The sequence below is a fragment of the Glycine max genome, chromosome 6, assembly GCF_000004515.6.
Source record: "Glycine max cultivar Williams 82 chromosome 6, Glycine_max_v4.0, whole genome shotgun sequence".
Classification (NCBI taxonomy): domain Eukaryota; kingdom Viridiplantae; phylum Streptophyta; class Magnoliopsida; order Fabales; family Fabaceae; genus Glycine; species Glycine max.
Window position 1 is genome coordinate 46224896 of NC_038242.2, and position 72089 is coordinate 46296984.

Below are 72089 nucleotides of genomic sequence, written 5' to 3' on the forward strand. Positions count from 1 at the left end.
GCAAATCATGCACGCATGCAAGTACGTAGGGGCACAACACTAGCATAGTATCTTCTAGAAGAAGTTTAGAGGAATAAAGGAATATTATTGTTAGGATATTGTTGAATTTGTAGCTTTCTGTTAGACTGTTAGCTTTCTGTTATACCTATCGGAATAGCAACTATAAATGTAAAAAAAGCGCTTTATGAATGCATGAAGATCGAATTTCCGCAAATCTTATCCTCTTTTTCTCTTTTCCTGAGGAGGTTGCTTGGGCCTCAAAAGCCAAGCGCTAACAGACTTCCTAGTCAATCTTCACAAAGTTGTAGGTCTTTCACTATGCTATATACTAGTCCACAATGGCACAAATGTCATTATAATGTAATTACAATTTTTTATATCGTTAATATTTATAACATATATTTTTTTAAATCATAAGTATTTTTCATTTGGAACAATCTCATTTGAATTGAGTAAAATTAGTAAAAACTCTTCCTCCAATTATTTAATGTAGTTTCATAAATTCAAAATCTGAATCCATGACCATTGATTAAGCTAGAATAACCCATATCAATCGATTTATATGATTAACTATTAAATATAAGATAATGGTTAACTATAAATTAATAATGTGGTATTACCTGCGGACTAAAATATAAGGGGGCAAAATTATTTAATGAACTAAAATATAAATAACTTTTAATTAATTTTCTCTTATTTAATGATATTATTTTTAAAATATTTTTCATTTAATTAGGGACTGTTTTATTTTTTTTTCCTATGCAATTAAATGCAGAAGGTACTATAGGAAATAATTTTTTTTTTATTGAGACAGCCAATATTAAATGATGTTAATTATTTTTTTAATGAGAGTGAATTAGTTTTTTTATATTTCACTCGGAGACAGTAATTCTCAACATGGTTGGTATTTTTTTTTTGTACAAACATTGTTGGTAATTATTTAATTTTTAATATTTATTATCAATTTTGTGACCTTAAAATATGAAAAAATATTTTGCATAAAATTTAAATTGAAGCTGATAATAAATGTATTTAAAATATTGTTTTAATTTTTAAAATAATAATAAAAATAAGAAAATGCTCAAAATTAGTCGTTCATAGTATCGAAATTATAGAAAAGCTAAAATATCATTAGAAGACCTTTTCATAATCATTCACCATTATTAAAAATTTTATTTATTTTGAAAAGAATTAGCATTTAATATGTATTTATTTTTTAGAAAAAAGTATATAATTTAAAACAAAAAGTGTAAAGCAATTCGCAAGGGAATATAATTTACCCAAATATTTGTTGAAGCACAAGTAGCAAAACAAAGTTGGGTTTCGAAACATTTTTTTTCTTTACTTTAAATTCCAATAAAAGAAATACAGTATATTTTTTATTCGTAAAAATTAAAAATTATAATAATTCACACTCTGTCAACTGTGATAAGAGCTGCATCACTTAATACTTAACTTGAACTTTAAAAGTTTTCCTTTATCAGTAACCAATAACATTTAAACCAAGTTCAAATTAAGGACAAAGAGGGTAAAACCCACTTTGCCTCGTTCTCCTCACTCTCTTAGATTCATTCATCTTACATTCGTCCAGATTCTTTGGATGTCATTGGTTGTCACGCTGCCACGTCATCAACACCGCCTATGATATTCTGGGCCGAAATTTCTTCCTCCTTAAAAAATTGAATCTTACATTTTTCCACTCAAAATATCAACAATTTTATTTTATTTTATTTTTTATGTCATTTCATTTCTTATTCCAATTCAACTTTCACCTACACAAGTTTCTATTCAAAGGAAATTGGTCATTTGAATGGCTCAGTTGTTGTCTCCAGTGTACACTGAACCTCTCAAATCGAATTTAAGTTCCATAAGCTCATGGAGGATGCTACCAAAGACTGCAACTCCTTCGAATTTTGTAACACACAATGGCAAACGAAGAGGGTGTGGAAGGGTAAGAGTTGCTTCTGAGGAAAAATCTTTTTCAACGAGTGGCACTGCTGTTGTAGATGACTACTATGCAGTTTTGGGTCTGGTAATGTATCACACTCTGATTTATTTTTTCTCTGTTTACTTCCCTCTAAAAGTATTCATACATGGTAAAAAAAAAATCATAATAATAAGTTGAAGTCTTTTCTCATTTGAATAACTTTAGAGACAATAGGGAAATCCCAGATGATAAATTAAGTGAGATGTATAGCCATGATATTAATTCTGCATTGCAATGAAACTTAGGATATTGTGAAAACTACTCAAATTTTCCACTATTAGACACTTATGACTTTAATATAAAAAATGAAGAATTATATTTATTTATTTATCATTCATATGAATTGAAGAAAGTATCACAAGATTTACAATAACCCATCCAAGCTGCCCAATCAGTTAACCACAAATGAAGAATTTAATACAATACATGATACTGGCAAACTTTTTTTACTTACTCTAATTTTGTAACAACTAATTCGAAAGTTACATCTAGAGTAATTGTGGCTGTGAGAGTAATGCTATAATTTTTTTTTATTATTAATAAATGTTAATCGTTAATTTATTAGTTGGGATCGAACCGGTGAACTTTCCCTCCTTCCCTTCTTTTAGAGTAGTGTTATAATTGAGGGAAGAGAGAGAACATTATTATCAAGATATATATTAATATCATACTGTATAGTGTATGTTTAATGATTGGTTGATCCATTTCACCAGCTTCCAGATGCCACTCCAGGGCAGATCAAGAAAGCGTACTACAATTGCATGAAAGCTTGCCACCCGGATTTGAGTGACAATGATCCTGAGGCTACAAATTTCTGCACGTTTATCAATGAAGTATATGGGGTGGGTTCCATTCTGAATATCATAAATTTCAAAACTTTGAGAAAAGTTTCTTCAAGTTTTGTTGTGTTTTTTTTTTATATAGTAAATTGACTATTACAGTGCAGGTGCTCAGTGATCCCATCCAGCGTATGATTTATGATGAAATTCATGGGTATTCTTTGACTTCAATCAATCCTTTTCTAGATGATTCTAGTCCAAAGGATCATGTTTTTGTTGATGAATTCAGCTGCATAGGTACTTGTTGTCACTCTAATGAAAACTATAATGTTATCTTATAGTATGTTCTTGTCAAGCACTCTTATGTCTCCATCTTTCTCCTCTTTTGGAAAAAGAATGATGGTTCTATCTAATAACACTTCCTTTGTAGAAAAAGTGAAAAACAGTTATGAATCTACCAAGAGTTGGTTATGCCAAAGAGAACAACATTGACATCTAAAATTTGCACTCTAGATGTTGCTTAAATGTATTTATTAGATCCTCAACTAGAACAATTCCAAGGCATGTTATGTAATTGTACTTCAAATCCTTGAACAGGCTGCAAAAACTGTGCCAATGTAGCTTGTGATGTGTTTGGAATAGAGGAAGAGTTTGGAAGAGCCAGAGTGTACAGCCAATGCGGGAAGCCTGAATTGGTTCAACAGGCTATTGATAGTTGGTATATCTATAAGCATTACTCTAATCATTCATTTCTCTATCCATAGTTTCCATTGATATAATTAATTTTAAGCATATTAGAAGTTTAATGAAACCCGGTTTCACTCTTTAATGTCTGACCATGACCATGTTTTTTTTGTAAGTGTCAATAACACACTGATCTAATTTTTGTGATGATGGCATTGCCTCTAGTGTCACTGTTGTTTTATAAAAATCCTTTTTGTACATTTTCCATTTTACTATTTATGATTGGGATTAAATTGTTCTAAGGTCTTTGGCCCTGCATTTTACCAGAAAAAGAGAGGGTTTTGTTATGGGCTGCATCACATAAGTATATTGGTTATTGATTGTCTTTAAGAGTGTTACGGGCAATTATAATCGATTGAACTTTCATTAAATCATGATGGCTCGTATTTATGTTATTCATACACCCTTTGCCAACTGCATAAAAAATGTCTCAAATCAGTCAAGGGTTTAACTCAAATGATTTTAATTCCACGTTCAGAACCCTCCTGAATTAGCATGATTCCTCTGCTATTCTTTTTTGTGCCAGTGTTGACGGTTATGATCTACAACTTTTGAAGCCTTTGATTTCTAGCATGCTGAGAAATGTGTTGAAATGGGAGACAAATATCTAGAAACCAAAAAAGAAAAAAGAAGTTAAAAACACTTTGGGATATAATATAACAAGGGACTATTACACCTGCCCTAGCCCCTAGGCATGTTGGTTTATCATGTATGGATATAGGAATGAGCCTTCATTCTTCAATACAATTTATATTTTTAACTGGATCTGTATGACAAAGGCATTGTTTGTGAAGTAACTAGGATAGTGGAGATTTCAGAAATTAATTTGACAATAACTGTTGTGTTTTAGCCCTGTTGACTGCATTCATTGGACATCAGCTGCACAACTATCATTGCTTGAAGACGAAATGCGCCGCGTAGAAAGAGTCAATGTAAGGCCAAATTAAGTTGCAAAAATCTATTTCTTCTGGATCTTATTTTCCTTGTAATCTCTATTCCTAAGATTGTGTGGTCGCTTTTGTTTTTTTCCCTCTTTTAGATGGCTACTGATATATGAGAAACAGTTTTAACCAAGTAGCATATGGCTTTAAGTTTTCAAACTGTAATATTTCTTGATTGTTTCTGATCATATTTAGTATAGCCTCAATTTAACTACATATGATTTTTTTTTTTTAAAAAACATGAAGTTTGTCTCTCATAGTAATGATATTTTTCTTCTTTTAAAATGAAGTTTTAGTCTTTTAGATAACCAATGAGCTAAAGTAAGGTAGTTTTTCTTCTACAAATGGTATACATTATAATTCTGTCTAGTTAAGCATTTTGTATACCATTAATATGTATACTGAGCATCTTAAATGTGAGCAGGTTGCCCTAATGCTTTCAGGAATGGGATCAGCATCTGATGTTTTCAGAATGGTAAGAATAACTCATACACTACTGGGTTATTTAAATGTTCAGAGATTTTCTTCCAATTTTTTAACTACATTTGTGTATATTTTGGGGGGAGTTGATGAGCCTGCCTTGGTATAAAATATGGTTGATATCATCATATTCTGCATGTCCTACAACATAGCTCCAAGACCTTGAATTTGGAATTTTCTTCTTTCTGATTCTGGAAATAGTGGTTAAAAAGTCATGATAACATGGATTATGAAAGCACTTCTTCAAAATGTGTCATAGTAGCACTATCATTGTTCTATTCTAGTGTTCTTGTCACATAAGTTTCATGCTTATTTCAGAGAAAATCTTTTAATCAGCATGCCTAAAATTTTAATGTTTTTGCATTTATGTAGTATTTATGTTGTCTCCTCTAACATGATCCAACCAAACTAAAAATGACAGGCAAGTTCCCGATGGGAAAAGAGACAGGCAAAAGTCTTGGTAATAACTCTTACATTCTCATTCACCTTTTTTCTTTATGTGCTTTAGTTGGGGAATCACTTATTTACGTGCAGTTAATGGTATGGGAATTTTCATGAATTTTCCTACTAATCTGTGAAAAGTGTACAGGTTCTTAAGGTATTAAAATTAAGGTAAAATTGTAAAGTTGGTCTCCCTATTTGTCTCAAAATTTGATTTTGGTCTCCCTATAATTTAATTCACGCTTTCTCAATTTTTTGTAATCCCGAGATTGAACGTTGACTACTTGTCAACGTTGATCGCCACATATCGCGTATTTATTGGACGTTAATTTCGTGCACCTAATTAATAGTAACCTCCATTAAAATCGCAACACTTGGCGGTCAAGGTAAGCAATTGATAGTGAACGTCTAATTTCGAGGTTGAGGACTGAAACAATAGGATTGTAAAAAACTAGGGGAATAAATTCGTGAATTAAATTATAAGAGGACCAAAATCAAATTCTGAGACAAATAGGATCAAATTTGTAATTTTGCCTAAAATTAAAGAAAAGTACCATTTTGATCACCGAAAAATAGGGTTGACATTAGTTTGGTGGTCTCTTAAAAAAGTTTGACCGGCATTAATTTATTCCTTGAAAGATAGAAAGTGACATCATGTTTGCTTTTCTGTCATTGACACCAATGGCACCATGCCACTTCTCATCTTTCCAAGACTAAATTTATGTCCCCTGGTGTTGAGAAACCATACTGAACTCAACCCAATCTTTCTGACCAAAAGAGTAGTTCACTCTTGATATGAGCAAGTTTCTTTTCTTAAACACTTAAGATTTCTTATTTGTCCTTGATTTTGATTGGAGGATCTGCATGCAGTTTAAGATAATGAAATATTTACTGAATAATACGGAACCTTTTTGGAAAAAATTTAGTTCTTAGAGTTTAGAGTACTTAATTTTACATTAATGAGGGATGTCTCAAACTATTGTGAATCTTCATTTGACAAAAAATTTCACACCAGCTTCAATGTCTCTTTATTGGGTAGAAAATTGTGATTGTTTGTTAGTTTCACGGTATAAAACATGTTATGCATATGACTAAACATTGTTGAGTGTCGTGCAGGAACAAGCAAGATTGAGAATGATGAAGGAAAAAGGTTCTGATAAAACAGATATGTTCTGGAACAATCTATGGGGCAAACCAAAAGACTTAAGTTCAGGTATTGGATGTGAAAATACAAAAGGTTTCTGCTAAATGTTGGATATTATAGTTTTCATCTGCCAATGTTTTCCTTTTTTCAGTTGTTTTGCTTTAGAACTTTATTTCAGCCATTCCTTTTTTTAGAGGAATTAAATTTGCAATTTCTAGCCTCTAGTAGCTATCAACAAAATTTGACTCCACATCAAAAAGTATGTTTCAATAAGCCTGATTATTTGGTTATGCTAATTGTTAAAAGTTCAAAAAAAAAAATTGCACTCTCATTCAATTAGAAATTATACTAAATAAAACTTTTAAAGCAATTATTACAAAAGTTAATTATTTTTAATTATATGACCATCTATGATTAGATATCAATGTAAAAAAACATTTTCATTGTTTACAATCTTTCAAATGATAACCATTATGCAGAGGAGGAAATCAAAGAAAGAGCAAAAAGGGCTGCTGCTGCTGCTAGAAGATGGAGGGAATACTCAAGAAGAGGTGTTGATAAGCCTCCCACATTTAAACTTCCAGAGACAGCCTCCAGCAAGGACTAGTGACCACTATTTTCCCCACAGTCCTTCCTACACCTTCTATAACTATAGCACCCAATCCCATGTAATTAATTCATCCATAGCATCTTATTAATGAATCTCATAAGTTTATTTATCATTTAACAATCCATCATTGTATATGCTGCAACACTAATTACTGTAAAAATAATACAGATGATTTATAGTAAATACAGAGATATATAAAATAAAGCTAAGTTCAATGTGATGGAATTTCTATGTTTCAGCTATTTCCATTTGAATTGTTGGCTTCAGCATAAGTACTAATTCAAACTAACAAGCCGTGCAGGAAGATGTGTTGCTGAAATGACCAACAAAGGAACCTGCGGAGTAGACTCTTAGGAAAGCAGTAATTTCATTTTGTTAAGCCAATTTATCAAAGAAGAAAATAGAAGAGGAGAGTGATTAGGAGAAGAAAATAGGAAGAAAAAATAAAATAAGTTTTTCCATAAGTTAAAATTAATTTATGCATCAGTTAATTTATAAAAGTTCTCTTATATTAACTTCTCTTATAAGCTAATTTTATTTTATTTTTCTTTTATATTTTCTTCTCTACTAAGTGTTTATAAAAAAGTTTATCCAAACAAACCTTTACAAGTGCTTATAGAAAAATTTACCTAAACATACCCTTGAAATTCAGTATATTCATATTGTCAATGTTAACAAATATTGGCATATGAATTATGTCCATATGCAAAGTGAGAATAAGAACAAGTCAAAAATATTTTGAAAGATAGAGTGAAAATAAAAGGTTTAAATATCAAATTATTTTATGTAAGTTATCACTGTTTCATTTTTTATTCCTATAAGTTTATTTTTTCAATTTTAGTAATGTGAGTTGTCATTTTTTCAAGTTTAATTTAAATTTTAAATTATCAGTTATAAAAAATTATTAACCTCATCATTATCATGTCATGTTGACACCATTGTGTGGCACATAAACTAAAGATGATATCATGGTGACATCACCACATGTCATGTCAGCATAATATCACATCATCAATATCACATTAGCAAAAAAGAACACATCATCAATGTCACATCAGGGATATTAAAAAAAGAAAAGAAAATTATTGGTACTTAAAATGAAAAAAAAAAATTAGATGGACAAAAAAAGAATTTACAAAGGTTAAAAATGAAAATAATAGTTTGTATATGTAAATATGTTACTTAATGTTATGTGTATTCTCATTTTCAAATATTTATGTGTCGCAAAAAAATGACAATTGTCATATTAAAAATAACTTATGCAAAAACTAATAGCAACCAAATCTAGCAAATTAAATACTATGATTTTTTTTAGATGAAGTATGAATACAAAAAGCAAGAGACAAGGAAGCTTATAACACCATGAGAGAGTCTTTCATAATTTCTCTATGATGGTATCAAGAAGAGTCATATCTTTGTCCCAAAACACTTAAACACATACTGTAGCGAGTCAAAGTATGGCCACCAATCATGTGGCATACATGCATCGAATAAGCAAAATTCTATCATGGATAACCATGATTAAGGGATTAAGGTTGAGTTTCAAAAATTCTATTGTATTTCCACTTCCATGCCCACCAAGTCAAGGTTGAGAGGTTGGTAAGGGTCAGGTGAAGTGATAAGAGATATTAGTCACGAGGGACATTAAGGCCAAGAATGAAATCTTGGACTATGAAGAACAAGCACAACTTTAAGGATGTTCTATCATATGTAAATCTTTTTATTAATTCATTCATACTCATTTATTTTATATTAATCTTAAATTAAATTTATGCATGATGTTTAAGACTTAAATATTTGTTTGTCTATGTTACTTTTTTTCCTTTTAGACCATGTATTTTTTCCATCTTGTAAGTTTTTTTTTCATTTTTCGGGTTTGTTTTTCTTTTTTAGTTCTTATTAATTCCTTTTTTATTTTTAGTCCCTGTAAATTTTGTTTTTTCATTTTTAGTCTTTGTATATTTCATTTTTTTCAGTTTCAATCCCTCTAATGTCTTTGTTGTCAATGATTGGTCAATGTAGTAGCACCATGTTAACATTTGTTTGTCACGTCAACTACTAAGCAGACAATGTGGACCAACAAAATTGAAAAAACACCAACTTATAAAAACAAATCAAAAATAAAATAAATTTACAAAAACTAAAAAATGAAAGGAAAAAAAACGCAATCATACAAGGAACAATTTGATATTTATGTCATTATAATCATGGTTATGGAAATCTAGACCAGTCGATTCAACCGATTCAACTAGGAACCGGTTGTCTATCTAGTTTGGTTAACCTCCAAAACTGCTATGCAAGTGAACCGACCTTGAACGGAGGAAATCGTCAATTTGACTGGTTTGCACAATTCAATAGAAATCACTTCTTTTAAGAATAAAAATAAAATAAAATAAAACAGAAACAGTTTATTAGGTACACCCAACATTATTGCTGGTGCACCCAGCATTTGAAGTAAATGGACAAAAATGCCCTTCACTTAAAATATAAATTTCCTCCCTTCGCGTTATTGTTCATCGCATTCGTACTCCTCCTTGCACCGCTTCCTTTTCTTCTTTGCGCCTTCAACCTATTGGCTTCTTCTCTTCTTGAGCGTGAGCATTGGAGGACATCTCCGCTACTTGTTGGTTCATTTTTCGCGCATTGGCTGCTTCCGTTGAGACGTCTCCACCACTTCTACCATCGAGGTAAGCTTCTCCTCCTTCGTTAATGGCTGCTGCAGAGTGGAGCATCGTGGTTGGTCCATATAATGCATACGGACCACATGATCCGTATGAGTTATATGTATCATCTAATCCGTATAACTCATACGAATGACTTGATCCGTATGATATTTTTTAATTAATTAAAAAATTGAAAAATAGTTAGTTTATTTGTAATTTTAAATATAAAAATTTAACATAGTTTTAAAAATAGTTATTGTTTGAAAAAATATGTTTTCAGTTATGTTTTTAAATGGTTAGTTTATTAGTTAGTTTTGTTTTAAAAAAAGGTATTAATTTTAATTGTAAATATATTAATTTTTTATTTGTTTACAAATATTTTATTTGTATGAAATATAAATATTTTATTTTATTATTAAGTTTGTAAATAGTTATTGTTAGTTTATAAATGAAAAATATAATTATTGTTTGCATTTTGACCAAAATATGTAAGTATGTGGAAATGTTCAAATTATGGTTAGAACTAGAAGTTTAGGACGTGTCTTAGACAGAGTTATAGGTAGAGCCCTGGAGAGAGAGGATAATCGTCATTCAAATGATGTTCCTAACGGTGAAGGCCCACAGCATCTACACGTAGACCTTACGGATCACTTAATCTGTATGGTTTATACGAATCACATGATCCGCATAAACCTTACGGATTAAGTGATCCTATGTTCAAATTTATCTTACGGACTACATAATCCGTATAAAATATACGAAAAACTTACGGATCACTTAATCTGTATGGAATGAAAACCAAAACTACAATCGGCGTATCTTCGACGATGTCACAACTGAACCAACCACCGCAACAATCACCACCAATCCATAACACTTTCACCTCGACCGAAGCGACACCTCTCTCAACAAGAAAAACCAACACCAAAGGAGAAACCAAAAAAGAAAGCAAAGCACGGGAAATGTAAGTGGCACAAACAGTAAACGGAACTTAATAAATGAAGAAGAAGATGTAGGAATATTTTTGGAATTATAAAAAATTGTTGGATGCACAAACAATAATGCCGGTGCACCTAACAACACCCTTTAAATGACGTCCTTTTACTCTTTCTTTTTTTTTTTTTTCTTTTATGCTTTCCTTGGCACGTAAACAGTTAGCTTAGCCACAAACAGAATCCTAATCGCACACCACTACCGCAACGCTTCCCTTCTCGTTTCACTTGGTAACCTCAATGAATATTATAGTGATTAATTGATTACTAGTTATATGAATTATTTGCTTTTTCTAATTGTAGTTGCTAATGGATTTTATTTGGTATTGTTGAACTTAAATATTAATATCTTATATTAGATTTGGTTTCATGTGTTTTTTTTTTGTTATGTTATTACTTATGATAAGTATTTTAATTTTTAATATTATGAATTTATGATTATCATTTTTTTTTTGATATTAGTATATTACTTATTACATTATATTAAAAAAAATTAAAATATTATTTTATTAAAATCACTTCAACTTCTCGATTGAACTGTTGAACCATGAATTAGGATCTTCATCAGTTCAATGACTACTCCAATTTTAAAAACATTGATTATAATACACATCCGATTGTTTATAAATTTGAAGCCATACACCCAAATAAAAAATAAATAAATCGTGTCAAAAGGTAATCGTGGATAATTAAACAAAAGACCACAAATACGTGTAAATGATGCACATTGCATACAGCCCATGGACTATATTTTTTTTTTTAGCAAATCTTTTAGAAGGTTAAGGATTGTTTTTGAGTATTTTATATTTTGTTTTTTTATACATTGGATTGTTTCAGAGGTATCAAATCTTCCATGTTAAATAATCTTTTATAGGAGAATCTTGAAACATGATACTAGAATATTCTTGAATCCATCGATAAGTGTCACAACATACGCATTGTCTTCATCCAAATATCAACACACATGGTTTTTTATACTCGTTAAAATCCGTGAAATACAAGGAGCAGTGCAAGACTGCATGCAAGTTATATGCCAGCAACAAAAATATTGTGAGACCTTCACATTCTTTTTATTGCACGTGACTCAATCCTCCTATTATATATATATAAAAAATTATCTATTAACAATGATAATGATTCTTTATAATATTTGGGTCGGGCTATTATAGCAGACACAATAGTACTACTAGACACATCTAAGGCCCCACTATTCAAGCTATGCTAAAAAATAATATAATAAGTTATCAAAGCAATGATGTTCAATAATTTGGTAGATTTTTATGCTTGATACATTGTTTGAGAAGTGATCACTGAACAAATTGGCTACGTGTCCAATGTCAATTTAAGTTAACATGGACATGCAGATCATTGATCAAAGATTTGACCTTCGTACATGCTGTACAGCATATCCAAAAATTTGAAATTTCACCTTAGTTTCTTCCCTTTCATTTGTCCGATTGCCTGATCTGAGTTATGGAAAAATAGCGTTTATAAATTATGTTTGATCTCAACTTTTAAGTTATCCCAGATTTTTTAGGATTTTTTTCATTTTTAATTATAAAATTTAAGTTTAAAATAATATTTGTTTTTTTTTATAATATTCAATCTATGATGTTCATTGCATTAATTAGTTCTAGAGTAGAAACGCTTCTAATTAAAATAAGAAAGAAAATATATTAGTAAATAATTAAAAAAAACATTACTGATAATGATAATTTTTAAAAAGTTATAAAATTAAAATAAATTTATTATTATTAGTTAACTTAACCATATTTCAATTTTAATGAATTAAGTAATTGTCAATCGAATTAGGAAGGGATGAGTATATCAGAATACTTTTGTTGTGGACCAGTGGTAAAAATAATTAATTATTTGTGGGTTAGATTCTCTCTCTTCTTTGTGTCTCTTTCACTTGAACCCCACCATTCTTGTTATTCACTGAGCAACATTATTTAAGTCACTTGGGTTGGTTAACCCCCGTGTCAACTACACCAATAAAAGTCTAATGTTCAGACAATTGTATTGTATATTTGAATTGCTCAATTATTGAGAGCAGAGAAGACAAATTAATGAAAAGTGTATCTTTATGCAATTACAGCTTCTTAAAAGCACTTGGAATAAATTAACCAAGATTCTGAGAGGAAGAAACAAAATGTCCTATGTAGATGGAAAATTCAACCAATAACACAACACCCAGAACACAACCCAAGGCTTACGCTATTATCCATAACATAAGTATCTTTTTCATATAGGCACCCTTTCATAAATTACATTTTGCAGGGAGATTGACAAAGCTTAAGAGACAGAGAGAATTGAAAAATAATATTGGCTACAAGAAAAACTTGCAAAATATGTACATTTATTTTTATAGCTAGACTAGAAGTCTAGAACCTAATCTAATACTATCTACAATCACTGTTTTGCAGAAGACATGAAAACCTTTTTTGCTTTTCTTTCTATTGCTAATTGTTATTTGGACAATATGGACAAAAATTATATGTCATTTCACTAGCATTTTTTTCTAATTAAAATTGAAGTTTCATATCAGTAATCTAGATAACATAGGTTTACATTAAAGATCAACATAGATTATCCAAGTGAAACTCCAATTCTAATCAGAAAACAGTGTCAAAACTCAAAAAGTACTCAAGATTTGCATCTAAATTTTTTCCTACTTATCTTACAATGGATGCCACAGTGTGAGCCCAGAACCTAAGATTGTCTTTCATGTCAATTTCATTACCCCTAGCTGGTACCCTCCAATTCAACAAAGGATTTCCCATCTCCCTTTGGTCCAAAACATCCCAAGCCTCAGACAAATAAGGCTTATTATTATTATCAGAAACCACACTTTGATCATCACCCTGCCCTTCTTCATCTTCTTCTCTTCCCAGTCTCTGCAAGCCAGGTATCAAAGAGGCCAATTTTGAGTCCTTGTCCTCCTCAGAGAACACAAACCCCAAATCCATAAACCCTTTTAGCTCCTTAAACTCAAGCTCTGATAGGCTCCTGCTGGTTCTCACTTTCCTTGCCCTTCTTCCATGACCAAAGCTTTTTTGTTTTCTCTTAATGCTCATCCCTTCTTTTCCATGATTTCCACTAGAGAATTCTCTGATTTCCCTCTCAGAAGGGATTGTCCTAAGCCTTTGTGGGGTGAGCACAGAATTTGGTGATTGGGAATAATCACACAAAAGACATGTTGTGGAGTCCAAGTTTTGGTCACTATAGGACCTAACTTCAAGGGTAGGAGTTGGAACTAGTAGAAGCTTTGCATCATCAAGAGGAAGCACTTCCTCCACCACCTTATTGTGATCATGAGAGATTGAATTTGAAAGGGTTTTGTTAGAGAGAATTGAAGCCTCAAACCAGAAGGAATCTAGCAACCTCAGAACATGTTCTGCAGCCATTATTATTAACTGTGTCACAAAATGAATGAATGGCTTAAATTGAAATTAGATATCCTACAAAGATATGATGAGGATTGAGAAGGTTATAGAGATAAGATTAAAATGTGTGTCCTATGTGGCTATTTATATTAAGAGTGGCATTACTTAATTGCCGCTGGCTCTATATGCTTTTGTTTTATTCCCCCATTTTATTCGAATATGCAATTTGGGAAATTTCAGGAAGCTTTCTCCTTATGTTTGTCGGGTTCTGAGAAAATTATGAAATTAACATCTCAAGTGAATCAGATAAGGTTGAAAATTTTTAAATTGAGAATTAAATGTTGGAAGTTTCAAGTAGTAAAGGAAAAATCATTAAGAATTGGATTTGCGCTGTTTGAATAGTTTTACTGCCAATTAAGATTATGGTAAATATTTAATATAATAAATAAATAATCAAACAAATGGTGAAATTTTTTTCTGGATTTGTTAATTAAAGTGAGATGGTTGTTCTAAAATTTCTATTTAATTTTTTATATATGCTAAAAATTGCTTTAAATACATATAATGTTATTTCTATTATTTTATTTTTTTATTTGTGGAATGTATTAAAAAAATGAAGCAATTTCAATTGCTAGAGTTGTAATTTTGTTATACTAAAATTGAATTTTCAATTAGATACTAAATCAATAATAAATTTAGGTTTAAGTGATACTCGATTTAATCCCCTCAAATAAAATTTTTAAATTAAGTCTTATAAATAAAATAAATAAATATGATTAAAAGAAAAAATTCTACCAAAAATAATCAAGAAAATTCTCAAATAAAAAATAATCATCAATAAATTTGAATAGTACTTTATATTTATATCAATAACATGTTAATAAGCAAAGTTAAAACTAAACGAGTCAGTCCATAAATAATTCAATAGAATCCGCCTAGTGGTAGGAGCTGTAATATATTAACATGCATAAAATCCTAAATTTAAATCTTGTTATCGTTTTTATATACAATTATTTAATCTTTAAAAATAAACGCTATTTTTTAGAAAATTGATACCATGATACAGTTATTTAAGAAACTAGTATTTTAAATTATTAACTTTTAAAAAGAAACTCCCTTTTTTTCTTTTTAAGATATATAATTATTATTAATTTTGAAAACATGTATTTTAATTGAAAACTAATTTTTCTTTTGACTAAACATTAAAAAACTAGCCTTACAAAACTTACAATTGGTACTCAAACTATTCAAACAACACAGTTACACAAATCCAATTCTCAATTAATTTTCCTTTACTTTTTTTTTTTTACTTAAATTTTCCTTTACAAGAAACTACTTAAAATTAATTCTAAAATTTTCAACTTTATCAGATTCATCACCTTAATAGTGAAAGGATAAAAATTTAATACATACAAGTAACGTGCTTTATTCTCACTAATTAACTAAAAATTTTCACTAAAACTATTATCAAATTTTATAAATTTGAATCCACTAAAGTAAAAAAAATGAAAAAGAAATTGAATTATGGAGTGGTATAATATATTATAAAGTTATTTAAATTAATTTTTTTTACTTTTATCATTAATGGGAATTTTTAATATTTTAAGATGTAATCCTATTATTAAAAAAATAAGATAAATTTAAAAAAAAAACTGACAAACTAAGAGCACTAATTATTAAAGGAATAATTACTAGATGCGTATTACAAATTTGTCCCATCAATAAATATAACTCTTGGATATTATGAAAAAAAAACTCTTAATTATGTTTGACCAATCATTTCAGGTAGCTTATAAATAATAAATTATTTAATTAACTTATCAATTTAATTTAATGATTTTATTTCGCTAGTTTATAAATCTATTTTGAAATATTACTTTTCAAACTTATAATTTATACCTTTTTTCATGTTTGCAATAAATATTTTAATACAATTTTTCTTTTGCCCTTTTAAAATTTGAGAAAAACATTACCCTGGGAGGCATTTGGTTCACTTTCCCAAGAATCATAACTTTGGGAAACTTAATTTCCCACATTTCCCACATTTAGTATGCATTTTTAAGAAATATGTTTATGAAAAATTATGATTTCTGGAAATTATTTTTAATTCACATCCCCACAAAAATATTTTCGTGAAAATGATTGAGAATCTTACTTTTCCAATTTTTATTTTTATTTTATTATAATAAAAAATTATGTTAATTTTATTAAATTATTTAATGTGGTAAATAATTAAAATTACTAGTAAAACATATCATTAATTTTTTGATTCCTACAAAATTTATCTAAAAAATTTTAATGGTCAACTAAAACAATTTTTTTTCATTCTCAATAAACTCATGATTATGAGAATTCATGATTCATAGGAGTTATTATTTTCAGGCTTGAAAAAAATTTATTCCCTCCTAAAGTTCCCCTTGCCTTTATTTACAATAAACATTTTTTTTATCAAGCTAGCAGTACCTTTTATCTTTGTTCCTTACTCGTGCATCTTACATCGGCATAGGCCTACATTACCAATGGCAACACAACCACTGTCATAAAACAAAAATAGATTTGTTTAGAACTTATATATTATATTAGTTTAAAATTTAAAAAAAAAATCACAAAACATAAAATATTTATAGAAAAATATAAATGCATTTCTCACGTCATTTTCCATATTTTTATATGCAAGTCAACTTGAACCCATCATCGTATAACATGTGAATCCAATCCAAACATCCTGTTTTGGTCCATCCAACCCAAATATCCTTAAAAGTTAGAACTGCACGATTGGTTTGGCCCGTCAAAACTCTGTCATGATTTTATGGGGGCTATTGCTAGGTGCACCCACATTATTGTTGGTGTACCTAGCACTTAAGATGAAATGATGAAAATATTCTTGATCCGTAAAAGACTTACGGATCAACTTGAATCTATAAGCCTTTTACGGATCAACTTCATCCGTAGAAGCCTTACGAATCAACTTGATCTGTAAGCCTTTTACGGATTAAGTTGATCCATAAGACTTCTACGGATGAAGTTGATCCGTGTTGTTTCATAAAAGACTTACGGATCAAGCTAATTCGTATGCTTAATATAACATACGGATCAACTTAATCTATATCAACCTTATGGATCAACTTGATCCATATGATTTACGGACCACCTTCGCGCACACCTATCACAAATGCGAAAAAAATACAGAAATAATTTTGATGTTTTTTAAAAATACTGGGTGCACCAGCAATAATGCTAGGTGCACCTAACAACACCCTTCCAATAAGAGTGGCTACTTGTCTCGGACATGCTGATAAGAAAATTAATGGGGAGTTACTCTTGATTTCTACAATAATTACTATTGATCCTATCAACTTTTAAAACCCCGGAAAAATATTATTTTACCCCTCAGATAAAATCCATCCATCACAGCCTGTCTCTTTTTTTTTTAAAGTCAAAACAAATATACAACAGAACATGTTTTCGTTTTACCACTATAGATACAAACATAATATAATATAAAACGGAAACATGTTTTCATTTAAAACGAAAATCTGTTTTTATTTTATATTTTATTTGTACCCTTAGAATAACATAAACATGATTTTGTAGGAAGAATATTTTTAAACAAAAAAATTTTCAACCACTTGATAGAACCCAATAACAATGAAGTTAAGGTCAATAGCAACTCCCCAATTAATATTGTAACAATATGCTAATATTGCGCTTATAAGGCCCAACAGCAAAATCACTTGATGTTGTCTTTGTTGCTGTAGAAGAAATATTAATAATATATTTCCTACTGTCTCAAATACTCCCTTTGTGCTTATTTATAACGGATTTTTGTATGGGCAACTTTACACAAGTTAAAGGCCATTAAATATCTACTTTGCACACGTTCAAACTTGTGACTATGAACAACCTACATCAATTGATTCGCATGTTCAATGATTCATTCATACAAATAATTAATTAATGAATTTGATGTTTTTTATTGAATAATTTCATAGATAAATTTGATGTTTTTTATTGAATAATTTCATATATACTTTTAACAAATTCTATAAAGATTAATGAATTATTTTGAGTTTAATATTTATTTTTTGACAGTGAAAATAATTTCAACTATTTTTCTCTTATTTTTATCCTATCTAATTCGATGTTTATCCAATTCATTAGTTTGATATTTTTATGCACGGATATTTTTAAAAATACTTTTCAAATCAATATTTGTCTTAACAAAATAATGATATTAAAATATATACGATACCTATTACAATTTTTATGGCTGATTTATAAGTCACTCTCCGGTGAGAAAAATATAATATCTATAGTTGCTCAAGAAATATGTGGGTGAAACAAAAGAATATTTTAGAATTCTTATTGTGAAATGCGCGACATGATATGTGTAGTCCTTTAACCTAAAGCAAGTACGATATCCTATTTCCAAGTATGTTATTGAAAGACTCATACTACCTTGGACAAGGTCTCGATCATATCTTTATCATGGGTTTGGCTCTTAGCCTAAGATTTAGGCCTAATATATGTTTATTATATGCTACAACTAAAACCAATTTTACGGAATTGTTATACACATTATTTATTTTGTTGGTACACCTAACATAACATATATTATATTATTGATTTACGGATTCACAATCCATAAATTAATTATATATCAGTAATTCATATGTCATTAGAAGAATTATCAATCCATAATTAGCTTATAGATTATGAATTTATAAATCAATTACTAATCAATTTAATATGTATAAGATTTAATGATTGTCCAATATTAATATTACAATGCTATAATCAATTGAGCTAATAGGTCAATTGTTTATATATAACAATATATTTAATACACATGTAAATTTATATAATAAATTTTGTGACAATTAATTTTAATCTAATAATTAATTTGTTTACATATATAAATTGTAAATGAAACCTATAATTTTTATTTAAAATTTATATAATATATATATATATATATAAATACATAATTAAATCAAAATTAATTATAATAAAATCAAAAAATACATTAATAAATTTATGTTAATAATATTTTTTTTAACATATATAAATTTTTATTAAACCTACCCTTTTTATTTACAATGTAACAAATTAAACCTGGGTAATATGAAAATTACATATTGTGTGCTGGATGTACCACGAACAAATGGCGCGTAACAATTCCTTCAATTTTACGGTTAGCTGGTACATCATGCAGGCACGGACATATCCAAGAAACCATCCAAGGAGGTTGGATTTTTTTTATTTTAACTATTTAAATATCTATTTTTTAACAAATAAATATTTAATAAATAATAATTTTTATAGAATTATTTATTAGTTTTACACAAAATTAAAATTAGTTTTTATTTCAAATGATACAAGAAATAAATACATTTGTTTATAACATATATAATTTTTTCAGTTTTAAAAGACTTTTTATCTCACAAACACAATTACATTTAAATAGGAATCAAAATAATAATCTCAAAATAAAAAAAGAAACAAAGACATCAAAATATAATAATAACTGTCCTCAAATTTCATAACAGTAAGAATATATATATATATATATATAATAAAATATTAATAATTAGATATATAAATAGATAAATAAGACTTATAAAATAATACACAAAACATAATCATCTAGATAATAACAATTGATTTTTTTTAGTCATGGTATATATTGTTATATACCAGCTAGTATATATTATTAATTATTATTATATATGAGTTATAATATTTTTTCACTATATATATATATATATATATATATATATATATATATATATATATATATATATATATATATATATATATATATATATATATATATATTCCATGGACAATAGTTGTCACGCGTTGGAAGGATATGTTATCATATTTTGATTTACATTGAATTCCCAACTTCCTCCTAACAAATTACTCCGGCGATGACATTTGGAAACCCAAATTCCCTCCCCTTCTCCGACCACACCCTCAGATGAAACAGGTTTCTTATATGAACCTTGACAGTGCGTGGTGATGTCAACACATTTCCCAGTTTTAAATTATTGGAGTGATTATCATTAACTAACTAATATAAAATATTATAAATTTTATAATTAGTTAATTTTGAAACGTGAAACATTTTATGGTATATCCAACTGTGTAAACTTATGGTCCACTAGATCACTTCCAAGAACAAGATTTTTTTTTCAGTATAATTTATGGTTTGGCGGTGTTACTTCCAAATTACGTTGTTGTGTTGGCACGCCATTTCATTGTCAATGGCAATGCTTTTTCCTCTCCCTTTTTCGTTTTTATTTGATAGGACGATAAGGCATTCTATAGTTATCTAAATCAAGTAATGTTATTCCTATGTCATTTACGAACAAAGAATAGTTTCAATGTGACATGTTTGTCTAGAATAAACAAAGTAGAAGTATATGATTACTTCATGTTTCTTCGTTTGTTGACTTTAACATGCATGTTGTTGTCTAGATCAGTTTAGACTTACGTCACCCCCCTCCCTTTTCACATTTAACAAACGTAAAAGTGATTAGGGGACACAGTTATAAATTTAGGACTGGAATAAGGACATTGAAAGGGTCATTGAGTCAACACTCATAATTGTTTTTCTTTTCTTTTTTTTAATAAAACCCTATAACTTGATCAATTTTGCATATCATAAAAAGTTTGCTTTTAAAGTTCTTAAAATTTTGAGCAGCAAGAGAAAATTAAAATTGTATAATCCCAAACCAACTATATATTCACTTGGGTGTTCTGGTCTAATTAATGTAAGATGGTAATATTCATAATTAGATCATTGCAAGTTGCGACCTTTAATTTATTGTTCAAGTTGTATAACTTTAACTAATTGTGCACATTTAGAAATTAGAATGGCAAAATATCTGATTCGTACAACAATCTTTCAGAGCATGTGCAATTAAAGTTGAGCTATCACATTTCGTTGTTCAAGTCAAATTTAATGATACTAATTATTTATTTCACAATTTCTGAAACATGTCAAATTGAAGAGTCAATTTTCAGTGGAGTTTTCTGGCGTATAATGGCTATTAGGAGGTTTAAATTCAAGACTTTGCATAAAGTATTCAGATTTCTCACCATTATTGATTTCGGGGGTGATGCACTGCTATATAAATGAAACTTAATATGATTCAAGACTAATTTAAAGGAATTTTTAAAATGTAGAAAATTACTTAACATGATTTCTAATACTTCTATGACTATTTAAATAATTTTCTTATTTTAAAGATTATTTTAAAAAAAGAAAATAATACTACAAGGATTCAATAGATTGTTTATTAAAAAAATTATTATATTTTTTAATTTTTATTAATTGATATTATAATTTTGTGTTAATTTTTAAAAAAAAATAATTATTGTAGAAGTAAAAAAAAAATATATATTACATACCAACTTTTGATTGGTTAACTTATAAAAACCATTTATACTAGTAATAAATATACAATTTAACAGCCAATACCTTTGCTCTTATAAAAAAATAACATAATTTTTCATAAGAAACATAATAATATAAATAATTAATGGATAATATTTTATTATAAAATCTTACCTTTCACAATAGTACTTTGATTAAGGTTGATTATAAATTCTTACTTTTGCATGTGAAAAACATAAATCTCACACATCTCTTTCTTTGGTGGTAATATTATTTGAGATACAAACCGACACTAAATATGAATATTTTTATCAACAGAAATTCAATTTTTGATTCACTAGTCTATTGAATAGGCTAGACTTGGTATTGTAGTAATTTTTAATCAACGACCTGGTTATATCTTTGACGTAGTAACGTAATAATATGAATCACCATTAAGTTGAAATTGTATTAAAAATCATGTGAAGTATACTACTATCATGCTTTCCAATTAAAAACTTTAAACTTACAATTCCTTAACCAACAGTTTTAGAAGTCTTGTTAACATTTTTTAAATTATAACATTCATTCATAAAAGAATTTTTCTTAATAATTTGAGTAAATGTTCATTTTTGAGCTCATAAAGTATGAGTATGAGATGATAATGAATTAATATTTAAAAGATATAAAATTTAAATTTTATTTCTAAATGTATTTAAAAGTACAAATAATTGATATTGTCATTAAATTTGTAAGATTTTTTATGATTAAATTATAATATTTAAGAATCAGTTTCATAATAAACTATTTTTTTAAAGACCAATTAAATATGAAGTTACAAAGTTTAGACAGATAAATTTGTCATTCATTAGTTAACTTATTGTATTTTTTATATTTAATAACTGAATTTTAATTTTCTATCTTTCAAAAATCATATATTATCGTGTGATATTTTCAGAAATAAAAAATAAATATTTATCCAAATAAATTGATGGAAATGGATATCTTGAACTAATGAGTAATGAAGCACAATGATTATGTTTTCTGAGATTGATGTCCATCTCTGATGATGCCTCACTCTTCTTTGCCCGTATATTTTCACCTTTTCCCCGCCTCTGCGGTGATTTTCCACTTCTCATAAGAAAAACTTTCATTTCCCATTATACCCCTGTCCGCGTGGTGGGTGCAACACAGTGACGCACCAACGTACTCGACCAGTACGAGTGTTTGGTTCGCAGCACGTGCCGAGCGCGTGGTCAATGCTCTCCCCGGGTGTTGCCAGCTGGCACCTGCGTCGACTCACTCGCCTCGACAACCTTATCCAATTTCCTATAAAGTTCCCCTAACCTCACCCACCCTCACACCCTCGCTCCCTCACCGTCACCCTCATTGGCCACCTTTCACCACCACAATTCGCTCACAATTACGATTCTACCCTCGCGCATGCGAAAGACCTCCTATTGGTACTTGACGCGAACGCGCTACCACCCCGGCGGCACCGTACGGCATTGTAGATAAGAGGCCACGATTAACTTGTGCTAAAAAAAAATAATTAAAAGAGAGAGAGACAAATAATAATAATTTTTTTTTTAAAAAAAAGAAAAATTGGAAATATTATTTGATTATTTTGCATCCACCTCAATTCGTATGAATGTGTTAGTAATTAATTAAATTAATAATCGGTTTGAGAAATATTATATTAATTCTGTGAATCTGCGTTTCTATATTTCGTTTCACTATAACGCTTTCCCAATTCGTAATTCATTTTGTGTGTTGAAAGAAAAGAAGAGAAAGAAAGACGAAGAAGAAGAAGAAGAAGAAGGGTAGAGAAAGTGAAAAAGAGTTTGAGGGAGATCTTGTAAATAAGGAAACCCTAGTTTTTCCTTTTTTGGGTTATTTTTCCTTGATTTTCCCATTAATTTTTCAGCTCCAACCTGCTACTGTTACCAATAAGGAATCTCTTGTCATTGCTTCAATCGAACAAGGTCGGTTTTCAATTTCACGTTTTCTCAGTTTTCCTCAGCTGTGCCCTTTTTCTGTTTTTTGGGGGAATAAAAAAAGGTGTCTTTTTTGTTTTTTCTTGTTTGTTTTTCAATTGGGTTTTCATTTTCATCGATCCTTTTGTGACGGGAAATCGCTAACGTTTTGTTGGAAAAATGGGGGGTTTTTTAATTTTTTTTTTTTGAAACCCATGTAAAGGGTGTTGTTTGTTCCTATGCTCAATGTGATGTAACCTATGTTGGGGGGTCAAGAATTTGGGGCTTTTTGCATAGAATCTAAGATTGGAATGTGTGTTGCCGAATTACCATGTGTATGATGTGACTGCATTTTGGTATAGTAGTAACTATTTGGCACCAGGAAAAGTATGTATGTGCCGTTACACAGTTTGTTTGGTTTCACTTAATGAATCCAGTTCTCACGTGTTGATGTTTCAAAATGTGTGTGTGTTTGAGGTTTTGAGTTAGGTTGTTTTGTCTCCTCAATGATTGATGAGCTTGTGTTTGCTGTTCCTTTTGTTGATTTTGCAGAGTGAACGAGTTTTGTGGGATTGTGTATTGTTAGAAAGCCGCAAAGATGATGTCCAGGTCGTATACGAATCTTTTAGATTTGGCCTCCGGGAATTTCCCGGCAATGGGGGGGAGGGAGACTAGGGAGCGGAGGCGGCTGCCGAGGGTTATGAGTGTCCCGGGGTTTATCACTGAGGTAGATGATGATCAGGCAGTTAGTGTTTCCTCTGATAATCCGTCGACTGTTACTACAGATAGAATGATCATTGTGGCTAACCAGCTACCGTTGAAGGCAAAGCGAAAAGAGGACAACAAAGGGTGGAGTTTCAGTTGGAATGAGGACTCGTTGCTTTTACAGCTCAAGGATGGACTTCCGGATGACATGGAGGTTCTTTATGTTGGTTCGCTACGTGTTGACATTGATCCAGCTGAACAGGATGACGTATCACAGTATTTATTGGATAAATTCAAATGTGTGCCAACTTTTCTACCCGCTGATGTCTTGGCAAAATTTTATGATGGCTTCTGTAAACGGCAGTTATGGCCACTTTTTCATTACATGCTACCATTTTCAACAGATAAAAGCCACCGATTTGATCGCTCTTTATGGGAAGCTTACGTGCTGGCAAACAAGCTATTTTTTCAGAAGGTAGTTGAAATAATAAACCCAGAGGATGATTACATTTGGATTCATGATTATCATTTGATGGTGCTACCAACTTTTATAAGAAGGCGTTTTAACAGGGTTAAAATGGGATTTTTCCTGCATAGCCCCTTTCCATCGTCAGAGATATATAGGACTCTTCCAGTCAGGGAAGAGATACTGAAAGCTTTACTAAACTCTGATATCATCGGATTCCATACCTTTGACTATGCTCGTCATTTCCTTTCCTGTTGCAGTCGTATGTTGGGTCTGGAGTATCAGTCAAAGAGGGGCTATCTAGGATTGGAGTACTATGGAAGGACAATCAGTATTAAGATTATGCCTGTTGGGATTCACATGGGTCGGATTGAGTCAGTCATGAGAATGGCAGATGAGGAATGCAAGGTAAAGGAGCTCAAACAACAATTCGAAGGAAAAACCATCTTGCTTGGTATTGATGATATGGACATTTTCAAAGGCATAAATTTGAAGATTTTGGCTATGGAGCAGATGCTCAGACAACATCCCAAATGGCAAGGAAGAGCTATTCTGGTCCAGATAGTTAATCCTGCTAGAGGTAAAGGGATACATCTGGAGGAGATACATGCTGAAATACAAGAAAGCTGCAACAGGATCAACAGAGTGTTTGGGAGACCTGGTTACGAACCTATTGTTTTTATTGATAGAGCAGTTCCTATTGCTGAAAAAGTTGCCTATCACAGCATGGCTGAGTGTGTTATTGTCACAGCTGTAAGGGATGGAATGAACCTAACTCCTTATGAATATATTGCATGTAGACAGGGAATATCTGGTTCTGAATCATGTTCCAATGTCAGTGACCCAAAGAAGAGTATGCTAGTAATATCAGAATTTATTGGGTGTTCTCCATCACTAAGTGGGGCAATCCGTGTTAATCCATGGAATGTTGAAGCAACTTCAGAGGCAATGAATGAGGCCATCTCAATGAGTGATGGAGAGAAACAGTTGCGGCATGAGAAGCATTACCGGTATGTCAGCACTCATGATGTGGCTTATTGGTCACGTAGTTTCTTGCAAGACATGGAGCGGGCTTGCACTGACCTTCTAAGGAAAAGATGTTGGGGAATAGGTCTTAGCTTTGGATTTAGAGTTGTGGCACTTGACCCTAATTTTAAAAAGCTCTCAATTGATGCAATGGTTTCAGCTTACAAGAGGGCAAAGAATAGGGCCATTTTGTTGGACTATGATGGTACTGTGATGCCACAAAACTCCATTAATAAGAGTCCAAGCAAGGAGGTCTTGTCTATTTTAGAATCACTTAGTGCAGACCCCAAAAATGTTGTTTTCATTGTTAGTGGACGGGGGAGGAATAGCTTAAGTGACTGGTTTGATTCCTGTGAAAAACTTGGAATTGCTGCAGAACATGGGTACTTCTTGAGGTCTGATTTCTGTCTCTCTCTCTGACATATCTTTTTTCTTTTTTTTTCTGTTTTGCTTAATATCAGATGATCAAATATTACTTATTGTATGTGTCAATATGAAACATATTTTAGGCACATTCATACAATGATAGAATGAATGCTAGAGTTGGGAAGTTCATTATTTTTTTTTGTCTGAATAAATCAGATTACAGTAATTTCCTTTTATTCTCAGTTTGGCCAAGGTCCATTTGGTGGAGAACAAAGTGATTTTAAAGTCTAATTTGATAGTATCCAATATAATGTAATAATTTGAAACGTTTGTCTCTGGTTTTGCAAGTGCTGTTAGCAAGTCATACTACTGTGTATTTTAATTCATTGTTGAGACCCCTGACGTTGCCTTCTTACAGTATCGCCAGGAAGAAATTCCTGTTGAATGGTATTTTATTTCTGAAAATGTTTTTCACTTCCTCCTGTATTCAGATGGTCTCACGGTGGAGAATGGGAAAACTGTGGTAAGAGCTCCGACTTTGGATGGATGCAGATTGCTGAACCTGTAATGAAACAATATACAGAGGCGACTGATGGCTCCTCAATTGAAAGAAAAGAAAGTGCTTTGGTCTGGCAATACCGTGATGCAGACCTTGGTTTTGGATCTGCTCAGGCTAAGGAAATGTTAGATCATCTAGAAAGTGTTCTGGCCAATGAGCCTGTTGCTGTGAAGAGTGGCCAGTTTATTGTTGAAGTAAAACCCCAGGTATATATAATTTCTCTATTTGATTTATCTTAGAAGAAAATGGGCCTTTTCATTTTACTATTTTATGGGAATCTCCATTCAAAAAAGCTTTCCTGAGTTTGGATTTCTAAGTTATATCATACTCTAAAAAAGAGCATATGTACCGAGCTTTAGTTTTATATATTTTTCATTATGTGATGCATTCTATTTGTTCATTCTGCTTTCATATTTTTCTGGTGGCAAATATAAAGCTATAGATATCATTCAGTAAACCATGACAACCTATTCTATATTGATTTGGCTTCTGAAGTAGGAATCAACCTTTTATAATAAAATATGGTTTGTGTGAGCTGCCGAGAGCTCATTAATGCTTCTGCAATTTTATCATTGTAATGTATCTCTGCCATTAATTTGTTAAAAAAAAAAGTGGTATAGGTAGGGTGGAACTTTTTGTTACAAAATAAAAATAAGAAAAAGATATGGAGGAACTTAAAAGAATATTGTGTTCTTTTAATGCTATTTGGTTATATACTAAAAGCATATTGACCAAAGAACCTGGACCAATTTCATCCTAGTCTCAGATATTCTCTTTCATACTTCTGTTGTTCTAGTTTGACAAAGCCTCCTGCTCTTTTGGATACATTTGATGCTTTCAAAAAGGTTCTCAGTGGTTAAAGTTTTCAACTCGAATATCAAATTCGTACCGCGAGCATAGCAGCTGGTGGTTGTCATTTGACCTTGGCATGATTTTTATAATTGATTTGATATGCTAAAATAATTATGCCACCCTCAGGGCAAAAGGACTGATTCACACATCTGATTCCATTTGCCTGTCTGTGTTTGCAGGATGTGAGCAAAGGCTTGGTCGCCGAGAAGATATTTTCGTCAATGCACAGGAAGGGCAAACAGGCCGACTTTGTGCTGTGTGTTGGCGATGACAGATCAGATGAGGACATGTTTGAGATAGTTAGTAGTGCCATCTCAAGGAATATTCTTGCCTCCAATGCTTCTGTGTTTGCTTGCACTGTTGGACAAAAACCAAGCAAAGCAAAGTATTATCTGGATGATACAACTGAGGTAACAAGCATGTTGGAATCTTTGGCTGAAGAATCAGATGCTTCACCCTGCATAGAAGAAACTGGGGATTCCTCTTGGAGGCCAGTGTGAGTTGAGGTTGAGGTTTATCTGATTTTAGGTGATGATTTTTTTTTTCTTCTTTTTAATTGGGATGTAATATTCGTGGTGATATTTGGGGCGTTTGCAGAGTATGTTTTCATAATATATTTTTTTTTCCTTTTTTGGTTTTTCTTCTATTATATATTACATATATTTTTGGGAGAATCCCGTCATTATTTTCTGTTGCTGTCATTGATAGTTTCTATTATTTTAGTTGTGGTTGTGGTGTAGCAGATAACAACGATGTTAGTTTTGATTTTTTATATCCTATAACAAAGGAAGAAAAGAGGGAAAGCTCTTCTTGTTTGGCACCAACAACCTTTCCAAAAGCTTACTTATATTATTGATAAGATATGGTAAAATTAGATTTTCAATTTTGGAAAAAAATAATTTTATTTAGAGAATGTTTTTAAAAGTAGACCATAATAAGAAGCCAACAATTTTTTTGTTTTTCAAAAGTATATTCTTTTGAAAATATTCCCGTATGAGGCAAGTTGAGCATTAAATGTGTCACTTTTTTAGCATTAAATGTGGTCTCATTATTAGTAGGGATTTGAATCTTAATTTTTCTTGTATGACTGGTCCCTTTTTGTTTGAACTAATCTTCGTTGGTAGGAGAAGCATACAATATGACACTTAGTGTAGCTCTAGTATGTTTGGTTAAGCTATGTTGATGTTGTATCAAATTGATTTCGCACTTTGCATATTAGGTTATTGGGTATAATGTGAATTAAACATAATAGTTTCATTTAGCGAGTTATAACTTAAATATTATTTTATGAAAAAATTTGCAAAAGGATTTAGTATGTAACCTGATATTGTTGAAGAGGCCGAGAAAAGTAATTACAAATTGTGGCGTAATTTATGTACTATTGGCCAAAGTATTACAAATTTTCAATTCCTTGGAATTTAGATATACAAAGATTCTTCCAGAGAATTTTGAACAGCCAAAATGTTGCTGGCAGCAACGTATTATTGCCAAGAGAAAAAGGAATATGTACTCAGTGTAAAAAATTTATACAGACATCCTGATTATAATTTATCATGGAAGATAAGTTTATTAACTTTTAAAATAATTTTTAAGTAATTTAAACAGTAATTTGTGATTAAATCACAATATAAAATTATTTTATACTTATTAAACTTTATTGCTAAACCCAAACAATAACAATTCATTGAAATATATCCAAAGGAAGACGAAGGATTAGGGTGTATATATGTTTTTAATGGATCTAGTTGTTCTAAGTTGGATAAGGTAAACTAAATAATCTTAATTTTTATTGAAAAAATTTTATAGTTGATATTACATGTGAAAAAAATATAGATACTTTAAATTATTTTTTATCAATAAATAAAATTACTTATTTCTTTTTTCTTACTTGAAGTCAATTTTTTTTACAGTACTTGAAGTGAAATCTACGCAACAATGTTACATCAATTTAAATGAAAAGGAACTTAAATTCTATATGCATGTTTAGTTTCAAGTTTTGAGAATAAAAAGAGAATAATTGAAAAGAAATATCATATTAAAAGAAGTCAATTAAATTCTTAGTAGAAGTTACTAAAAAAAAAAAGTGACAGATTAATAAAATGTTTCATTAATGAAATATCGTATCATCACATAAAAGTAGGTTAGATAATAAATCAAAATAAATTATTTTGCATGTATGAAAAACATATTTAAATAAAAAATCTATTAGTAACTAAAATTCAAGAATGTAATAAACATTTACTTTGCTGGCCACTTTACGATTAGGGACTCCTCTCATCATGTGGGTCCAATGTTGGAGGTTCTATAAGAATCATCACGTTTTCTTCATGCGGTGCCTTCTAATTCAGACTTCCAAAAAATGGTCCATTCACATCTGTGGCATGCACGTTGATGTTTCATGTAGCAGCAAAAAAGGCCAATTAGTTGATCAAACAATAATAATAAATAAAGGTTTTTCACAATCACACCCTTTGGTGGTGTCTCTATCTTGGAAGAAAAAGAGAAAAATACTAAAAGAAGAAAGAAAATCGTGACATGTAATGAGATAAAAAAGAATAAAACAGCAAAGGGGTGCATTAGGTTGCATTTAAATTTTGTCCATAAAAACATGCTATTAAGTGATTATAAGGTGGAGCTCAACCAAATGCCATCTTTCTCTTTTTTAATTAATTTGTGATTTCGAAGGGCATGCGTGAAGAAGAAGATGAAGGAGTGGAAAGTGACATTGAACATGGAGAAGAAAGAGTAGATTGTGGTTGAATGAAGTGGTCCTTTTTTCTCTTTTCATCCCTCTCCTTAATTTCAAGAATTTGTCTGGTTGCAATTGTTGTTCTTTCACCTGTTACAATCTGAGTCAGAAGTTACGTACTGGAATGAACTTCCAAATTGTTTTTTTCTTGTTCTTTTTATATCCCTTCTTTTTATGTTCTGCTGATGGAAGCAACAATATTTGTCTCAGTTGATTCTATGATGTATATATCTTGCCATGTCTCACAAAACAAACTCCTGCTATTTTATTTTATATCAAATTTTTCCTTTAAGTCAATTTCATTATTTTTCTTTTGGGTATTTGATACAATTATATATTCAGAACTTAAATTCAAAACTTTTGGTTAAGTTAGAACAATGACTTTGAGTTAATTGATTTACACGCGTGATGATATATGTGGGTTAAGAGTGATAATAGGATACATAATAGCTGCAGTCTTTTTTTAAATGCCAAACTTGCATGTTGTTTGTGCACAATCCACTGCATTAGCAAGGTACACGTTTACATCCTTATTTTTTTTAGTAAAAAGAAATGTAATAGATAGTTACAGTTCAATAAAAAGATTAAGTAAAATAATTTAAATAACACATAAAATTATTAAATAATGCAATAGTACTAAGATTTATCTTGATATAGATCAATCACTCAAACAATAAAGTTTGGTACAATTGTCAAGTAGTTGAATTTTTTAAACATGATTATTAATATGTAATTCTTCACCGAATGATCGTTAAAACTTTTAAGCATGAACATCACTGGTTGATTGTTGATTATAAGTATAGAAAAAAAATTGTTGGAATGATGATAGGAATCTAATAAAGTTCTATAAATATTAAGATCATTTTGTAATGGATGAAAGATTTATTGGCTACGGTAAGAGTAAAAAGAAGTAAAAATATTTTTGAAAGCTTAATCATGGCGGTACAAACACAAGCTAAAGAAAGTTTGACTAAATTAGAGTTCAATCCAAAAACTCTCTCATATCTACATGCAATTTGAAGATAATTATATTAAACTTAAAAAATAATTTAAAAGGTTTTGCTTTTCCCACCTCAAGTTTTGCTCCTTCCATCCCACACTTTGTTTTGATTTTCTAATTTTTATAAATATCCTTCACAAAAACACAATTTTATTGATCAAAATACACAACAAAAATGTGTTTATGTTATGTTAGGAAGTGCAAACAAATACACAAGGAAATGTGATTTTGTTCCTTGAAATTGCAATTTAGTTGTGTATAGGTTTGCACCTCTTAATACAATAGAAATACATTTCCGTGAAGCAAAATACATAGTAGGATTGTGTTTTTATTATGTATTTTCTAACTTACTTACCAGAAATGTGATTTTACTGTGTATTTTGATTCACTAAATCACATTTCTTTTATGTTAAATTTTAAAAAAATATATTTTTAATAGTAGTTGAATTAAGTTTCATATAAATTATATTTTTAATTGAATTTGAATAAATTACAACAAAATTTAAAAAATGTGTTTTCGTGTGGTGTAGGAAAATAAAAAGGAGGGAAAAAAAGTGTCTATTTTGCTTATTTTTGACAAAGTAAGGGGTGGAAATAGCAGTCTATGGGTGAGAATAGCAAGGCCTCAATTTGGAGAGTAAAATACCCCAATACGTAATACTCAATATGTATATGTGGGGTGAAATTTACAAAAGAATGGGCTCTCACAAAAAGAAAAAAAATATCGTATTTCACTCTAATTCAACTAACTTTGAATTACAAAGTTCTTTCTTTTTATAAGCTAAGTTCCCTATAACCTTTCCGCTTAGTAATAAATTTTCACTAAGTATTTACTTCCTACTAACCTTCATAATTATCCAATAATTTCCCCCAACAATCACAATGGTTTAACAAGCCTAAAAATCATGAAAACTAACCTAGAATATATCAAAAGTCACCTAGAGGAAAATAAGAACAAAAATAGAAAATATGCCTTAATTTATTTTTCAATCCAAATCTAAGTAATCCATCCAAATAAAATTTAGCTCATAGATCCATTTTTTTTTCTTGATATATCAAATTACATGCTTTACCTATAAACCAATGGAAACTTTCACAAAAAGTAAAAAAAAAAAATTAATAATCATATTTCATTCCAATTCAACTTACTCCGAGTTATAAAATTCTCTCTTTATAGAGGCTAAGCTAAAAAAAAGTTGTTTTCTAACCTTTTACTTAACAATTAATGAAATGCGAGCCCAATTGATTTTTCATGCCTTCAATATGATTCGTTTAAATATTTTATTATATTAAATTGACAAGAAAAAGGATTCAGATGCCTTTATTTCTCGTTTTTTCAACCACGTATATATAAAAATATTTTTTTTTTTTATCTTTCTGTTTTATTCTATTTTTTTCGCGCATTTTCTTATTGTGACCAAACAAATCATAAGGAATATGACGCATAACTTACTGGTTACGCACGCAGTATTGTCACACATTTCAAGGTAATCACTTTCCGATGGACAGATTGTCCTATTGATACAATGATAATATTACTATTTTAGACTTTTAGGACATGTTTGGTTTGAAAAAATAAAATGTGTGAAAATAAAGAAAAAAATAAAATAAGATGAAAGATTTAAATTAAAGTGAAGATATATGAAAATTACATTAATATTTTTTTATATCTCAAATACATCAAGATGAAAGTAACCAAATATTACTTTAGTAACAAGAAATGTATTTTATACCATTGGACAAGATCATAAAATCAATAAGTTTACCTACCAAAAAGAAATAGTTTAAATGTTGCCAAATTATTTTAGCATTTAGCTCTTTTAAAATTCCTCTGTTATGCCATCTCAAACACTCTTACTTACCAGAATTGCTTCAAGTTAAGCAAAATTGATTAATAAAATCTATCATTGGAGTGATGAATAATATAGCGTTGTTTCTATAAGTAATACGTTTAACCAATTTCAAACAATAAAAAAGTTTTTTCATTTATATTTAAGCAACTCCTTTAATATTTATCATTAGGAAAAAAAAACTGTTAAGTTTGAAGTAGAGTGTTTTTATAAACAACTGCACAAATAATTATGCATTATAAATGCTCGTGTAGTACTATTTATCAGATTTTATAAAGATATTGAACAATATGCTATTAAAAAAATATATCATGTAGCTTATATTTAATGTTTATAAACTTAAGGGTTTGTAAATCAATAATACCAGAAAATTTTGTCCTTCATTTATTGATAGGAGTTGGATTATTAGTTACGTGAATGAAAAAGATTTTGTTAACAGAGACTAAAATTGCATTGATTATCTATAAATATTTTTTAGTTGCATTCTGATATAGGTGGTCTCCAAAGTCGGCTCAAAGTGTTACAACTTACGATATGGAGAGTGGTGAGCTTAATTTCAACTTTCAAGCAGGGACAACGCTACTTGTTGTAGGGTTTGCCCATAAATTGTTTTAAGATTTTTTTTTTCTTTCAAAATACTCTATTTTTTATTGTCTTTTTATTGTTGAGATGATTTTTTTTTCTTTTTAGATAAAATATTTGAGAATTATTTATTTTTCATTCTAATAATTTTTTTCTTTTTATAATATGTTAATATTATTTGAAAAGTTATATATCCGATTGTATTTGTAATCAAATGACTTTATTAGTTTTTATATATTAATATTGGCCCAAAAAAAGCATAGCTGTCTTAATTGGACTTTTCACAATTCGTTGGTTAAGCTTAGATTTTAAACAAATTTAATTTTGAATGAAAAGTAAAATCTTAAAATAATTAAATTTCATTTTTTTAATCTGATAGGAAAAAAAAGTTCAATTTTCATGCAGCACCATACAGTGTGTTGTTTTTTTATATTATTAATTAATTAAAAAACACTTTATATATTTTTTAAGTAATTATTGTTAAATGAATAGTTTTTAATTATATAATCATATATATTATAGATTATAATGTAAAAACTTTATGCTGTTGATAATAAGATACACTGATGAAGTCAACTAGAAGCAAAGGCAATATTTCTTGAGGTGGAGCAGGAAGCACCATGGAATGATCTTCATACACCACACCCAACTTAATTAAATTATCTAGGCACCAATTTGCCTCATGAAAGATGTGAGAAAAAGGGTCCACTCTCCAGAAATTTGGTTGCATCACCATCCACAAGAGCTAGAGCTTCCTTGCAATCCAAAAAAGCATGATGTCTTTCATTTCAATAATTAAAAAAAACTTTATATTGATATATCTCTTTTAAGGTGAATTTAAAGTATCTCCAACTGATATTTATAGTCAAAATTTAATCTCTTAAAAAATTTACATTTATTTAAAGAACTGACCTCTTTTAATAGATATCTTTTTATATACATAAATTTAAATTTAAAGAATAAATCTCAATCTTATCACATATTTAAGAAATAAAGTTTCTTATATTTTAATTATCTTAAATCATATTGATTTTTATATTAAGTATCTAAATAACTTGAGAATTACTTTTTAAACCTGCAAAATTTTTTAGATGATACTTTACATAGAAGAGTTTTTCCTTTTTCATATATATATAAGATATATGTTTTTCTTTGTCAAAATCACAATATTCTTATTTTGTTAGTAGAATCACGGTATCCATATTAAAGGCATTCATGCTTAAACAAGATATAATTATTACTGGTGATAAAGTTCTTTTTTTAAAATATTTAACGTAATTAGTATTCAGAATTCAAACTCGAAATCACTGGAACAACCCCTAAATATAATATTTAACCTTGATACTTTATTTAAAAATATTAAATATGTAGAATGAAAACTAATACTCAAAAGCTTAAACAAATGCAACCATAATTAAGCAATAGAAACATTTAGGTCTGATTAAATCAAGTCTATATTTACTTGTAAAAGATGTTAAATACCAATGTTTGAGTTTGAAATGATCCATTATCATTTGTTTAGTTTTTTTCATATACAATAGAATACTTTAAGTCTTATATTAATTAAAGATAGTGTTAAGATAGAGGGAGACAACCTTCACCCAGAGTTAGTTTTGAAGTTAAATTAGGTTTAAACCCACATTTAAAAATGATATTAGAATCTATTTTAGATTCATTAAAAGAAATATCCATCATATTGTTCATGCATCAAACTCAAAAGTGCTTACATGAAGTGTATTGAAAAAACCAAAGTCTTATTTCAACTAAAAATAATATCATGATAAAGTATATAAGTAAAAAATAACCCTTAACTTATGAGCTAACTTTATAGCTGAGTTGGACTCAAACTCATGTTACAAGAACATAATAATATTCCTCCAATGGATGCCTTATTGTCAGAAGTGATTAAAGATATGTGATTGACTATTGAAATTCAAATCTTAGGCAAGCACAAAACATTAATTAAAAGAGTGTGCCCATGCCCAAACTACCACTTAACCCTAAAAGAACATTAACTCAAATACAACTCGTAAATGTTGACTTAAAAATAATTATAAAATCTATAATCCTATAAGGATTTGTTATATGATATATATATATATATTAAAAAATTAATACACACACGGAAGGTCCAATCACAAATCATGATCTCACAAACACATAATGCTTGATGAACTCAAACCTATATCTAATCTCCGACTCATAAAGCTCAATAACACATGATGACATTAGCCTAAAACGTGTGTTAAACACACTATCCTCAAGGATTTATTCGCGTAAAATGTAAATCTCCCAAAATTTAAGAGACTCGTCCCAAATTAATTTAGGGATTAGAACTATCAAGAAGGAGAATAATAGAGAACCAAAGAGAGATAAAAGTGAAATTGTGTTTTTTAGTATCAAAACAATAGGGAGAGCATCCCTTTTATAGATAGAAAATGATTGTGTAATAATAATATGTAATAAAAATAATTAACTAAAAGTAATGAATAATTATTCTGTTTAAATAGGGTATTAAAATCCATTTAAAACAGAAATTATAATTAATTAAAACAATAAAAAGGAATGACATTAAAGTCATTCAAAAACATTCCTAGTTAAAATAAATAAATAATAACATAACAATAATATATATATATATATATATATATATATATATATATATATATATCCAATAAAATATGATCAATCTATAATTCATACTCTAAAATTAAAATCATTATCATGTTTGAACTATAAATATTACATAATCATTTACTATTATAAATTATTTTGTTGTGTATCATTAAATTATTAAGAAAACTTTTTTTTTATTTTTCATTATTAAATACAAAAATTGTTGGATGACAATAAGCAAATATGATGAAGTTGTATAAAAATATAAATATTATATCATATATATCAAGATCAAAATAATAATAATTAGTTATTATATATTATTATCAAGATCAAAATTATATTATAAAAATATATTATATCATATCAACAATTAGTTATTAATAATTTAATATATTTTAAAAATTGTAAAAAAAAAAACTGCTCAATTGAGTCAAATTGGACTAATTTGTTTCGAGTTATCAATTCTAACTATATCTCATGGGATCAAACTGGATTGATTCAAGTTCACTACATATCCGATTTGATAGCCTATTTGGACCACCCGAATTCCCAATTGATGGAGAAGCCACCCACCTCAAATCTCCATCATCCCACTGTGACATACAAAGGATGCTTTCAACCATCTCTTTTTTCGTTTCTTGAATGCACATGGCTTCAATTTTTTTTTGCTTTGGACAATTTTCTTACAAACTTTGCCTTCACTGTCCCCCCCATTAATTAATAGTATCTTCATAAATCAACTTCAATAATACCCTCCCTAACTCCCCTTTTAAATTCCTTCAAGTTAGTTTCCTCATCCCCTTCCAAAGTAACCCCTGTTTATTTTCCCTTTTTCCTCAACTTGCAGCCTCCTTAGCATCATTCTTAAATCCACACCAATTTATTACAATTTTGAACACAACCATCAGTCAAGGTATTATTGAAGGAACACCCTACACTACTTTCAAAATTTAACACAGCTCCTCCCCAATACATAATAAAAAAAAAATACCAATTTATACCAATACAAACTCATTATGTCAAACCCAAAAAATATCTTTGAATAAAACAGAATCCGCATGCCACCCTTAAACCAAATGCTATACATATATAACATAAAATGCTAATTTAACATTCTCACAAAACACTTTATCTCACGTTTGATTCATGTGACGGAATTAGAATATAAGTATACATGAGATAAGATGAGATTAATTATTATAGAATAAACAATTCATGTACAAATAATGTAAAACTTTTTCACATTATCATATAATCATAGTTAACAAACATTCAATTGAGACCAATTTAGACTAAAATATCCTTAAATTTTTAACTACTTTTGTCATAAATTATCCCACTAACCACAGATAACAATACATTCTACCATCCGTCAATTTATTTTTATGATAAATATCTCTTTTAATGCAAATACTAATTTATCTTCTTAATTATGTTTAGGGATATTGTTGGAAAATATAGTTTGAAAAACTAAAAATACTAAGTTAAAATATATTTTTCATCCTTATAAATATCGAAAGTTTAGAATTCGTGCATGTAAAATTTCATCTTCATAAAATTGAAATGTATTGTTTTTCTAGCCCAGAGGTAGGCTTAGACGAATCCAAGTCTAAATATCTGATGTGTCCACTAAAAATTGAATACATGGAGTTACGTCACCAAACCGCACCCAAACATCATCCCTTCACCATTTGTGATCAATACCGCACCTTCAACCATCATCCTTCCCATCTTTTCTACGTCGCATTGTGATGTGCACCACCTCTTACATCATGCACCACTACCCACACGAGCCATCCTTTGCGTCGCCAATCCTAACAACACAATGGGTGTGGCTTTTATGGGTTTGGGAGAAAGGAGTATTTTGCAAAAAAAAAAAAAAACTTACAATTTGTGGCGGTTTTAATTATCACAAATTGTGATTTTATTTCTTTTTATCATAATTTTTTACGATTTTTAATCCCTAAAAAATTACATTTTATAATTTAAGTTTTAAAATATGTTACATCAGTTTACATCCGTTTAAGTCTAATTCCAAGTTAAAAAATAACATATTTTAATTTTATGAAGACAAAAAATATATCGAAAATTTACAGGGTGAATTTTAAATTGTTTTTTATTTATAGGGACAAAAAACATATTTTAATAAAAAATTGAAAGAAAAAAAAATTAAAACGATAATTATTTTGAAACTGTGGAAGTAATTTACTGTGTAACTTTTACACTAATATATGCCTAGTAAACTCTTTATTATAATCAAACAATGAAAATGATACTGTAACTATAAAATAATGCGAGTGTACTATGTTGACGTAAATGTAATCCTATATTATAAGGACGAAATACTTGGTCATTTCCCAGTGAATCCAGCAAAAATAAAATCATAGGAAAACGATTGGCTTCAACCACGGGTCAAATTACAATTATAAAAAAACACTAGAACTAAACTATAAAAAAGTCAAAAAAGAATGCTAACAATTCAGATTTACATAGCTAGTGGGACCCACTGGCATTCAATATATATTAACTGAAGACAAGACACATACCGTTTTCTCAGCCAACCCTCTCTCCCTCTCTGTTCGCACTCTGTCTTTCCCCTGTTTCCGCGTCACTGAGTCATGGCGATTCGCAACTCGCTCACCGGCCAATTCCTCCGCCGCAGCTCCGTCGCCGGAGCAAGGCTCATGTCTTCTTCGTCCTCATGGTTCCGGAGCATCGAGCCCGCTCCCAAGGATCCTATCCTCGGAGTCACTGAAGCTTTCCTCGCCGATCAGAGTCCAAACAAAGTCAACGTCGGAGTGGTGAGTTTCTCACTTCTCTCTCCGTTTCCGTTGAATTTTCGCGCATTTTTTTGTTCTGAGAATTTGAAGCGGAATTAAATCTGTTAAGAGAGTAAAATTATCGAATCCGATCCAATCACGAAAGCAGAAAGCAGCACTGTCATATTCGTCATAGCAAATAACGGTCTCTGTTTTTTTTTGTTAGATTAGTTTTGTTTATTTTATTTTTTTGTGTTAAGAGTTCTGATTCGTGGATTTTGTGAGCAATGAAAAAAAGTGATTTTGAAAAATATATTTACACGGGATGAGAACGGAGTTTTTGTGATAGTGAAATTTATTTATTTGTTTATTTTGAGTGGATAACTGTGGAACTTAATTTTTTGTTTTGTTTTTATTACTTAAAAAGGGTGCGTATCGCGATGACCACGGAAAACCTGTGGTTTTGGAATGTGTTAGAGAAGCAGAGAGGAGGGTTGCCGGAAGTCAATTCATGTAAGTAAAATATATGTGTTACTATTTTTATTTTAGATAAAGCACTTGAAAATATTACTTGCATGTCGTTGATTAGGTTGAAACTGGTTCAAATCTCTAAAGTAAAGTCTCGGTTTTAGCTTAATAAAGATGGTGAATCAAGTTGTTTTTGACATAAATAGTTACTCTGGACCAATAAGGGTAGCACAAGAAAAAAACAAATCTTGAAAAATATTAAACAGGCAGTAATGTTTTTAAATTTGTATTAAATATTTTTTATAATAAATTTAATTAAAATAAATATTACAAATCATAGATTATCATTTACAACAACAAAAAATCATTAATTTTTATAATAATTATCGTAAAAGTTATTTGTAATTGTATGAAAAATAAACTCTTTATTATTTAATTCTGTTCATGAGGCACTCACTTAGCATTGCCTTTTTTTTCTTTTGGGGTATACCTTATTTTATTTTAAGAGATATAAATAAGTGTTGTAAAAAAATGCTGGTAGAAGTATTAAAATAATTTTTTTGAGGAAGTATTGTTGATATATACGGTATTAGATTTTTGAACAAAAAAAATCTTATTTATTCATTTTCTTAATGAGTGTCTGCACTCATTATATGAATGTAACTTTTAATTACTTCCATTTGCCAATTTGGGGATGTCACGTAAAGTTTACCTCCTAGCTGTTTTGCCTTTTGGGTGTGTATGGACTGCACATAACGCAGTTTTGGGAATATGATGCTATTAGTTCTTGATGCGCGTCCTTTGATATCTACCCTCTTTTTACCCTTTCATACGGAATTACAATTTCTTGAACTGTTTAATTAGATTCTTTAGGTGTTTTGGGATGATGATGCTGGGAATACTGGTTCTGCTTTTCTGGCGTGAAAGCTGGAAACTTTTAGAAATCGTATCTGGAATCTTTCACCCTCATTTTTAAGGGTCGTACCAAACTGACTAATAAAGAAGAATAGAAGATGCTTTCTGTGGGTTTTGAGTGATTGAATTCATATATTTGCAACTTTAGAAATATAATGTTGATGTAATTGGTTTGTGTAGAATGTGGGAATGGTTGAGAATTTTCAAATTTATGGTGTCTAAATTTTAAAATAGTAAAGTTCTACTTCAACAGAGTTCACTTCAATCCTTTTAATGCTCCTTTCATGATATAAAGATTTGATGGTAAAGGTGATTTGGCCGGTGCCCTTTGCGGGCATCTGAAACCATCTTAAGTTTTAACTAAGCCTTTGTATTCGAACAAATGCCTCATCAGTTGTCAAAATATTCCTGAAAGTAAGAAGCTGTCAGAATATTTCTGAAATTCAGAAATTGGCACATGCACTTGAAGTTGAAGATATTGTCAAAATGTCAGTTAAGGATGGTGATTTTTTTCTGTTTGTTAAGGAGGAAAAAAAAGTGCCGCGAAAATCAAGTCTAGTTGAATTGGCTTTCATTGCCTTTGTTTCTAAAATTAATTTGAGGATGCAATAAATAAATAAAACTTGAATTCTCAAGGTTCATAGAACCACAAGTTTCCTTCAGATTAATACCTGCATTCCAGGCAAACTTCCAAGGAAAACCCAGCTAAGCAGCTAGTAATATTCTTCAGAAACAGTTATTTATCTTCAATATTTTTATTAGGCTTAATTACAAAAAGAATCTCTCTATTTTTTTCATTTCACTGAATCAGTTTAATTTATTATAAGAGTTCTTCTATTTTTCAAAATTCACTATCTGAGTCCACAGAGAAAAAATTAAACGTTGACCCTTGACTTATTTTACACGTCTCACATTCTCGTTGCTCAGTTTGGATTCGTGTTGTTGATTTTGGAAATTAGGGATTTTTGGTAATGTGAAGGTTAGGGATTTTGGGTGAATGGTGGATGAAGTTTACGTTTTTAGGGTTGAGATAAGTATTTCTGAAATAATTGTTAGTTACCTAATTACTAATGAAGGTAAATTTGAAATAACATAAATAATTAATCACTTTAGTTACCAATAATAATATTTCCTAAAACATAAATACCTGTTAAACGATCAATTACATGCAGACACCACTTAGCACTAAACGTTCTAAATGTTCAATTTTTTCTCTGGAGATTCAGACCATAAATTAAAAAATAGAGGGAGGAAATGAGAAAAATAAGGGGACACTTTTTGCGATTAAACTTTTTTATTACTCAGCCTAGCAATAAAACACGATCTTATCTGTCTGTCTGTCTATATAACTTCAGCTTTGGGTATCACTTGCTTATACTATTTAATCGAGTTTATGCCATTACATTGCACTGATGCAAATGTTTGGCCAGGGAGTATCTTCCCATGGGTGGAAGCATAAAAATGATAGAAGAATCGCTGAAGCTGGCATTTGGAGACAACTCTGAGTTCATCAAGGATAAAAGAATAGCTGCAGTGCAGGCTTTATCTGGGACTGGTGCATGTCGACTTTTTGCTGCATTTCAACAGAGATTTCATCCTAATACCCAAATCTATATACCAGTGCCTACCTGGGCCAAGTAAGTATTTAGGACAAATCTTCCTTTAAATGTTAATATACCTATAAACTGTATGAGCCTTCAGTTTTTTATATTTAGTTATGAATTTTTTGTTTGTCCCTTGTCTTGCGTGGATATTTATTTCTAATGGGAGAAATTACAGCCACCATAACATTTGGAGAGATGCTGGAGTGCCTATGAAGACATTCCGTTACTATCACCCTGAGTCTAGAGGATTGGATTTTTCAGGACTGATGGATGACATAAAGGTATTTTGCTCTCCTAACATTTTTCAGACTTGCTTTATAGGTCAATTTTTACAGATGAAGCTTTACTAGTACTCTATAGTCTATAATCTTCTTAAATTAATTATTAATTATTACATATACAGAATGCTCCAGATGGTTCCTTCTTTCTGCTTCATGCTTGTGCTCATAATCCTACTGGAGTAGATCCTTCAGAAGAACAATGGAGAGAGATCTCTTCCCAGATAAAGGTAACAATTTATGGAATAGTACATTAAGTGCATGCTTGGTTTTCAGTTTCAAGGCCCAAAAGTATGTTCAAAAAGTAAAACTGAAAAAGCATTCGGTTTTCAGTTGAGCTTGATTTTAAACAAAGTTTTTTTTCCTTACAATTTTGCCTTGAAACTCAATTTGAAATGAGAGAGAGCTGCTTTTACAAACTCAGTTTGCAAAATGAATTTCATCTAAACTTAAGTTTACAAACTTTAATCTAAACATAACCAAAAAGATTGGATTTTGTTATTCTTGTTTCAGTTCTTGACTCTTTTTCTTGTTCATTGTTATGATTGTTTCCAGGCTAAGGGTCATTTCCCTTTCTTTGACATGGCATATCAAGGTTTTGCTAGTGGTGATCCAGAGAGAGATGCAAAAGCCATAAAGATTTTTCTTGAGGATGGTCATTTAATAGGACTTGCTCAGTCATATGCAAAAAATATGGGACTGTATGGCCAGCGAGCAGGAAGCCTGAGGTAAGTAGACTGTTTTAAACTATAACTCAGGTTCAAAATGCTATGAATAGACTCTTCAGTGGCATTTCTTGTGGTTGGGGAGTGGCATATGTTGGACCTTGATGATTCTCCTAATACATTAATTGGATGTTGACAACCTGCTTGTCAGCTAAGATATGGTGCTGTTGTATTATCATGTTAAAATTATATGATATTTTGTTATTAATATAAGTTTAAAAGTTAAATTGATTTTGTTACCTCATCTCCATGAGGTCTGTATATTGAGGGTATAATAGTGTAGACCTGGAAAATCCAACATTCTAAAATTGATTTTTATAATTATCTGTAGCTTCAATTGGCTTCTATTAATCTCCGGATGAAGTAATAGAATTACCTAGAGACTTATTAGAATATTATCATTTCTATTAGCATTTTAGAATATTTTGTCATTATGTTGATTAGATTAGAATAATCAATTACTGATTATTAGGCTAGAGATTGTTTTTTAGTCAGACGAGTTTACTCTTTGAATAATGTAAACAATCAATAAATACTAGAACATGTGTAACATACAATTTCTCTCAAAATTTGCGTACTTCAACATTTTTAATTAATATACAATTTTAAATGATTTGAAGGATGAATCTTGGGCATTCTTTCTAATAATCTGTGTGTAAACATTGGAAATTCCTAATCTTGGACCTTGGGCAGCTTTACAGAACTTCTGTCTTGGCTGTGAAAAGGGAATTAATTCTGCAAAGAAATGTGCTCATAATTTTAAATTCCCTGCAGTGTGCTTTGTGAAGATGAGAAACAAGCTGTGGCTGTAAAAAGTCAGTTGCAGCTGATTGCTAGACCCATGTACAGTAACCCACCTCTCCATGGAGCACTTATAGTTTCTACTGTCCTTGGTGATCCAGATTTGAAGAAGTTATGGCTTAAAGAAGTCAAGGTAAAGTGCCATTATTTCTTAGAGTCCCCTCCTCCCTCTCCCTGGGTTTTCAATGTAGAAGTAGTGATTTTGATCATCACATACAATAAACGAACCAAACCCATGTTTTCATTTGTCGTAGCTTGCTATTAGTTTATTAAGATGGTAATAATGCTACTATTCCTGGCCTAAGGAAGGAATACAGTAAGGTCTTGATATGGAATAGGCCCAGATTCCAGATAGGGAAGAGGGCGATTAGAACTAGAGCTACATAGTTATTCTAATCTTGAATGCATGGGACAAGGTTTTGTTGAAATTTACAAATCCTATATCATATAATATGCTACTTTGTTGGAGTGTCTGCTACATTGCATGACCTTCACGAGGCAGTGATGCAAGGATATAAAGTAATGTTACAAGGATGCAATTTCAGCATGCAAGCAATTTTTAGTCAGCTGCCTTTGAGAATTTTTGCCTTCTGCTGTTGCACTTCTAATTATAGATTTCATGTTGATTTGAAATTTAAACAAATTTGTAAAATATTTTACATTTGAATATTACTTTTGGGGGCACGGTTGTCAACTTGCCATTTTGAGTATTATCTGGGTTCTATCTGTTTTTGGTCCCCACTGTGTACACCATGAATAAATTCATCCTCTAGGCATGCTCTTTTGTCGTCAAATTTTTTGTGTGTGATATCATGCTATTACTTAAACATAATTATTAGAATAGCAACATGCAGTATTGTTATTTCACAAGGTTGTTCAGATTATGTTTTTAAGGTCAAAACCTTTGTTTTTGTAGCTGTTACTAGGCTTTGTTAACAATTGTGCTATTCTATGTTAATATTCAAATTGTAATTCAAAAGGACAATATTGTAAAATTTTATAAATCATCAATACAAATTTACAAACATGAAGAAGTTGTGGCAACAGATTGAAATTGGACTTACATTGATAGTATCTTTACAGGTTATGGCAGACCGCATCATCGGAATGAGGACTACACTACGAGAAAACTTAGAAAAGAAGGGGTCTACTTTGCCATGGCAGCATATAACTAATCAGGTTCAGTTGAATTTGTTTAATGCTCAACTGTTTCAGTCCACTTTGTCTTCTTTTCCTTTGCTTATTTTTTTTAATCCTTTTTTCTTCCGTTACATTGGATTGCCTAGTGAAGTATTTAGAATTAGGATTGAACTTCCAACATCATCATCATACCCAACTGTCCAAGTATTGGTGCCATGTCCAAGTATTGGCTAGTTGCTTTTCTCACACTTTTCTTTGTTATTTGTGCAGATTGGTATGTTCTGCTACAGTGGATTGACACCTGAACAGGTTGATCGTATGACAAACGAGTTTCATATTTACATGACCCGTAACGGTCGTATCAGGTAATTATAAACCCAATCTTCTGTTTCTTTCCACTATCATTTTCCTTACACTGCAAGATCCTGAGAGATGAAGATAGTAGGATTTTACTGTTTTCTTACATACATTTGATTTTATATTACAGTATGGCTGGTCTTAATACGGGCAACGTTGGATATGTTGCTGACGCTATCCATGAGGTTACAAAATCATTCTAGATTATTCAATCACCCAACAGGTGACCAAATTTTTGTCTTTGGAGACAAACATCTCAGAAGTAGTACCCTTATCCAGGGGAGCAAAATAAATTTAATAAAGTCTGACAAATTTTCAACTTGTTTCGGGGTAAGATAGTGATACTCTTCAGGGTTTACCTTGCATATTGAAGACCCTTATTGCAATACGTATCCGATTTATCATATCCATGCACCATAGATTATATCCATTTTTACAGACATCTTGTTTAGCACTTTAATGAGCATAACCCTGTATCATCATTTTTTTTATAAAATAATTTGAGTAGTAGATTGAATAAGGGCTTTATTTATGGTGAACAGGAAGTACGTAGCTTCATTCTTACTACACTATTATTCCTGTTAGTGAAACTTTGCGATTGTTGAAGCTAGAATGGATATTTAAATGCTAATTTCTTTTATTCCCTTCGTAAGCTGGATTGAGATTGATGACCGCGGCTAATTTGGTGTGTGTGAGTTTATTTTGATGCCATATATCATATATGTAGCAACATCTAGCATTTCATCATCAATATGTTAGGAGGACAGGTAAGGGCTTCTAACATCATGAAAAATAAGTTAGTTTATAAGTTTCTAACTTTTTTTTTCTTCTCAATTTTATTGTTATTATTTTATTTGAAAATTCGTTTTATCCTTTTATTTAATTTAAGAAACCTTTTTAACTTTTTTTTTGTTGTCTGAAAAAAAATTATATCTAATTTTGTTTTTAGACACACACGAGGTCAATCACATTAAAGAGAATGTGAATGCTAACGAGGCTTACCCATAAACTGAAAATTGTCCTTCATAAGTGATATCCCTCCGAAACTAGCCTACAGAGGAGGAAAAGAATACTACCAAGTACCAATTGAAGCATGTCTCACTAATATGACGAAGTTCATTTTTATGTTGTGTGTTATTTTGTAGGGCAGTCTAGTGGCGGACCTATTCTCAAATGAGTGTGGGTAAATACACCCCTTCAATTTAATATAATCATAAATATTTATCTTAAATTATATATTTTACACCCTAATTTTATGTGTTTGAACCCCCTAATTTATTCTCATATGAGGATAAGTAAATGCACTCCTTTATTTTAATAAAATCATAAGTATCGATTTTAAAATTTTATATTTTACACCCTACGAGTTTGAATCCATTATCTCATTTTCTCACTCTTATATCTTTATTTATGTCTTTATTTTTATATATTATATTTCAAAATAAATTGTCTCAGCTGACTCAAGGTCATAGATCTGCCACCGATCACTGTCACTATCATGCTTTTCATTTTTGTATTTTTTTTAGGTTATAGATCACGGGTGTTTCTCAATTCACTCCTGCTAAATAGATCATTCTTACTCACATAAACATAATAGAACCTTACATTACTGTGTCAATCTTTTGGGTTATTTTCATGTTTAGTAAAGTAGTTATATTATGTCATCGAGTTCCATATTTTGCTATAAGTTTGAGTTACAAGAAGCAATGTAAAACATATGTATTCAATTTCTGTGGTGCCTGTATGAAGGAACACTCCTTGTGAGTCTTTTGTTAGCATTGTAAATAAATTTATTTAATTATAGAAAAAGGTTAATTAATTGAAATTTAACTTAAAATCAAATCAAATCATTTTAATTAGTGTTTTTTTTCTAAATTCAAACTAAATCAACTCATAATTATGTGAATACCCTAGTTTCTTTTATTGATAGTAATTTTATTGTTATTACATAATATTATACGTTCAGAAAATCTTTCTGATCATTTGAGTTAATATTATCAAGGTTGCTTCAAGTCAAACATTGTTTAACAGAATTTGGCGGATAACATAGTGTTGGTTAAGCATTGTTGCTTAATGTTTATCATCCAGATAAGAAAAAAAAACTCTTAAATCTGAAGTTTCGTACCACTAAAAAAAACTTCTAAACAATTCAATAAGCAATTATGAACAGTGGATGCTCTCAAGGCATTAGGTTTGAGTCATTCTCACTTCTTTTTTTTTTATCTAAAAAAACTAGTTTGTTAATTTTGTTAGAAATATTAGATGAAAAATTCAAACTCACTACATTTTTCTTCCCCATTTCTCCTTTCATCCTTCCCTAATCATTAAACCAATCTTATATTTATGACCTTCTCACTTATATTTTGCTTAACTTGTTTTCTTCCAAGTCCTTCTCGTACAAGACTTCATATGCTGACTTACACTTCACACAAATAGAAACGAAATATAATTGCATATATAGCAACCAAATATATTAACCCTCATCTCAACGAATATTGTTAATAACAGTAAGCACGTCGCCCTATCATCAACATAAAGAATTCACATTTTTTTCTTCCGTAAATAACTTTTGGATTGGATCCTTTCTTGTTGTCCACATGTGACAAACAAGATCTTTGCAAGGAAGAGGGTTACTACTTACTAGAATATTAAACAATGAGGAAATTTTTTGTTTTGAATCAAGAGATTGTCATAAACATAATATAAAGGACATCCTGAATTTAATCTCATAAAAAGCAAGCCAAACTACTACAGGGGCCCCTCAATTCAGGTGGGCCCCTCTACCTATGAAGACATGATTGCTATCATTTTGTACTCCTAGCTTTCTGAAATCTGACCAAAACAATATACAGATGCAGGGATAAGTATGCTTTAACTAGAATGAAATACTAGACAGAATCACAAACTTCCATGCTTAGCCGAGCAGCAAGCACATGTATACATCTTCACAAGGGGGACGAAAAAGTTATATATAGGCCACAAACAGCCTGTCTGTTGATTCACATTGATCACTATATCGGTTGACTCATCGTTTCATTATCCCTTTGCATCTATGAACCGGCAGAATGCGGGAAGCTGAGACCCATCTGCCGCCTAATATGCTCTGGGATGAGCCTATTGATCAGTTCAGGTGATGCTCCAGCTAACTGTAGTCGAAGTTTTCATTGCAGAATGATTAAGATATTATTTGGGTGTTGAATACTATTCACAATTCAGATATACGAGAAATTATTAATTGGATGCCCTTGTGTTTGGTTTGGATCATGCAGAACAGATGTATAGTAGGTAGTCATACAGATACTTTATGAATGGTAAACAAAGCAACAGCCTTGACATGTCACATTTAATAAAAAATACGACTAAGATATATACCTCCTGTTTGAAGTTGAAAAGTGGGGGCAGTGGATGGCCATTAGGAAGACGGGCATTTGGCTCGCGAAGCTCATCAAAGAAAGGATGTGCACATGCTTCCAGCTGAAATAATAAAAGCCATTGGTGAAAATTATGCCAATTGAGTTAACTAAATAAAAAAAACATGCCATAAGGAATATAGATATAATATCACAGCAAGGTTAATATAAGCAAAACTTCTTCCTGTGTATGTTTTCCTTTTATTTAAAGGGGATAAGTGAAGGTAGGTATCATGGCTCATCCTACTCACCGCAGTGCAGCGTAGACTAGGTGAATATTGGAGAAGCCTTGATGCAAGGTCAATTGCTTCAGGAGGCATTCGCTTGTGGAAAACCTGAAACATAAAGCATAAAAATAAATGCATCATTCACTAGCCAATGACTAATAATCAACAACTGAGCTTTACTTCACTAGGTGAGGTAGTAGGTTACATCAATCAAGGCTATCAAGCTCATCAATTACAAAAAACAGAGAAAATGGAAAGCACCTTCAAAAACCTAGTTGTAACTTGTAAAGCAAGCTGTTGAAGTTGATTTTGAAAATTATTTTTTCATCTTTTTAATCCATATTTTAAAGTCCAATTGCAAGCGTTGAATATCAAAAGGAATATGGATGAGAAATGCCATTACCTTGTGCCAAGGATGAGCTTTAATCTGAGGGAATCTAAAATCTGTATAATTTGGGTTCATGCAACGGATTTCCTCTCGAGTCGGAGTACCAAGAACCTACAAGAAGACACCTAAATAATGATCTCTGAAGATATATTCTGCAATCATGGCAACACTAATATCAAAGAGACATCACCTTAATAATTTCCACAAGTTGGTCCACCTGATTTTCTCCAGGAAACAATGGCTAAACAAACATTTGAAACTATGGGAAGTCAATATTACATATCACAGAAAGAAGGCAAAACAATCTTAAGTATGAGCAACATTAATGCATAGATTGCCAGAAAGTATAACCTGTCCTAGAAGAAGTTCAGCAAGAACACAACCAGCTGACCAGATATCAATAGAAGGTGTGTATTCAGTTGCACCAAATATTAGTTCTGGAGCCCGATAGTAACGTGAACATATGTATGAAATGTTTGATTCACCCTTGACCTGATATAAATTTTTTGTGGAAAAATATATCATAACTATATCCTAGCAAGTTGTGAACATGAGAAGCTTCATGAAATTGATAATTGAATAAAAAATCCACATGTTATGTCAATCGATAACTTCCATTTATGTTTCATATAATAGGAAAAAATGGGTCAGAGCCAAGATTCTAAGCATCATTATCATTTTAATTGCTATTTACTGATAACAAATCATCACATAAACAGGTTAAATCAATATTTCGTTTATGGAAAGATCTTATAAGAGTTTTAGCATATCTATGTCCACTGGGCAGTACGTCATTTTAGTAGTCCTCCATTATCATGGTGCATATGTGCATGAAGCAATGATATGTACAAGAACAATGCAGACCAACATACCAGAACTTTGGCACTCCCAAAATCACATAGCTTAACTTGGTGAGTAAGAGGATGAACCTGTAGTCATATATGCAAAAGGTTTAGAATAAATGAATACAACTCAGGAAAAACATTGAAAGAAAACGTACCAAAAGATTTTGAGGCTTTACATCCCTATGGCAAACTCGCAGGGCGGTATGGATATATGCTAATCCCCTGAAGATCTAAACATCATATCCAAACTCAATAGTTACAAAGTTATAAAACAAGACATGAACTAAATTCCAAACATAGAATAGAAGAGTTCATACTTGATATGTATACAGTTTCACGTAGATGAGAGGCATTCTCTGGTTCATAGTAGTGTAATGCTTTATAACTCGGTACATTGACTCAGGGACATATTCCATTACCAAGTTTAGAAAAAGTTCATCTTTGCTTGTTGTGGAAAAGAAACAGTGCTTCAGGGAAATTACATTTGGGTGATCCATTAAGCGCATTAACTGCAATTCACGATTTTTGTACCGCCTGTCTTGCAAGACCTTTTTAATAGCCACTGCCTCTCCAGTCTCCAAGCACTTTGCCTATGTTTTAGGTAAAAGAGAAATGTCATCCAGTGGTGGAAAACAATGAGATACTTGACAGCAGAGAAAGCTTAAAAGGAATAGTTGTCACCTTGGTGATTGTTCATCCTTACCTGGAAAACAACTCCAAATGATCCAGTGCCAACAACACGTTCTGCCATGTAACTGATGGTCTGCAGGTGGTATCAGGGAAGGAATCATAACAAATAAGTTATTTACGAAGAACAAATAATGAAACTCAGACAATATCACCAATTTTAAAGTTATTGAACCATCATAATTAAATTCTTCAAAATTATACATCCTGTAAGACCTAACATATTGTTGGCAAATAAAATTATCAGATGAGGTAAGCACTGGGAAAATAAGCCAACCTCTGATTGACAACCAGTATTATATTTTTGGAAAAGCCTAGAATATAATGGGCAATTTATTAATTTTGATTCCCCAACCACTAACTCTACTTCCATTCTATCCCCATAAGGAAGTGAATCGTTATCAAAACAATAACCATTATATACAATAACATATATTTAAGAGGGTATGAAATGAATTTTATACTAAAAATTGTAAGTTCAGAAGGAAAGGGGTTGAGAGTTAGAACACATTCACACCTGTTTAGGTTCCCCATTTTTGCCTCCAATTGTGGTGGAGATTATGTGGCCAGTAACGGCATCATTCCCCTCAATGACAGTAGCTGACATATCCTGCAAATTATAAAAAGAAATAGATATTTAATGCAGTAAAGCAAATCTCCTAATACAGTATTCGAATGTCAGATTTTTATTGATACAATATCAATCATAATTTAAATTTAGCTTTATAGAAATTATCATCAATAATTTCATTTAGGAACATCCACAAAATATGGCAACATCATGTGCCTATCTTGTATCAAATGCATGCCATGCCAGACATACCAGCAAACATGCATATAGACAGAGAAGTTAATTTGAGAAGATGCAAATATAAGAAGGAAAGGGGGGTATCTCATGACAGACCACTGGTTAAAACAAGTATTATATGAGAAGAAAATTGCACAGCAATGAAACATATGCACCAGAGGGTTACCAGAAGAAATCCGCGAAAGTTCAGAATGTGAAGTTGAAGAGAGGCAAAGTGTAAAGAGCTCAAAGAGCACACACAGTAGCTAAAGTTAAATAAGGTAACCGCAGCTCACAAGAAAGCATAAAGAAAAACTTTAATACAACTCAAGACACCATACAGAGAGAATCTAAGGACACTAATTCCCTGAAGCAAAGCAAATTATAACCGTTTGAACTTTTGAACAACAATCCACTACAAGGGAAGTAAAGAGAAATCACACACAAAAACACAAAAGGATCTAAACAAAAACTATACCCCAATAATAGACCATATAATAGCACATAATTAACATAGCTAAGGACAATTACCAGTAGATTAGAGATAAGTGAAAGAAACATAACCTAAAAATATTAGAATGTGAAATAAGAATGTTTGCTCATGTCAGCTAAGTACACCTAATCAGAATCTCTATCTTTGAATTAAAGGAAACAAAAACTCAAAGCACAGGATTCCACATTTTCACATCCATTGATTCCTTTCCTTTTCTCCAACACCTAAAACAGAAAATCTTCCTAGCTTCCAATTTTTTCTTCAGCATTAAGATCCCTACCATAAAAGCATCAACCGAAACACACTCCAAAAAAGTAAAACCTAACTATTCTTTTCTATTTTTGGCATTCGTCAACGAGAGTCAAATCGCTCCGGCCAAAAAAGTAAAACCTAACTACTCTCGGAGAAAACGATTAAACCGCTCCGATCAGCGGCGTCGCCGGATATTTTCACCGGCTAGCACGGAAAACCGGTAGATCGGTCGAAACTCCAGCGACGCTGGAGCTTCTGAGGCGAATCGACTGCGATCGGAGCTCCAGCAAGTCGGAAACCACTCAAAACCACTCCGAGGAAACAATAAAATCATTCCGAGGGTTCGAGATGAGTGCAATGAACGGAAGTACCTTATCGGTCTCCATATCGGAGCTCCGGCGAGGAACTTCGGGTTGCGGCTGACACTGCGGCGGTTGCGACGGGTGTATAGTCGCCGCCGCCGGTTGGTGATGGTGGTGGTGCCCCAAGGGCAAGGAGGCCATGTAATGTGGGAACACTCTTCTTTGTTTCTCTCTCCTCTTCTCTTTCTCTCTCTCTCTATTACCTTTCTTCCTTTTTCTTCTCTCTCTATTGCTCTGTCTGTTTTGTTCAAGGAGAGAGAAACCGAGTGAGCTCACGCGAGTTTCGGGGGGGATGGATACACGCGCGAATCAGGGCCGTCCAATTTCTGCGTGCGGTCATGATGATGATAGAGAGCTGTGATCTTGTGCGATGAGGTGCAGGGGAACCGAAGCAAATTCGATGTTCGCATATTGTTACGTACTTGCATGCAAGTACAAAAAAGCAATACTTAACTAGAGAATTTAAAACGAAAGATGATGATGATAAATGTATTTACATTTTTATATTTAATCTTCTTGATAATATTTTGATTTTTTATGATAAATATATATGTCTTTAACGTTTGATAACGTTAAAAGACATATGATAATTTCTTTATTTATTAATTAAATATTCATTAAAAATCATTGTGAACATGAAACATTCGATGCATCAGGGTTCACGCAGTTTATATACTAGTTTGAAGTTTGAACAGCTTTAATTTGGAAACATCTTAAAAAGAAGGAAAGAAAATGAATTAAATTAAACGCGTCTTAAAGTAAAATTATGCATTCTAAATGAAAGCGTTGTCCTACATTTATTTTTTGACTTTGTTATGGATTGTCAACTTAAAAAATAAAAAAATAAAAAGAATTGATATTAAATCAAAGGTACAGCTTGATCTATTTAAAATTGAATGAGGCTTTTAAATAAGTTATCATAAGACTATTAGAGTATTATACGCTATATTAAATGTTTTTAATTAGTTAAAAAATAAATATTAAAAATAAAATATTTAATAACAATATTAAGTACTCTTTAACCATTTAAAAAAAATATTCACTAATAAAACTCATACAGGCATACATATCTTTTTTCAATTAATTAATCTTTAAATATTTATTGGGGGATATACTTGAAAAATAAAAAATTTACAACTCCTTCTCATAAGTAATTTCCATTGGGTTTAATAAATTATATCACTGATACATAAGTAAATAATTTCTATATGTATCCAAATAATGTAAAAAGTATTTTTCATTTATTCTAATTGTAACCATGTATATATATTCTAATAATTTGCTCAGTTTCAACTCATTAGTGCACAGCACTCCTTGATGACTTCATCCAAACCCAAAGAATACTCCTAGAGTAGTAGATAGGCAAGTCTATTAAAAATTAATGTTTTTAAAATTTAATTAAAATATACTTAGAGTATAGAATTTTTTACACTATTATTGAATTACTAATTATAAGACAATGTTTGAATAAAAGTTGGGAATAAATTTTGTAAAATTTAATGTACACTTTTTAATTTTAATGTACAAAATAAAGAAGGAAAAAAAAAACTATTACACTGAAAGTAAAAAAACTTTTAATCCATCCAACTGAAATCTAAACATACATTAAAATTATTGATTTTTATGATAATTCATAGAAATGAACCTCTTTTTATTTTTTTAACCCGCCCAATTTTCCAATTTTATTTATTTTTCTTTTTTTTTCATAGTTTTCACCCGTTTAAATTAAACCTAAAACAGGTGAGTTATATTGTATTCTAAACTACGTTTCATGTTTAGAAAAAATATCCTAAAATTATAATTTTTTGGGGATTTGCATGAAGTGAGCCTTTTTAATGTAAAATTTCATTTAAAAAATAATTCAGAATATAATAATCCCTTGTCATATAAATGAATTAACCATTTCATGATAAACTTATATGAAAAATTTGCCGAAAATATTCCCGTGAGAAAAACAAACATGACTTGATATATATATATGGGGCCAATCCTTTATCATATGCATGCACAAAATGTAATGTAAGCAAAATTAAAAACAACAAAAGTTCACCGTGTAAACTCGTAAGAAAGAAAATGATATTGATATATCAACTAATTAATTTACAGAGAAATGTAGTATCACATTCCTAGGCAGAGTGACAGAGTTTCCAACTAGTGTGCATTCATTATAAACTGAGAAAAATATCGTAGTAATTCACTGGTCGCTACTAGCTAGTCACAATATATACTGACAAACGAAAAATTGAATTTGAAATGAATATACAAGTGAGGAATTTGGCAAACACACTGTCTTTCCAATTTCCATGGTATGGCCAATGGCCATGCTTTCTGCCAAACAAATAAACAAACTAACGAAGTTCATCAAGTTTCAAAAGTAGAAATGGTCATAAAAAAAATTAAAAAATAATGACCCTTTCTAGGCTAGCTAGCCAATGAAACATATAGGGTAGAAAAATTCGTTGATTCCCCATTTTTAATTTTAATGTATTAGCATGAAATGGCCTAAAGGAAGAGAAGGGACCTTCAATTAAATTTACTTTCACTTTGCATAAGCCTCAAAATGTAACATTTGGCAATCATATATAGTTTATAGAAGCTGGGAATTCCAGAAACCTGCTAACTGCTTTTGCTTCTTGCTAGCTAGATTTGGATGCGAGAATCATAATCTTGACGTGATCATGTGAAAGTAATTGAACAGTGTAATAAGCTTTTGCCTTTTTTTATGGCTGCAATCAGAATATCCTTTAATTTAAAAGCAACCAACAAAGTGAAAAACATTTAAATTGAAACCATATGAAGTCAACAAAGTACGAATTGAGAGCTGACCGTAACCTGTATTGTAACTTTAGTCTTGTGACCATATCAACGTTGCAAAATTTGCGCCGTATACGGAAATTTTAAATCAAGTGTTGAATTTTGATATATTATTTGTACGGAAATTTTTACATTGTATATCAATTAAACATTTAAACATTCACCGGAATGGAAGACAAGTGACCAAAGTTTTATAATAATTTACGTATTTTAACTATTCAACTAAATTTAAGAGTTATAGTTCAGTTCACCGGAATGGAAGACAAGTGACAAAAGTTTTATAATAGTTTACGTATTCTAGCTACTCAACTAAATTTAAGAGTTATAGTGCAGTTCATCAAATAAAATAAATAATTAAGTTGTTGTAAATCATCTTACACATTTGATTCTTAGGGATGTTTAATTGATATAATTTAAAAATTAACACATGCATGTAAAAGGCAAAATATTTCAAAACAAAATTTTAAAATTCTTTAACTTTCAATAAAATAACACATGCACAAGGCAACTCGTTGACTACATAAATACATTAATTACCAAAGGAAAAACGCTAACATATACTAATATAACCCAAGATCTAGTCAATTAGTTTATGACCATGACCTTGCAATTAACTATTCTCTCATGACTTCTAACACGTCACAACTTACCATATATATAATATACTATATATATATATACCAAAAGCTGACGGGGTCCTCTTGTTATTGCCATGACCAACTCCATAAAAAAGCCAACACAAAAACATGAATTAAATGCCAATGCATGAATCATTATTACAATTATTATTATATGTAGTGAATCATGATATTAATTCACAACCCTGCAATTCCTTCTGATCTCCCCACTGGACCCAGTGAGGGGACTAATATTGCCCAACTTCACCATGGCAGCAGCAAAGTCCTTAGAAAATGCAGCACTGTTGCCACTGTAGCTCCGCACAAGGGAATCCTGAGACCCACCATTGAAAAGCACCTGGTCGGAGTGGAGAAGGCCACGGCGGTTGACGAGGTCGGCGTAGTAATTGTTGTCGAATCGTGTCGGGGTTAGGGTTTCCAGAGGGGCCAGGTTGGTGTTCCCTCCGGTGGCGGGGCAAGTTGTTTTTCTGGTGGCGGCGAAGTTGGTGTCGATGTTGGTTTCGTTGTATATGCGAGTTCTAAAGAACTGGCACTGTGCTTGGCCTATTGTGTGGGCACCTGAAAGAACGGTTAGGTCACTTGCTGTTAGGCCTTTGGATGCAAACATAGAGATTAGGGTTGAGAGGTCAGAGGAGGGTCCTGGGATTTGGTTGTTGGCTGCACTCTGGCTTGCTGTTCTTGCATCTCTTCTTCCTAGAGGAACTGTCCATGAGGGTCCTCCTAGCTGTAATGCAAATCACCATGCCTTAAAAAATTAATGATAATAATTGAGTCATCAAGACATATATAGTTGTTGTCACCTTAATTTTTGATGTACTAAAAATGTTTATAGTGTCAGCCAATTAAAAATTATAAATGGTCATTGTCCCTGTAAACATCAACTGTTTGGTTTACTGATGGAAATTGTATTTCTGTAAAAAAAAATCATGTTAATTTTATAAAACGACAAGGAAGCAATAGTAAAATGCATTGGAAGAACGTGGATGTACTTGATCCAACACCCATCCAAACATGTTTTACGGTGTCAATCAATTAAAAACTGTGGTGGGTGGGTCAGTGTGTTTGGTTAACATGTATGTGAGAGTGTTTTTGTAAAAAAAAAATGTCAATTTTATAAAATAACCTAAAAACAATAATAAAACGTATTGGAAGAATGTGAATCCATGATTTGACACTCAGCCAAACAGCTATATTTCTTTTATTGATTTTAACATAATTACAATAAAAATTAATAAATTTATTATCATTACAATTATGTAAGTGGAAATATCAATTTTCATACACATTTTTATTCATACACAAGAGTTGTTATGTTACCTAGAGAAATTTAAGGATTATGGTGTAAGTGCTTTTAATTTGGATTAATAGTTGAAGGAGTTTTAAGACATCAAGAAAGATGGATGAAAAGAAAGTTTCAATATCAAAATCTTTAAATTTCTTAGATATCATAAAATTTCTCTTATCTTATTTGTTTTGGTAGAGATGATAATGTGGGATTTTCCTTATAAAGAGATAAGATATAGGCATGACACATGAACCTTGATGTGTTTTTTTATTAATTATTCTGTTCAATGTGTGTGTTTTGCGTGATATTATTGGATGGCCCCACTACATTGCATGATGGTCGATTATGCCAGAAAAGTGAAACCGAAAGTGGGGGACAAGGTTTGAAAATAGGCTCATGCCGAAGAAAAAGGAAATAATTATAAGTAACATCAAGTTAGCTACTTTGTGAATTGTGAGAATGACTTCACGTCATAATCTCAGTGAGAAAAGCACACTAGTCTCAATTGGAGAAGCAAAAAGCCTGCATACTACTGCTTATATTTTATTTTAATTTAATCTTATGTTTACAAAAATATTTAATTTTAATTTTAATTTTAAGTCCATAGTAACGGTAAGTGATTCGCTAATTAGTGATGTTAAATACATTATTCTAATTGGTCAGCTACTTAATGTAATTGATCATCACAATGTTAAAACTTTAAGGTTTTATAAATCTTAAAATGCCCTTCTTATTAGAATATCTACAATGTCCCTAAAATCTTTGGCCTAACTTTTCCACAGAGATCTACTTCAATTCCCCACACGTACGGGAAAGAACATAGACTCATTCCCCTCAAGTCAGTAAAATTGTGGAACGTGAGTGAGTATGTATGTGCACATTTGACCTCCAATAATGCCTTCAACCCCTTTTTAATTCCCTTATTCCTTCTCTTTCTTTTTCTTGTAAGACCTATTATAAAAAAATTTAAAAAATAATCTAGACCCATTTTTAAGCCTCTTTATTAAATATCTAGTTGAGTGTATTTTAGACCCATTTTAGCATTGATTCAAATTTGTAGAAATTATAAAATTAAGAACACACTCATATTCTGATAAATTTTAATCAATAATAAAAGAATATTTTTAAAAAAAATATTAGATAGTGTATTATTAGCACTGATGATACATGCACTATGCATCATTCATTAAAGATGAAGAGTTTGCCAAATAATTAAATTATGGAGAATTGGCTCACCAGCACAATTCCGTCTCTTGTGGCAAGTGCTAGAATATCAGCACACGACACGGTGGCATTGCAAGAAGCTTCAACGTTGGTTTTAATGGTATCAATAACTTCGAAGCCCCTCGCTGAATTTCTGTTTGGTCCTGCATTTTTCTCGCCAGTGAATGTGGCAGTGTCGTCCAATAAGATTGATCCATCACAACCCTGCATACAAAAGAAATAATTAACATTAAAAATGTAATTGTTTTGGGCCACCTTAAATTTTTTGTAACTTAATTGAACTTAAAACCCTTTGTACAAATTGCCAAGTATTGGCTAGTTATGAACTGAAAATTAAATACTTATAATATATAACTTGGACAATTTCTTCAGGTTAATTAACAACTTCAACTGGTTTTTGAGGTGGAACTAAGCTATATATGTTCTCACTTCTTACTTCGATCTCATACAAATTGCAGTTTACTCTAATATCATATATGCTAAATTGAGGTCATAGTAGTTTATAAATTACAAAATAATTCACAATGAAAACCCATCTTTTAATGTGATAACTAACAAAAGTTTTGAGATGATGCAATAAAAAAAAAACTTAAAGAAAAGAATATGTCTGAGATTGAAAATCCAGAGGGTAAAAGTGTAAATTTGGTTTCCATTTGGACATAGTTGATCCTAGCTAGCTAGCCTATATATATTATATGGAATAAAATGTGAGCTTATTAATTAGCTTAATTCAGTAACTAAGAATAATTTTGTGAGCCATAGATGCAAAGAGGGGGGTAGCTAGCTAGAGGCTTTACATTTACAAAGCAATCATGAAAGAACAAACGAAGAATAGAGGCACCAATCCTGGCTTCTTTAGCAACAGCTTGCCTCATTGCACTGCTCACTATGGTTTGAACATTGGGGCAAGTTTTGGCATAGAAGGTGGGAGATAGTTGTGCATTGCTAGAAAAGGCCAAGAGAGAAAGAATAAATACTACTACAAAAAAGTGGCTATTAAGAGAATTAGCCATATCTAAAGCTAGTTTCAATTTGAGGCACAAATTGCTACTAGCTAGGTAGCTAAGACTTTTGTGTGTTGATGAGTAGTGGATGTGTGAGTTGTGAGAAGTTGCTTTTTAGAAGAATCGAACATGCATGGTACTTATAGAGGGTTTATTAGGCAAAGGTGCTTATGCATGCAAGACAGAGTTAATTAGATATATATATATATAAAAGAAATATAGAAAGTAGAAAATTATATTTGCTCTAATTTTCAAACTTGTCTGCTCCTACTACGTACTAATTACGCGCTTTGCTTTTCTTTTTAGGAAGAAAATTTACCAAAATAAGGACAAAAAAGAGCAGTATTGACTTGCTCTAAATTAAATAAAGCATGCAAAACAAAGGGAAAAATGATGATAAGGAACTAGCTCTGGGTAAATGCTTTAAGGGGAAAAGCATGGTTTCCTGTATATATAACATTGAGATGGCATCTCCCTTAAACATGTTAGATGACTAGAAGTTCAATTTTCATGTCTGTGTTTATGGTAAAGTAGTTGCTAGGAGAGGTTAGTCTCGTAAATAAATTTTAGTAACTTGAAATCACTGAATTATGAAAAAAAGTATAACATTAATTGTTTAATTTGGCTAAAGAGGATTTAATGTGATTCTAATTAAAAGCGTTAGACTATGTGATTTTAGCTAATAATGATTCATATAAAATTATGATATAATTTAAACATTTGTAATTATGTAATTTAACAGTAATTGTTTGTTTATATTTTAAATATCATATTAAACATTGAAATATAATGATATATACTAGAATATTAATTAAATTTAAAATTTTATCAAAATATATAAATATGATGTATTTCATAAACACTTTAAATTTAATGGAACTATATTTATAAAATTCATTTTCTGAAAATATCATTGAGGTTATAATTATATAAAATTTAGACTAATCTTATATATGTTACTCTTGATTTAACACATGACCTGTCTCATTAATTGAGGAGTTAGACGACGTTCTATTCCAAGTGTCTCTCGGAAGAAGTTTAGTGTTCAAATACTATTTAAGCTGCCATTCTTCAACACATAATAAGTAAAGGAGATCATGTTGAACACTTCACTTCAGAGCAAATCATTTTCAGGGGAACTTAATTTTTCTATCAATTTATTAGTTACACTTTTGAATAAGTAAACAAGAAATAAATGATTATTTTTTGGTTTTATATTTTCATTAAGATTAAAAGAGATCAAAAAAATGGGTAGGCTAAAATCTTCTCAACCATCTCATTCAATCCTAAATTTCTTTAATTTAATCATGCAATAAAACTATTAGACACTTTTAATTTGATTTAAAGTAACTTTTAGATACTAAAATAAAAATATATATATATATATTAAAGTTACATAAAGTATTTAAAGATTTTAATTAAACAGTATATACTTTAAGGAGAATAAAAATAAAATTATTATGTTAAATATAAAAATATTTAATATTTTTAAATAATTTAATTAATTTTTTATTAAATGTATTTAATTAATGTTTTATATCATGTATTCATGAACAAGTAGTAAAAATTATATTATTGTTATAAAATACTAATAATATCTTTATAGAATTTAAAATTAAGAATCAATAAAACTATTATCAGTATATTTTATTGAAATTTTTAATACAATCCTATCGCAATTTTATATGCAAAAGTATACTTTTACCGAATTAACGAAAATTGCTGACTTTTAATCATTACCTTTGTCGTTTTTTGTATAACCCATGTGGTGATCAGTTTTACTTGCTTTTACTATGCAAGCTGCATGCTAAGGGATGTGACAACTTCTGACGTATTAGTATGGTATAAAAGGAATTTCAAACGAATTAGAATAAAAAAGGAAGACAAGCTAAAAAAAAAATCATTTTAGCATATATTGAAGTTGAAAACTTATAAACAGAAAATTTTAGTGAACTGCTAAAGGTAATAATTAAATAATAATTAACATTTTTTATCTGTAAAAAATTGAAAAAAAAAATAAAAAAATATAAATTGTCATCACTTATGTCAATAGTGTTGATAAAATTTATTTAATTGATTGATGTTATTCAATACATATTCTTTTATATTATGACCTGTATCAATAATTGATAAAATTTATTTTATTGATTGATGTTACTCAATATATATTTTTTCACACACATAATAACTAGTTATATTACCTAGATATCTATATCTTTATGTTGATAATATCTTAAAAACACTCGTTTTCATATAGTCTAAATAGATTGACTTTTGTAGAACGTGCATGTTAGGGAGTAGTATAGTTTATATGTGAGAATTTTGTTTCCGGATATTCGGATCCAATTTAAGTAAATTGAATTGGTTTAGTCAAAGACATAGTTATCATAGCACAGTTGGCTTAAAAGTTTGCTGCTTCTTTTTTTCTTTCACCATCAATAACTTGATTTGATGATAATTGCACTTTCCACGTTCTTTGAATTTATAGTCATGACCCGACAAAGGAATGGATGGAAATTGAATTATTTGATTCTATGTATCTTATACTTTATTTTAAAATAATTGTCAGGCAACAAGAAAAAAAAAACTTAAATAACCTTTTGCTACTATCAAACAGGCTGTCTTTTTTTTATTTAATTCTATAGTTTTTTTAGTCCATTAAAAATTTGTTTTTTAAGTCTGTCACATATCAACAGTAACTAATGACATAATAGTCATTTTAGCATACCATTAACTAGTTATGTCATTAAGAAATTTGATAAGACAATCGTGTGTAACTTTATTTTATTGAATTTATTTTTAAATCTTTCATCAACTCTTGTAACATCAACTTATTATTCCGAATCAGTAAAAAAAATTTATGCGTGATTATCCTATCAAACTTGTTAATAATGAACTGTGAACGTCATTATTAAGTCCAGGGGCAGACATACGACATCCATTGGGTCCTAACTTTTTCCAATTTGATTATTTAATATTAAGTAATCCTCAAAAATAAATATTAAGTAATTATTTTGTTTAGGGATTTTACGTATGTAACTAATACTATTATTTAAGTTTTGTTTATTATTTTTATATGTTAATAAATATTCTATTCTTTTGTGATATTTATTATAATTATTCTATTTTTTATTTTTTTAGATACAATATTTGAGTATTATTTATTTTCTTCAAATGGTTTTTCTTTTATAATACGTTATTATTATTATTATTTTAAAAGTTATAAATAATTGTAATTTGTAATCAAATGAATTTATTAACCTTTGTTAATGGGTCAAACTTACAAACTCTATATACATGTTTGACAACTTAAATTTTGAAACAATCTACCTTTCAATCTCTTTATTTTTCTCGGCTTGTATTTGTTTTTAATTCTTAGCATTATGAGATTTCACTGTGCTTTCGATTTTAGTGCACGAATCGAGACTCACATGCTATGTAAATTTTAAGAAGGCAAATTAGATATTAAGTTGTACTAAATATTTGCCATAATTTGCTTTCAAAATGGTAGCTAATCTTTATCACAACAAATATTTTTTCTTGTATTTTTCAACTATTTGAAAGCAAGCTATTTTTCAATTATTGTTGGCTATTATTGTCCTAAAAATTAATTTAGTGAATAACATAATTTATTCGAAATTAGTAGATTTTGGAATATAATTAATAGGAATTTTCCTAAAAAGGATTTAGTTAACATAAATATCATTAGGATAAAGTTAACATAAATATCATTTTTATTTATTATAAATTCATTAAAGTTCTTGGTGACATGCGAAATTGCTTATTATTATTTGTAATTTTGGGTCTTTAAAGTTCTTTAAATAAGTGATTAAAATAAAAAAAAAATCTTTAAAGGACTAAGAAAAGACTTTATATTTTAAAGGGACTAAAAGATTATTTAAACCTAAACAAATCTTTGGTTACAAAATACATGTATCTTTTAGCCTCTTTAAGTTAAGACTTAAGACCACTATAGTCTATATGCCATATATTACTGAGATTTTTTTTAAAAAAATTAATCATAACCATTCCTTGCCCTATTAATTAGTTATTGGGCCAAAAATGAATAAAGTTAGAAGAAAATAATATTTTAAATTTTCAACAAAAAAATAAAATGAAACAAATTACAGATTTAAAGGCGATAATATTCTTTTAAATAAAATGATTTTTTTAGTATGCAATAAGGGTATATTTCAAAAGCAAAAACTAATTCTTAGAAAATATAGATATTAATCACCAAAATAGATTTATCGTTCTTAATAAAATCTTTCTTTATACACATAACTAAAATTTAAACGGTGATTAACATGTTTGAAGAATTCTATTATTTATCAACTGTCTCTAGACTTTATTGATAAAGGATTGCATGATTTGACTTAAAACTTGCATCCCCCGTTTTAGTTATTGATAATAAAGCAACATGTACCACTTGGATAAGGATACGTCATGGTCGTGGCTCCCATGCATGCCTGGGATTAATTTAGCCAAGGGGATACATTCAAATTGCAAATTAATGCCTTTGAGACTTGGTTTAATGACAAAAAGAAAAAGGTATACACCACATACAAATAAAAATCTTAGTAATGCATTGCTCCCTAAGATATTTTCATTTAATAAAAATTAAACTATTAATATAAATACTATGGATTTATGATGCATCATTCTATATTAAACTATTAAATTATTATAAGTGATAAATTTATTTCTTCTAATATTTAATATAACTGTAGAATCAAGTAAAATAATTCTGGATCAATTAATTCAAACACTCGATATTATACTACCACTATTCTATAAGTTTATTATAATATGATATGTTAATAGTGTATAAAATTTTATTAGATAATCTATATCCATGAAAACAAATTCAATGATTGACATTTTCTTTTTTCGGTTGGTATATGTTATTTTCTTAGGGTACATATATGAACTTTTCAGCGGCCGAAATGTGAAACATGCAGGGATCCTCCTCATTGACTTGCGTATATTAGCTAGAAATGGGGTTTAATATTTAAGATTCTCATAATTTTTCATGAAACTTCACCAATCGCATACATTTGCGTATTTAACCAAACACTGTAGTAGTTAACTAGGTCATGAATCATGATATAATTAGTAAAAAGGTAGAATGAGAAATACTAATAACACACCAGATTGATTTAGATTTATTGAAAATTACAAATTCATAAAAATTATTAAATGGGATATAAAATTCATAATTTTTTTTTGTATTTTCAAGAAATTTCAACCAAACAAAGAAAATATGTTTAAAAGGATAGGTAAAAGATTATGTTGTCATTTCTCAAGGTTGAATAGTCTCCTTCCGCGTTTTATTCTGTCGCGAGCCTATAATCAGTAATATTGTAATAGTCACGTTGACTAACAACATGAACTTCGCAGGGAAAAAAATATATGCACCGACCAAAAATTGGAGAGAAATAATCGATTCAATAATCGATGCCGAAATAAAATAAGGTGGCGTTATTGAAATTGAATTGGGTACTTTTTGCTTCTTTTTTTTTCTCTCTCATTTGCCTTGAGGAATAAATTAATTGAATTTACAGAACCATAATTGCTGCATGTAGTGAGGCATGGACTTGGTGTAGGGTATTTCTTCTTCATTTTCATTAAAAGCTAAAACTATAAATCACACACCGCAATTCTCTTAATCTTAAAATCTTATTCGACCTAGCTTGTTTTGCGACCTAATCTTACCATCAACTTACTTTGATAGTTTCAACTCTTAAGCATGTCTGAGTCAAATGTTTAAGTACTGAACAGAACATACAATTATAAAAATTGATTAGATTTATTTTTATTTATTAATATTCATCTCATGATCAACATATTCTAGAAATATCTATCGGCAATTACATGCAAGTGAATCAACATGCTCCACTTGTTAGTTGTTAGTCAATTATTTTCTTTGCAGAATTCTTTTAAAAAATTGTTTAAAATCAATGACAGTTGTTTTCCACAAATTATTTAAAACTAAAAATTCACGAACGTTTAAAAAATCACATGCCTACACACATATTTATTATAGATTTCACTTCTCATTTAATATAAATCAATAAAAAACATTGAAACAAAACCTATCAAAATTATTAATTTTTAATAAATTCTAGAGAGTATATTCAAAAGAGAGTGTAAAAGAAAGTGTTGCTGACATTTCTCAACCATTAAATCCAGATATCAAAGGGTTAGCGGCTATTGCTTAAAAATAATAAACTAAGGCATAATTTTCTGTGTTGCAATGAGGAACATGATACACCATTAGGTGACCAGAAAATTCAACAAGCTCACAAAAAATTGTCAAAATTTTCACTTATTGCCACATATATGACTAAACAAAGTTTACATAATCAATGGTAATGAACAAAAACCTACGACAACATATGTTCATCTAAACTTGGATTCATGTAGAAAAATGCCCACATTGGCCACGTCCACATGATTCAAACCATATGCATTTTCTTGTAGTTATCTGCTGCTTTGGATATTGATTGTATAGATACAGGTAATCCTGGGCCCATCTGCATCAGTAGGATAGCACTAAATAACTTAAAATGTCGTTACAAGAATGAGACATAATGCACCATCACTGCAATTAATGGCATTAGCAAATTTAAGTCTTCACTTCTCCCATTCACAACTCACTCTCTTTTGTTTCACTTGCCCTGTCATTGCTCACTCTTCACTGCCCAACTTGATTCTCCTATCTTAATCACTAATGGTCACTTTTATATGCCCTCACTAACAAGTGCAATCATGAAACATTATGGAAGTGCATGGTAGGGAAATGTAACTTCTGCATAAAAAATTTATAAGTGCAATCACAAAAATAAGGAGCTACCTCATTATCTTTCACCATTCATCCTTATGTTGTTACACTATACCTTTTTTCTACACAGCTTATATTCTTAATAATCTTATGTAACCCTTCATCCTATACCATGTGTTATTGATATAGTCTGTCAGATGCTAAATCAGAGCAACTACATGCATCCTGAGTGAGCCAACAATGAGAGACTCAAATGACTTCGGAGAAATTACAAATCAAATTCCATGATGTTATATTTGCATAGAAACCAAGCCTTTTCTGACTAGGTGGAGATGATGTTATATTTGCATACAGAACAGATATTTGTATTTCATAAAACACCAAAAATATTGCCAATATTAGTAGCTTACACAGTGAACGATAAAAAAGTTTGATAGAAGAAAACTAAAAAGAAATATCGGGTACATGATTCATTTTTACAAAAATTAAACCCAATCAATGATCATCATTAACACATTTGATTATATTAAATTAAGACAATTATGCTTGCATGAACTTACACTGATGTGATTATACCCAAAGCTCATCCAAGGTAAAGTTAATAAAAAAAATTCTGCCCATCCTATTATCCACCCTACCTTGAAATAATATTAACAAGGAATAAAAGTAACTAAAAAAGATTGTGGTGAGGAGTTCATTCCTTTTGCCAATATGAGATACTTAGTGCACAATGTGGCAACAAGAAAAACACATACCCATCAATTTCTAAATTCAAGGTTCCTCACAAGTTTTGAATTGATGAGTGATGTCAAGAAGACATCAGAAAAAAGGTGTATCATTTATGTTTATATATTCTACAGATATATAAAAGGTCAAAACATGGTGGATTATAATATGCAACATGTCATTTAACTAATAAATAATCATAAATAACTATCCTCCTCAGAAGATCATTACCAAACAGAAGTCCTTTCTAATAATTTCTTCCTTTTTATCATAATGGAGAATTTTGATAGTTAAAACTTATCCCCCAAACTAATTATTACCAGCAAACTGTTTAGATGTTCCATCATTTCAATGTTCAAAGTCCATTAACATCTTTCTGTTTTCAGAAGAGAATAAGAATAGGGGAGGAGGAATCATATGTAAACCCAAAGTTTATTTTAGTATCATTCATGTGAAATGAAAGAACAAAATGGTAACTTTCAATCTTAAATACATTAATGGAAATAAAAGAATGAAACAAGAATGAGATGTAAGAGCTTACCGTGCTGCTTATATGGACAGACAACACATACCCAGCATATTTGGAAGCTAACAACAAAGAAGAGAATTGTAAGATAATAGAAGTAACCTTAGCACATAAAATTCGTTATCATGTTACACCAAGTTAAAGGAGAGAAATTGAATTGAGCCCCCAAAATTGCACCTCTAAAGCTTTTGTTGTAAACAGGATTTTGTGCTATAGCATTTGTTGTAAATAGGTTGGGGGGGAGGTTACAGTTGTGATTTGACATTTCACCTTGTTTTTTTCCCCAGATAGAGAGAGAAGGAAAGCATAAGGACATGTGTGCTACTTACTCTTTTTTAAGCCAGCAGGCTTTGCAAGCAATACAGCATTCATAAATGCACTAATATTCTCCCGTAAAGCCTCTTCTTTGTAGCTTACCTGTGGATATTATTGAAAGCATAGAACATCTCATGCAACACACTTATTACTTTTTAATGAAGTATATAAAGAGTTGAAAGAGAATACCCCGGTACCTTTCCAAGTCCCACATGCAAAATTGATTTACTTTCCATTTTAAACTCTACACGGCCTTGTCTTAGCTCTTTCAACTGCCCAGCAATATCACTAGTAAGAGTACCTAGCTATAAAACATAAATACAACCAAACAAGAGTTACATACAATCCCCACTTATGCTCAGACTTGAAACAAATGCCAACAAATGTTGATAAACTAACTTTCTTATCTGGCATCAGTCTTCGCTTTCTAAGATATTGTGCTATCTGCATAACATGTTCATATAAGCTTTAGATGATAAAACTATTAATCTGATAAAAAAAGAAGAAGATATAACTATTAATCTGATAAAAAAAAGAAGATAAAGCTATTAATTCAGATGACTTTACAAGTATGAGACTATTCAAGATCATAAACAATACCTTTCCAAGATTAGGTGCCATTCCAGGAGTTGAGAAGCATTTGTCAACTTTGAGCTTATTTTTACCGCCTATAAGTGTATGTAGCTATATTAGATATGGATAATGTAGTTTATAAACTTTAATATTGTTGGCATGAAAGGGAAAAATTATAGTTGCTAAGGCACCAAAGACATGTTTAAAATATCCCCGGCACAGTTGAGTGACACTCAAAATTAATGTTACTGGAGGAGATGAATATGCAGCTAACAAAAATGAGAAAAGCACGAATAAAACCAAGAAGGCAAGAGGCAATCTATAAAAATGATGTACAAAATTACTTGGGAGAAAGAGATCAGTTCATTACTAGCAATCTCCTCAATAAGCTCTTTACCACCAACTATATCAGCTCCTGCAGCTTTCGCTTCCTCTGCCTCAGCCCCTTCTGCAAAAACAGCCACACTGACAGCCTGGAAGGTATGAATAATTAGATGACAAACCTACCATCATAACAATTGCTTAAGCTTAGCATTCATAAGTTACCTTTGGAGCACCATGAGGCAGAATCACAGTACCACGAACTGCCTGCCAGAGTTGAAATCATTATCGCCTAAAGCAAAGGATTAATGAAACAGAAAATAACATTTTTTATCCACAAATAAAAAAGCATATAAAAGTGACGTGGGATGTATAAGCACAAAAAGTTTACAGAAAACAAAATTACAAAATTTTGTAGATTCTGTTTGATAGTCATTGAATAAATTTTCCAAGATATTCATTAATAATAATAATAATAATAAATTTCAAAGCCTGCAATGCTTAGGGAAGTTATAAAAGCTGTGCCTTTTAAAGATATTATTATATATTTAAAAATACATGTCCTCAGCAAAATTAATAGTATTCAACACATTTCAAGAAAGAACATAGAAATGTCCATATTTGCTGAATATATCAAATAATAGGACCCATTTCTCTAACCATCAATTGAAAGCATATATAAAATATATAGGATAGGTAATTTGAAGTCCTTGTAGACAGGGCAAGTCTTCGAGAACATGGGAGCTACACAGATCCAAGAGAATCAATTTGTTTAGCCAGCAGAAATAACTGGAAATTCATCTTTGAAAAGCATATGCCACCAAGTATAAAGACTAAAGTATCACTTATGCAACTTGTGGAACAAGGCAAACCTACAGAGACTTAAGTCAACACGTCAAATTCAAAATATATATGATATTCAAAGAATCACTCAAGTACACAAACACATCCAAGAAAGGGAAAAGGGAAAAAAAATGATACACACCATTTCTGTTCGCTTTGAATCAACACCCAATCTTATATGTGCTTCAACAGTTTCATCAAACTTTGCCTTGGCATTGGCCTGAACAATATGTAACTATATTAAATGACAGCAAATGATGGAACATTCAAGGTAAAATGCAAAGATCATTACTAAGGATATACTAATCCAATCAATAGCACCACAAGTTAGATATAATGGAATATATTTAGCATATTAAATATCCTAACAATTTGTTAATTTAGAAGTACTTGTTATTGAGAAAAGGGTACAGGTTAGAGAGAGTGTATGTGCCAATAGTGTTGTAAAAAATAATAAACATTTGAAATTAAAAACTCAATAGGGGGAGGTGCTATACAGAATACTTCTGTAAATGCATACTGCATGCAAACACATTTACGGCTATGAGTACACAAATACAGAATCACACACAAAAGAAAAAACAGCTGGTATAAAATCTCATCATAATTTTTATACTCTCTAAATTGGTCTCCCTAACAAGGAACAAAGTAGCATAAGTAAACCAGTGTTGTCAATAGCGGATCGCGGAAAATTACGAAAAGCTGAAAATCCGCTATAGAATATAGCGTATAGTGTCATGGCCAAATAGCGGAAGCCACATAGCGGTTGAAATAGTATGTATATATATATATATATATATATATAACAATTAAATATGTATAAGAAAAGCAAGCTATATGCAAATAAAAATAAGTTGGACATACATTAACACACTATTATCTCAAAAGTTAAATTGATCGAGACAAAATATGTTCATTCTCCTCTGCCCCTTTCCCAATATAATAAAAAAAAAAGCTAAAAAGCTAATTAGCTAAACAAATTCTAGTGAGACACATAATCAAAATAAGCTAAAATCTAATTAGCTAAACAAGTGCCAATAACATAATAAAAAAAAACTAAAAGCATCAAGAAAACATCTATTCATTCTGCTCTGCCCCTTCCCCAATATAATCATAATCCTTATTGTCTAGTTATGGGGCATGCCCTTCAACTTCTTCTTCTGAGTCCCCAAAATCAATTCCTTGTAACTCCTTTTCAGATTCTTCCAAGACTGCATTATCTTCAACTTCTATCATTTGCTCTTTTCCTCTAAGGGATGAAGATTCTCTCACTTGACCTCTTTTTGTCTTAGGTGCAGCATCTTCAACACCAAGGGTTCCTTTCTCTTTTTAGTCCTTTGCCTAGTATATGTCATTGGCCGTCCAATTCCTGAAGCCTCAAAAACTACATCCCAAGGAAGGCCATCATCATTTTCATCCTCAAACACTCTCTCATTCCCAGCATTTTCCATACATTGATTTTTAAAAAGGTGCTAGGAGGATTTGATGATCCCTTATTTGCCATACTGTGATTTAAAAAAAAATCAGAATAATAAGGTCGGGTATAAGACATATGACATGGATGAAGAATAAGGGGGTGTATTAAACAAAAGAAAGAAAAAAAAAAGTTGTTACCTATAAAAAAAACAAAGGCACTGGACAAAGAAGAAGGCTGGAAAGTTTTGGTAGGGAAGGATTTATGTGGGGACTAAGAATCAGAGGAGGGAAGGGTTGAAGGGTTTACATTGTGACTAGGAATCAGAGGAGGAAAGGGTTTACATGGTGACCATAGAATGATCCTGAAAACGGAAAAGTTGCATGAAGTAGAAGTCAAGATGCTACTGTTTGGCCTATTAGAAGAAAACCCAAGCCCATAAGTAAAAAGTAAGAAGAATAGAGTAAAAACATAAAATTTGACTGATGTTTTAAAAACCAATAGAGTAAAATTTTAAAAACCCATGTGACTACTGCAGTGAGTTTTAACAAAGCCAAAAACCTTGTCCGCAAGCCCAAAACAACTCTGAAGTGTCATGCAGACGTGACCTGAATCTGCAGTCCACACCTGACCAGGTTTCCTTTCTTTCAAAATGATGAACCAATGAACCCTAAAAGTCGTCAATGCAATTTCTCTCCAGATTCAACCTTGTCGGAAACCAACGACGCAACAGCAACGATGCAATGAGATTCCGCTACGTGTAAGGTGCCCGTGATTGTGATTTTTGTGGAATCCGCAATGCGACACAGCCCCGATTGCGTTT

At 30.5% G+C, this 72089-nt stretch overlaps 7 protein-coding genes and 1 long non-coding RNA gene across 9 annotated transcripts in view; 3 read left to right on the plus strand and 5 right to left on the minus strand.

Annotated features, from left to right (window-relative positions):
• The first annotated feature begins 1602 nt into the window (after positions 1-1602).
• On the plus strand, positions 1603-7351 carry LOC100799778 (chaperone protein dnaJ C76, chloroplastic). Of its 2 annotated transcripts, none has more exons than XM_003527285.5 (9): positions 1603-2032; positions 2701-2829; positions 2934-3063; positions 3364-3484; positions 4361-4442; positions 4876-4926; positions 5353-5391; positions 6489-6585; positions 6996-7351. In XM_003527285.5, the coding sequence occupies exons 1-9, from the start codon at positions 1811-1813 to the stop codon at positions 7121-7123; spliced, it is 999 nt and encodes a 332-aa protein (XP_003527333.1). In that variant the 5' UTR covers positions 1603-1810; the 3' UTR covers positions 7124-7351. The 2 variants fall into 2 exon arrangements, with proteins under 2 accessions (XP_003527333.1, XP_006582275.1); XM_006582212.3 differs by having other exon boundaries at positions 1615-1951.
• Positions 7352-13001: 5650 nt separating this feature from the next.
• On the minus strand, positions 13002-14288 carry LOC100800312 (uncharacterized). The gene has a single exon (NM_001317476.2). The coding sequence runs from the start codon at positions 14186-14188 to the stop codon at positions 13457-13459; it is 732 nt and encodes a 243-aa protein (NP_001304405.2). The 5' UTR covers positions 14189-14288; the 3' UTR covers positions 13002-13456.
• An 8888-nt stretch (positions 14289-23176) lies between these two features.
• LOC100800847 (probable alpha,alpha-trehalose-phosphate synthase [UDP-forming] 7) lies at positions 23177-28186 on the plus strand. Its single transcript, XM_003527287.5, has 4 exons — positions 23177-23536; positions 24080-26119; positions 26582-26855; positions 27681-28186. The coding sequence occupies exons 2-4, from the start codon at positions 24126-24128 to the stop codon at positions 27999-28001; spliced, it is 2589 nt and encodes an 862-aa protein (XP_003527335.1). The 5' UTR covers positions 23177-23536; positions 24080-24125; the 3' UTR covers positions 28002-28186.
• A 10680-nt stretch (positions 28187-38866) lies between these two features.
• Positions 38867-45931, plus strand: LOC547813 (aspartate aminotransferase, mitochondrial). Its single transcript, NM_001251401.1, has 10 exons — positions 38867-39102; positions 39488-39573; positions 41874-42080; positions 42223-42328; positions 42451-42555; positions 42881-43053; positions 43825-43984; positions 44935-45030; positions 45262-45356; positions 45479-45931. Exons 1-10 carry the CDS (start codon positions 38920-38922, stop codon positions 45549-45551), a joined length of 1284 nt encoding a protein of 427 aa, NP_001238330.1. The 5' UTR covers positions 38867-38919; the 3' UTR covers positions 45552-45931.
• A 2065-nt stretch (positions 45932-47996) lies between these two features.
• LOC100802451 (shaggy-related protein kinase eta) lies at positions 47997-53026 on the minus strand. The gene is made up of 12 exons (XM_003527290.5): positions 52809-53026; positions 51423-51515; positions 50922-50981; positions 50536-50808; positions 50374-50448; positions 50246-50302; positions 49725-49865; positions 49564-49614; positions 49389-49484; positions 49010-49093; positions 48721-48822; positions 47997-48494 (listed from the first exon to the last, which is right to left on the minus strand). The coding sequence occupies exons 1-12, from the start codon at positions 52938-52940 to the stop codon at positions 48399-48401; spliced, it is 1260 nt and encodes a 419-aa protein (XP_003527338.1). The 5' UTR covers positions 52941-53026; the 3' UTR covers positions 47997-48398.
• A 3048-nt stretch (positions 53027-56074) lies between these two features.
• LOC100803503 (peroxidase P7) lies at positions 56075-59938 on the minus strand. Its single transcript, XM_003527292.5, has 3 exons — positions 59558-59938; positions 58773-58964; positions 56075-56975 (listed from the first exon to the last, which is right to left on the minus strand). The coding sequence occupies exons 1-3, from the start codon at positions 59771-59773 to the stop codon at positions 56424-56426; spliced, it is 960 nt and encodes a 319-aa protein (XP_003527340.1). The 5' UTR covers positions 59774-59938; the 3' UTR covers positions 56075-56423.
• Positions 59939-66076: 6138 nt separating this feature from the next.
• The window catches only part of LOC100802973 (50S ribosomal protein L1), an 8282-nt gene continuing 2269 nt past the window's right edge, over positions 66077-72089 (minus strand). The window contains exons 2-10 of the mRNA XM_003527291.5: positions 69995-70072; positions 69235-69276; positions 69059-69161; positions 68716-68783; positions 68515-68559; positions 68313-68420; positions 68130-68217; positions 67816-67862; positions 66077-66300 (exon numbers count right to left, since the gene is read on the minus strand). Coding sequence (XP_003527339.1) covers positions 66223-66300; positions 67816-67862; positions 68130-68217; positions 68313-68420; positions 68515-68559; positions 68716-68783; positions 69059-69161; positions 69235-69276; positions 69995-70072 — 657 coding nt within the window. The 3' untranslated portion in view covers positions 66077-66222. The remainder of the gene's footprint in view (positions 66301-67815; positions 67863-68129; positions 68218-68312; positions 68421-68514; positions 68560-68715; positions 68784-69058; positions 69162-69234; positions 69277-69994; positions 70073-72089) is intronic.
• The window catches only part of LOC121175080 (uncharacterized), a 3272-nt gene continuing 1626 nt past the window's right edge, over positions 70444-72089 (minus strand). Inside the window, exons 1-2 of the long non-coding RNA XR_005892096.1 lie at positions 71467-72089; positions 70444-71357 (exon numbers count right to left, since the gene is read on the minus strand). The exon at positions 71467-72089 is cut by the window's right edge and continues 1626 nt beyond it. This is a non-coding gene — a long non-coding RNA (uncharacterized lncRNA). The remainder of the gene's footprint in view (positions 71358-71466) is intronic.

Coding starts and splice junctions, on each gene's coding strand:
- LOC547813 (NM_001251401.1), top strand. CDS start 38,920: ATGGCGATTCGCAACTCGCTCACCGGCCAATTCCTCCGCCGCAGCTCC. Junction 42,081..42,222: donor CCAGTGCCTACCTGGGCCAA/GTAAGTATTTAG, acceptor GAGAAATTACAG/CCACCATAACATTTGGAGAG. Junction 45,357..45,478: donor ACCCGTAACGGTCGTATCAG/GTAATTATAAAC, acceptor TTTATATTACAG/TATGGCTGGTCTTAATACGG.
- LOC100800847 (XM_003527287.5), top strand. CDS start 24,126: ATGATGTCCAGGTCGTATACGAATCTTTTAGATTTGGCCTCCGGGAAT. Junction 26,120..26,581: donor GAACATGGGTACTTCTTGAG/GTCTGATTTCTG, acceptor TCCTGTATTCAG/ATGGTCTCACGGTGGAGAAT. Junction 26,856..27,680: donor TTGTTGAAGTAAAACCCCAG/GTATATATAATT, acceptor CTGTGTTTGCAG/GATGTGAGCAAAGGCTTGGT.
- LOC100802451 (XM_003527290.5), bottom strand. CDS start 52,940: ATGGCCTCCTTGCCCTTGGGGCACCACCACCATCACCAACCGGCGGCG. Junction 51,516..52,808: donor CCGATATGGAGACCGATAAG/GTACTTCCGTTC, acceptor TATAATTTGCAG/GATATGTCAGCTACTGTCAT. Junction 49,485..49,563: donor AACTTGTGGAAATTATTAAG/GTGATGTCTCTT, acceptor GTCTTCTTGTAG/GTTCTTGGTACTCCGACTCG.
- LOC100803503 (XM_003527292.5), bottom strand. CDS start 59,773: ATGGCTAATTCTCTTAATAGCCACTTTTTTGTAGTAGTATTTATTCTT. Junction 58,965..59,557: donor TTCATGATTGCTTTGTAAAT/GTAAAGCCTCTA, acceptor TTTTGTATGCAG/GGTTGTGATGGATCAATCTT. Junction 56,976..58,772: donor CAAGAGACGGAATTGTGCTG/GTGAGCCAATTC, acceptor TTTGCATTACAG/CTAGGAGGACCCTCATGGAC.
- LOC100800312 (NM_001317476.2), bottom strand. CDS start 14,188: ATGGCTGCAGAACATGTTCTGAGGTTGCTAGATTCCTTCTGGTTTGAG.
- LOC100799778 (XM_003527285.5), top strand. CDS start 1,811: ATGGCTCAGTTGTTGTCTCCAGTGTACACTGAACCTCTCAAATCGAAT. Junction 3,064..3,363: donor TGATGAATTCAGCTGCATAG/GTACTTGTTGTC, acceptor ATCCTTGAACAG/GCTGCAAAAACTGTGCCAAT. Junction 4,443..4,875: donor GCCGCGTAGAAAGAGTCAAT/GTAAGGCCAAAT, acceptor AAATGTGAGCAG/GTTGCCCTAATGCTTTCAGG.